The 72,089-nt window shown below is 36.8% G+C and overlaps 1 protein-coding gene across 1 annotated transcript; it reads left to right on the top strand.

Moving 5' to 3' along the window:
• Positions 1 to 28,860: 28,860 nt before the first annotated feature.
• LOC131034958 (protein MITOFERRINLIKE 1, chloroplastic) lies at positions 28,861 to 57,877 on the top strand. The gene is made up of 3 exons (XM_057966575.2): positions 28,861 to 29,575; positions 56,480 to 56,591; positions 56,898 to 57,877. The coding sequence occupies exons 1-3, from the start codon at positions 29,024 to 29,026 to the stop codon at positions 57,308 to 57,310; spliced, it is 1,077 nt and encodes a 358-aa protein (XP_057822558.2). The 5' UTR covers positions 28,861 to 29,023; the 3' UTR covers positions 57,311 to 57,877.
• Positions 57,878 to 72,089: the final 14,212 nt, after the last annotated feature.

Raw genomic sequence — 72,089 nt, 5'->3', positions numbered from 1 at the left:
TGTGCATTTTTCTCTCGGATCATCCACTGCAAATGGCAAGTTGTATGTGTATCGATAGATGCACCATGTATAGTACATAGTGTGTGTAGATGTTGTGCGTATGATTTTCTATGGGACATGAAAAATTAATCATATCAAATCAACTATAGTACATAGGTCAGATTTTTCGGCAACTTGTCTTCCTAATCAATGTAAAAAAGTTCTTCAATTGATTATACCAAAAACAAAAAAACAAACGAAGCAATAGTAATAATAAAAAACTCTATACACGTCCACGTGCTTTGAAAATTATGCACCCAACCATGTTGGCAAGCTCACAATAAAACCAGTCACAAGTGGAAAAGATAAATTATTTTTTATGGGTCAAACAATCACCAAAATTTACTAATATTCAAACTATAAATTTGGTTGGTTGCAATTGCTCTAAAAGATGTCAAAAAGTTATGAAATAATATTTGATATAATATAATTTATATTTTTTATTTTGTTTTAAACTATTTTTTATAGTAATATTTATATATTATATTTATGATATTTAATTTATTAAATATAACAAATGTATAATATATTTTTATATGTGCATGTTAGATTATATATAATATAATAATTATGTTTATTATTATATATCATAAAAAATTATAAAGTTCATTTTCAAAATAATATTATAATTATAGATATTTTTTATATATTATATAAGTAATATTATATTTTTGTATAGTGTAAATTAAAAAAATGTTATATTAATTATATGTGTTTATATTTAATGAATATGATTTATGAAATATATATTATTTGAAATGAGGAGAAACTATGAAGTGATCGGCTCTACAACCTGACGTGGAGGGGCGCTCGAGGGTTTGAGTTGGGGTCACTCCTTGCAAGTGGAGAAGGTGGTAAGGCCTCCTCCACACTGGTAAGAGCCCTCACTCTTTCTTGCAACTCATTTTGTTCTACATTTATTTCCTTCGCTTCTGTTGTGACTGTTGACAGGTCATGTGTGTGGTTGTATATGCTCACTCATGGGGGACGCGTCGGATGGGTTGATTATTAATTTGGTCCGAACGGAAGCCTCGCAGGCCGATGCCGAGAAATGTATTCCCAAATTCTTCAAGGAAGTCGTTATTGCCTCGAATTTTCACGTTCCTAAAGAGGCGAACTTTATTCTGGTGAGTTCTTCTGAGTCTGAGAGTGATGACGGAGGACAACGATGAGGTAAGAGCCCTAACTATCCCTTGTCGACTCTATCTATTGTGCCTAACAATTTAATGGTGAAAGCCATAAACATGGAGAAAACTAGGTTAAAAGACATTGCTATTTTTTTTGCGATAATGGACGTAGATAAATGCTCTGTCAGGAAATTCATGGATGACTGGTTTAAAAATGTTTGGAATAAAAAATTAGGCTATAACATTTCCTTTTGTCGAATGATTAAAAAAGGCTTGTTCGTTATTTTTTTCAAGGATAGCAAATATCAAGCGAAGGTAATCAAAAAGTAGTTATGGGTTGTCGGGAAATCCACCTTTCGAGCCCTAAATTGGTCTTATGATGTGGTTAATGAAGAAATCCTTGCTCTTTCTTGTCCTTGGTGGTATCTAATAAAAAATCTTCCACCCTTCCTATGGAAATTCATACGATAGATCTTGGAACCCATTGGTAGAGTTATTAGGATGGATTATTCGTCCAACCTTGTTCCTCATTTGGATGCCAGAGTCTTGGTTTCTATTAACCCAAGCAGAGACATCCCTAGATTCATCAAAATTAAGGTCGATGAAGATCCCATTTCTTGTCTTATTGAGACCCTTGGCGGGCTTAATGTTTGTTTCTTATGCAAGAGAGAAGGGCATATTAGGAAAAATTGCCTCATTCTATTGGCTAGGAGAGGGGTTTCAAAAAACCCTAATGGCAGTAATTTGATTGTCGATAAGGATGGTAAGAACCCTCCCCCATCAGCCTCTAAACTCAAGGAATCCCCCCCATTGATTGATAAACTTGACTCCCTAAGGGAAGCCATTAACAAGGTCGTGTCTGAATTTACCAAAGAGTCTCCCGTGATTGGGAATTTTGTGGCTTTTGGTGCTTTCAATGTTGACCCCCTTCCCATTTTGTGGTCTCTGAAGCAATATCTCAACTCGAAGAGCCTAAGAAAGATGGTTTTAAAATGGTGACTCGTAGATCTAAGAAAAATAAGAGGAAAAATGCTCAACAATTGGCTCTAGAGAAGATTAGGGGAATGAGGAATAACAAGACCAGTTCTACCGCAACTCCCATGGAGGATGATGTGAGTGATAATCCGCTTGAGATTAAATTTCTTGGTAAGAGTAACAAGCATTCTTTTGTTAAATCCATTATTCAGAAATTTGAAGGGTTTGACTGTGCCACTAATGAGCTGGGTAGGGCTGGGAACTCCTCCCCCTCCCCCCCCCCCGTTGGTTATCCAGGGTCCATTTTGGTCCCTAACCAATTTGATATTCTTGCTGGAAATCCACCCTTGAATGTGGAATCGATCGATTTTCGGGAGAGTACGGATTCCTGAGGGGTGGGGAGAATCCCCCCCAACCTCTTGATGATACGACTCTTACCTCATCTATGACTAACATTAGTGTTGATGTTGATAGTGCCTTCTTTGAGGTCATTTTTGTTGACCCCTCAGTTAGTAAAGCCAACCCTAACAATGTTCCCACCCCTTCCAGTCTTGGCATCTCTGATGTCAATGCTCCTGAGCATAATGTCTCGGTGGACATTCGCGAATCTGAGGTGGAGACTGAATTGGATTCCAACGTCTCGGTCACAAGTGGGGAAGTTGAGCATGGTGAGGATCTTGTATATGATGAGGAGACTGATGGTGTGAAAGCTGAGGAAATGGAAGGTGATGATCCTAATGCCCGTTCCAGGCGTAAAATGTTGGAATCCAATAACACTGAGAGGGGGGGTGAATCGGTGTTATACCGAAACTATTAATTTTAGCCTTATTAAAACATGCATACACCAACCGATATACTAGTACATACAGAATTGAAATAAGTAAAGCAACCAATGAGCCAATCACATAAATAAGAACCATAACACACAAGTTTATATGTGGAAAACCTAAAAGAGGAAAAACCACAGTGGGATTTGTGACCCACAATATCAATCCACTGGCCATATGAAGAGATATTACAAAATAAGAGGGGCTTGCACTTGCAGGAAGGCTTACAACCTAGAGAAAACTACTCAATCACAAAAGGAGTCTCACTGACTACATAAAATTCCAGACTACAATTCAGAGAAGTGTGAACTGCTAAGATAGCATCTTCTATGCTAGAATATAGTTTTGGTTTAAGCTCTGTCTGTTCTGGTCTGAAACCCTATACCCTTAACCGGAATAACCCTTACATGAATTTCCTCACATACATGATCTCTCTAATATATTTTGCATCATATTACATTCGCATATCCATAATTTCCTATCTCATGTCTATCTCAAAATGATCTATCAAACTGACCTATATACCCTATACAAAATTACATGCCTTATGTCATCTTACAAAGATATATACAATATCAAATTATATGTCGACCAGATAATATAAATGCATAAACATTAAAATCAATTGTCGATGTTGGATCCAAGATATGTCGGCCTCCAATACTGATAACCTTTACTAAACCATGTCGGTTTGTATTGCTGGTGACCAAAGAAATCCTCTTCTCCTATCGGTGTCAGTGTTAGTGTTGGTGTCGATGTAGTATCTGTGAAGTGCCTACTGGTACACCACTAAACCAAATCATGAAGTTGGAACACAATACCATGTTGCTATCAATGAAAACATAGTGAAACCAACCAATTGAGTGTCAATTGCCAATTATCTCCCCCTTTGGCATTGATGGCAACACTCATGTGAAAAATGGTCAAGGTTTCATCTGTCGATTTCATCTTGCCCTACTCCCCCTAAGCTAAATATGCAAAATACTCCACATCTCCATAACTCCATGACTCCACAACCCCACGACTCCATAACTCCCCCTAATATATACAACTTCTTTTATTCTTTTTCACATCTATACTACTCCCCCTTGACATCAATGCCATCAAAAATTCTAAAAAGAATGTTAAAAAATAAGAACTGTACAATGAATATCCCAAAATGCCTTACTGGAGCTTAACAAATTTCAATTTTTTTGGATAAGCCTTCTCCAGTAGCTCAAGATAAGTATCCCAACCGGTTTTGAATGTGTTGGAGATAGATACAAGTCCACTCAATATTTTTTGCAAAATACTCTTTCTCATTTACCTCCATCGGTGTGGACTTTCCCACCATATCCATGGATTCTTTCTTATGTACACTGAGTGAATCCAACTGGGGACTCACCAAGCCTCTCAAAATTTTGGCTCTTCTTATTATTTTGTCTCTTTCCTTCTCAAGAACATAAATTTAGTTCTCCAAAATCAAAAATTGACCATCAATTGATGTAGTCCATGAAATTAATCCATCAAAAGAATTAGCTATACTTGCAATTTTCTCCTAAATTTCTTTTATATTTTTATCCACATTAGCTGTAAGTATTTCAGTGTTACAACATATCCTATATATATTTGTACATTTCTTCAAAGATTTTTCTATTAGTATTAGCTTCTCATCAATCTTTTTCTTCTCTGATTCAATTACCTGATCGAATGCAGCTCTCTTAGCCTGAGTAAACCTTTCTAGTGCTTGCCAGTTTGAAATTTGTTGTAAGGATTGAAAATCCTTTGAAACATGTTTAGTGATTATCTTAAGCTTGTCACATGGGCTTGCTTCATTTTCAATCTTACACTCCGAGACCAGTCTGTGTAAAACAATGATTGATTGATCAATAATCCCTTTATCTATGGATCCCTCCTTCATTAGTTTTTGTGCAACCATCATCATGAGTTCAGTAGGACTCATCTCTGTGATGTTTTTCTTTTTGACTTGTGAGGTGTCAATTGACAATGACGATGGACCAACTATCGGTTCCCTGCCAGATTCCCCTTTCTTCTCTTCTGAATATTTATCCTTTATAACCTCCTCACTTGCACCGGTGGCTTCGCCACTTGGTGCAGTCTGTGTAACTACTGGTTCCTCTGTAGGAACTGTAACCTCAACCTGTACATTTGTATCCAGAGGACTGTTATCTTCAATATTAGCATCCTGTACAATATTAGCTTGTTCACTCTCTGTATTAACCGGTATCTCAATATTTGTGTGTACATATGTATTTACCGGGGGCTCAATTTCCACTATCTTAATATTTTCAAAAATGAGGGTGAAGTACCCATAATCCACTTTCCTTTTCCTTCAAGCGAGGTATCTACAGTGTCTGTCTTGGTTTCCGGTGAAGTAAACAATCCTCTATTTTCTCCAAGAAATTTAACCCATTCTTTTTGAGTCTCCTTTATTATTTCATTTACTCTTCCTAGTATCAGACTAGTTGTCCTATGTTTGTTGTTGAAAAATTTTATGTCTGCCACCTCAAGTGTCTTTTCCATTTCATCTGGAGCAATAGTAACACAAATAGATAATAGCTATTTAATTTTAATATGTTTATCTTCTTGCATAGCTGACAGTCTTCTAACATCTAACATATTATACAATTCAGTCGATATTTGATTTTCTATTTCTATTAAGGGTTTCTTATAAATATCCAAGTATAATAAGACTGCTTCCTCTACCTCTCTTTGTTCATCATCCTCTAAGTGTTCATAATAAAATTGAACATTCTTCAACATGCCATCTTTAGTGATTTCATCTATTAATTATGCACAAGTTTTAGGTGGTATGATAGTCATATTACCAGATTCAATTGCTAAGTTGATGTCACTCTTCTTCTTCCTCTTTGCAATACCAGATGTAGCTGAAGATGTTGCCTTTGGTGCTTGCTTTTGTGTCGGTATTTTGATTGTAACCTTCCTAACTTGTTGCTTCTTAGCTTCTACCTTTGTTTCCTCTGTTTTCTTTCTAACAACCCTCTTAAATGCCAACGGTGTATCATCCTCAGATTTTGATTTTGCAATAACAAGCTCAATATGAACTTCAAGATCCTTCCTCTTTCTGCCTTTCTCCGAGACAACATCAATTAATGCTTTGATGTCCTTTGAGACCTTCTCCACAAATTTGCTTGCTTTCCCTTCATGTTTCTCTCTTTTCTTCCAATTGAACTTTGTTTCAACCTCTTGTGTTTTATGTTGTGCAGTACCACAGGGTTTCTCTGCCTCATCAATTGGTGCATCAATAAACATTTTTGCATAGGCATCAAGAATCTGTGCATCCAACTCATAGCCCATTTCCTCAATCTAAATCTTTTGAGGCTTAATTGTTTTCATAAGTGTCTCATCCTTCTTTACCATGAAGCATATGTCGGTTGAATATTTTTCTACAATATTCTCAGATACCCTTACCCTAGACCTCATAGATTTTTGGAATGCTTTGAAACATCCTGATACCTTATCATCTCTTTGACTTCCTAAAGCGACAATTGACTATTTCAATTGTCTCCTTACCGGGATGTCAAATGACCATTGCCTCTTACCAAAACCGGGTGTATCATTAATGAAATATAACATCAAGCAAACTATCAACTTGCCATACCGGAATGTACCCTTCTTTTCACCCTTAATCTTCCCTAGGTTTATTAACAACTCATCTAGCATCCAACCACATAGATCTAATTTTACATTTTCTCTCATCATTTTGTATGTAGCCAAAATGCATGAACTGGAAACAAAATTCAGTCAGTTTGACTGAGTTACCTTATACCTAATGATCATGCTACCAAATTTTATGTTTGTGTCGATGATAATGCTCACTTTCATGGATCTTTTGTCAGATGTCACGCCGGTGATCTTTTTCATGAAATTATTTGAAACCTTTTTGTCTGGATGTGGCCCAACTGATGGTAAACTAGTGATTGCCCGAATGGATTCCTTGGTGATTTTGTAAGGTCTATTTATTCATATAAATTCCCCATGTACTCTGCTCAAAACATATCTGATTATCTCATCCTCAAATTCTAGAATATCCAAATGTCAGTAAACCCTTGGTCTTCAATATGCTTGTATGTCGGTTTGATCTTTCCAGATTCCCCCATCAGCTCACTCATATACATGCCCTTAATTTCAGAAGTTCCCAAGTCCTCTATGTGACAGTGAATATATGCCCTAACATCTTCTACATAGACAGCTCCCTCCGAAACACGATAAAATGCTCCAACCGAATCTTCCAAGGTAGCCACATGTGGATACCGCTTGAAAATTAGCCTAGGGCAGTCCTTGACCTCTACCACAGTTGTGTTTGTAACAAAAATAAGAATAGATGATGATCCCACTTCCATGTTTAAAGATAAATACCTTTTGTTCACTCTCGGTGAAAACCTCGAACAAATTCTTCCAGACGCAGTTGAAATCGCTCTAAATGCAAGGTGATCAACAATGAAGTCAATTCGACCTTTTAACCTTTGAGAAAAACCTTAATCTTCCATTGACATAAATGACTGTCGATGAAAGATACTGGATCTCGCACAGAACATATCCATGTTGGATAATCATCTCCAATATCTGGAACATCTTCCAGAACCTCTTCCTGGGGCATATGCAACATCTTCATGAATTTTGTCTACCCATAAGGCATTTGCCTTAGTTACCAAATGAGCTCCCTGTCGGTGCAAGAGCAACCTCTTCTACCGGATAAGTAACCAGGACATTCCCATATGATGATTGTTCTTCAATCTTTCTAACCCATATTTGAGTATGATCTTGTCGGATTTCACTAACCTTCTCTTTTCCTTTCTCATTTGATCCTCCATTACCAACAAGTGGATTTCTGCTTCTACAAAATTGAGCAATATGTCCAACCTCATTACATGCATAACATGTAACATTGTTCCTTTGAATTGCTTTGCTAAAACTGGTGAAATTTCTTGACCTCCATTGATTAGCCATATGTCCAAATTTCCCACATGCATAGCATTTAACATTCATTTTGCAATCTTTTGTTTTATGACCATACTTATTACACTTAGAACATTTACCAGGAGCAGAATCAGGGTTTTGATTTTCTTTGTTTCTACATTGCCTAGCCATGTGACCAAATCTATTGCAAACAAAATATCTACCATTTAATTTATAAGCATTAAATTGCCTTACTGGTGCCTTATGGTTTTGATCTGCATTAGCAATACCAGAACTCTATCCTTGCTCAAATCCAAGTCCACTAGAATCTCCAATTTGCCTTTGTCTTTTCAATAACTCATCTAGTTGTGCTGAGGTAGTCTTGAATTTTTCTTTATACTCACTTGTAGTAGTTAAATATTCTCTCAGAATTATCATTTGTCTCTCAAGCTCTTATTCATTACTCTGGGATTGTACCAAATCAGTTCTCAACATATCATTCTCATGAACCAACCTACCACATTCTTCAAATTTGTTCTTCAGGGATACAACAAGATTTTATTCCTTCTTCCTTTTGTCCTCAATCTCCTTAAACATCCTCATAGTTATAACTTACATTTAATTTTTCATAACCATGTTCTCCTGACTCAATTTCTGACATTGTTCCTTAAGTGCATCTTTCTCTTCATCATCCTAACTTTGCAAAACTTCCTTCCTCCTAGCTTGAACAGATGATAACCTTTCTTGTAAGACAAGAATGAATTCCTTAGTAGAATTCAATTCATCTTGTAGCTTTAATTTCTTCAACATTTCAACATCATAATCTTCAAGTGCCATCTCAAGTTGCTTCTCCAAAGCCATATCCAAGGATACGAGTTTCAGGATCTTCCTCAAGCTGTTAAACTTCCTTCGAGGCACAAGCCTTTGATACCAATTATTGGAATCCAATAACACTGAGAGGGGGGGGAATCAGTTTTATACCGGAACTATTAATTTTAGCCTTATTAAAACATGCATACACCAACCGGTATACCAGTACATACAGAATTGAAAGAAGTAAAGTAACCAATGAGCCAATCACATAAATAAGAACCACAACACACAGATTTATATGTGGAAAACCTCAAAGAGGAAAAACCAGGATGGGATTTGTGACCCACAATATTAATCCACTAGCCATATGAAGAGATATTGCAAAATATGAGGGGCCTGCACTTGCAGGAAAGCTTATAGCCTAGAGCACATTTCTCAATCACAAAAGGAGCCTCACTGACTACATAAAATTCCAGACTACAATCTGGAGAAGTGTGAACTGCTAAGATAACATCTTCTATGCCAGAATATAGTTCCAGTTTAAGCTTTGTTTGTTCTGGTCTGAAACCCTAAACCCTTTACCGGAATAACCCTTACATGAATTTCCTCACATACATGATCTCTTTGATATATTTTGCATCATATTACATTCGCATATCCATAATTTCCTATCTCATGTCTACCTCAAAATGATCTATCAAACTGACCTATATACCCTATACAAAATTACACGCCTTATGTCGGCTTACAAAGATATATACAATATCAAATTATATGTCGGCCATATAATATAAATGCATGAACATTAAAATCAATTGTCGATTCTGGATCCAATATATGTCGACCTCCAATACCGATAACCTTTACTAAACCATGTCGGCCTGTATTGTCGGTGACTAAAGAAATCCTTCTGTCCTATCGGTGCCGGTGTAGTATCTATGAAGTGCCTGTCAGTACACCACTGAACCAAACCATGAAGTTGAAACACAATACCATGTTGCCATCAATGACAACATAGTGAAACTGACCAATTGAGTGCCAATTGCTAACATAAAAGGGGCAGACCTAGAGGCTCTAAGAACAAGATCTCTCCTCTCCATAAAAATATTGATGGGAAGGCTAACTTCCCCAAGTGTTTTAGCAGTTCTAGGACTACCGAGGAATCCAAGTAATTTTCCCAGTGTATGATGAAATGCATATCTTGGAACATTCGGGGATTGGAATCCCCGATAAGAAACACATTGTTAGGAGATTCCTCAATCATCATAGGGATATGGATTTTGTTATGTTGCAAGAGGTTAAGGCTATCAATTTCACCCTTGATCTCAATCGTGATTTTGTTTGGAGGGATGCAGTTAAGATATGCACTAAACATGATAAAGGTAAGGGAGGGGTGGTGCTTCTGATCAAGTCCAAGTGAAGGGCCTCCATTCTTAATTCTAGTTACTCTCCTTGTAATAGAGTTGCTTGGGTCTCCCTCAAGGTTGGCAACTCTACATTTGATCTCTGCAAAGTGTATGCTCCCAATGACTATAGAGAAAGATCAAATCTCTGGCAATGGTTGTGTTCCCTTCCCGACATTCCTTGGTTCCTGGGGGGAGACTTCAATTTGGTCAAAAATCAAGAAGAAAAATTGGGTGGTGTGAGCTTAGATTGGAAAGGTGGTGAGAGGATTCATTGGGAAAGGATGAAGAGCTTGAAGAGGCTATTTGACCCCCTAGAAGGGATGAAGTTGTCCTACAAAGGGATCTCGTTTACCTAGTCCAATTACCAAAGAGGTCACAAAAGAATATATTGTAGGCTCGACTGGTTTTATGCCAACAAAGACTTTTTCACCTTCTTTCCTGACAGTCAAGGCTGCTATGTGATAGTTTGGCCCTATTCGCTTTCTAATCATCATCCCATAATTACTCATTTTTGTTTAAGGGATACTATTCCTTCTAGAGCTGTTGGGAGTGAGAAATTTATTTTGAATAGAAAATTGTTGGAGGATCAAGATGTCCTTGTTGCTATTTTCATTATCAAACAATTTAATAAATGGAATTAGGGATCCCACTCAAGAATTAGGAGATGGAATAAGACTGTTGGTAGCTAGCAAGATTTACTTATGACCATTGGTAAGAAGAAGGCAAAAGATCATAGATTCACAAAGAGGATTCTCTCAGACAATCTGCATACAGTTGAGGAGTTGTTTCAGAAATGCCCCAACAACATTAGTCTTTCTCATTATATGGATCTGGCCAAAGACAACCTAAGGAAGCTCCAACATAAGAAGGTGATGGGGGCTATTACTAGAGCCAGGTTTAACTGGATGCAGCATGGGGACAAAGGATCAAAATTCTTTTTCAATATCCTAAAACAGAAGTAGTTTAGAGAGAAGATTGACAGGTTGTGGGTTGATGGCAGAGATATTTCAGAAGTTGGTGACATTATGAACAAGTTATTATCCTTTTATCAGAATCTCTTATCCTCTGAGGACTCCCCCTCTTCCCATGAAGCCAAGGAGATATGTTGAGCCCTTATTCCTAAGCTCATTATTAATGGTTATGGGATTAAACTCAATAGGCCCATTAATGTGGAATAAATTAAGAAGGCCATCAATGCCCTCAAGGATGATAAGACCCCAGGTCTTGATGGGCTCTCGGTTGAGTTCTACAAGGCTAACATTGACTGGATTGCTAATGACTTGCTTGACATTTATGCGGAGACCATAGAACAAGGCTCCCTAGGCCCTGATATCAATAGGGGTCTCATCAAGTTGCTCCCCAAGGATGGGGATAAGTCTTTGATCAAGAACTGGCATCCCATTACTCTTCTTAATGTATCATATAATATTTTGGCTAAAATTCTGGCCATCAGACTTGAAAATATTCTCCCTAAGTTCATTTGTCCCACCCAAACTGGCTTCATCAAAGGTAGATATATCCTGGATAATCTCATCACTATCTAGGAGGCTATGGAGTGGGATAAAGTCTCTGATCAAAAGGTTGTCATTTTTCTATTAGACTTTGAAAAGGCTTATGATAGAGTGGAGTGGGGTTTCATCACTATGATGTTGGAAGATTTTGGGTTCCCTAAAGAATTTTGCCAGTTTGTTTAGGTTCTCCTTAAGGATGCCTCAGCTCAAATTGAAATCAATGGATCAATCTCTCAAGCATTCATACTAGATAGATCTATTAGACAGGGACGCCCCCTGGCCCTTGCCCTCTTTGTTATTACCTCATATGCTCTTTACTATTTGTTAAGGGAGAGTAACTTCGCTCCCAAACTTAGAGGGATTACCTTCCCAGATAAGACTGATTTACTCAATATCCAATTCATTGATTATACTACCTTATTCCTAGAACTATCTAAAGGTAACGTGGATTCTATGGTTTCTAAACTCAAAATATTTAGTGAGGCATCTGGGGCCAAAATTTCACATTCTAAGTCCACCCTTCTAGGGTGGGAAGAACACCCTCCTGATTGGATGTCCCTTTATGGTTATTAATGGGGTGGATGTAACAAACTAGTAAGATATATGGGGATCCCCTTCTCTATCTCCCCTTGTTTGAAAGATATGTGTTTATGGATCAGGAGTAAGATTGAGGGAAAATTGAATAAATGGAATAATCATTATCTCTCCTTAGCCGAGAGGATCCAAGTGTGCCAAAAAATCTTGTCCTCATACATCTATTATGCCTCAGTATGGATGTTTAGTAACTATCAAGTCAATGAGATTTAGAAAGTTATTAGAAGTTTCCTATGGTCTAATGGGAAGGGTCAGAGGAAGATGCACTCAGTTAAGTGGGAGTGGTGTTGCATGGACAAGAATATTGGTGGGCTAGGACTGAAGGACCTTAAAACCCAAGGAGTACCCCTGGTTGGAAAATGGATCTTTCATGCATTGGATGAAAGTGAGCCCTGGAAAGCTCTTGTCGGAAACAACATCAACATGGTGGTACCTAAGGAGGCCAAGTCTTGGAAGTCTCTCCCCCTATGTAACCTACTTTCTAGAAGTTTTCCAATCTTTACCGTGGGTTTGTCTGTGTTCAAGTCTATCTAGAAGGCATGGGAGCTTGATAGACTTAGGATCTCTAATAGTAGGGCCAACATAAATGATCTCATCTATGGAGAAATATCTCTTTGGTGGAACCTTTACCATAACACTAAGCCCCTTGCCCTCACTCAAGGCTGCTTGGCCAGAAGGTGGGCTAACAAGGGTATTTGACATTTTGAGGATATTATCACTAATGCTAATCTGATTTCTTGGGAAGAGCTTTCAAATAAGTTTGATTTACCAGCCTCTAATCAGAGGACTTATAATATGATTCGTGAGGCTTGTCAATTATTGTAGATTCCTAAAAATTGTGTGGACTATAATGACAAGTTTCTCACTTACACTTGGATGGATGGTACTCTCTTATGTAATATTAAAGCCATGGTTGTTTATAATACTATGGTGCATAATGATAACATCTTTATGCATATCAATTCTTGTTGGAACTCTAATCTGTCTTTCTCACAATGGCATAAATTATTTAGAAAGTTATGGAGCAGCCCCATTGCTCCCAAGAAGAGATGTTTCAAGTGGCTCCTCATGCTTGACAGACTACCTATTAGGCCTAAACAACATAAGGAGGACACTTGCAGTGTTTGCAAAGTTTTTGAGACTACAAGGCCTATTTTCTTTGATTGCATTATCACCAGAGAGATCTGGCTTATGTTCAGCATTTCTATTCATCTTTATGTCAATACTTTAAATATCATCTCTGTTCATATTTATGGTACTAAAAAAGATAACAACCTCTTTTGGATTATTCTTTCATGTGAAATCTTATAGTATATTTTGAAAATTGGGAATGAAGATAAGTTTCAAGGTAGAGCTAGGGTTCTTACCGAGTCCTTTCGTAGACTCACATATTACTTCATTTCCTCATAGGTTACCATTGTGACGCGGTTGAATAAAAGGAATTTTCAGAGATTCCTTCAAGATGGCCACACCAGACTCTTTATCTATGAGCTCTCTCATGGCTATACCTAGGGAAAAATTGACATGGAAAGAACTCCATTTGTTATTGTGTTGGATGCACTCATGGAGGAGATCAGAGGAAACAAAGATGTGGTTTGCCAACAGATGATCTAGATGGCGTGATTGAGGGATGACTAGAGGATTGTTTGGATGGAGGGCCCGTTGGGTTGGATTACATGGATGGACTAGTTCTATCCCCATGTCTCCCTTCTACTAAATCTGCTCCTTTTTGGATGCTTGGGAAAAAAAATTCCATGTGCACAGCCGCTCATATTAAGGTTATATATATATATATATATATATATATATATATATATATATATATATATATCTACTCATGTATATTTGTTATATAGCAATCTCTCTCTAGTTAGGACTTTTGTCGGTTTTTTACATAAAACATTATGTTTAGTTAAAAATAAATCATTTAGACAACCCACTAATTAATCTATGTGATTGCAATGTAATAGTTCTCAATTTTCTCACGTTTTAAGATTTTTTAAAAGTTGTATGTAAATTCATCCTATCAAACAATTTTAAAGAATGACTCTGTGATGATGTCTCTTTTCATTATGTTTTGATAGATGTCAATCATGTTGTTTGTCTATTCTGACAAATGTAAATTAACAAAGTTATTAAGGTGAAAAAAGCCTTTTGTCATATGTTAGAAATATCAACACTAAAGAATGACCATCTCCATCTCCATCTCCATCTCCATTGTCATATTCATTTTCCTCTCCCATCTCTATCCCCTATCTCTATCTCCTCACCTCTCCCTACATTTATCTCTCTCTTCTCTATCTTTCCCACTATCTACCTCTGTAACTCTCCCTCTTTCTATCCATATCTCTTCCTCTCTCTCCATCTCTCCATATTGCTCTATCTTTCTATATCTCTCTACTCTATATACTCTCTATTTCTCTCCCCCTTTCTCTTTCTCACACTCTCTTTGTTTCTCTCTCCCTATCTCTATATCCCAATTTCACTCATGCACACACTCCTTTTTTCTCCCTCTCTCTCTCCATTACTTGTCTTCATATCTCCTTTATCTCTCACTCTTACCCTCTCTATCTCTATCTTTCCATCTCATCTATCTTTTTCTCTCTTATCCATCAATCTCTTATACTCTATATATTCCTATTTACCTCTCTCTATTTATCACTTCATATATCTTATTATTTCCCCATCTCCTTCTTCATTTCTCCATCCCCCTCTCTCATATTCTCTATCTCATTATTTTTATCTGTCTTATTAACTTCATCTCTCCCTCTTTCTTGCTCTCTTTTTATATATTCCTCTATCTCATTATTTTTATATATCCTCTATCTCTCTCTATATGTCACTTCTTATATCTTTATCTGTATATCTCCCATCTCTCTCTCTCTCTCTCTCTCTCTCTCTCTCTCTCTCTCTCTCTCTCTCTCTCTCTCTCTCTCTCTCTCATAAACACACTCACACACTCTAGATGTTTCTCTGTCCCTATCTCAATCTCTCTATCATTACCCCTCTCTACTCTTATCTCACTTGCCTCTATTACTTGTCTATTATCTCTATCACCTTATTTCTCTCACTCTAGCCTCATCTCTCTCTCTCTCTCTCTCTCTCTCTCTCTCTCTCTCTCTCTCTCTCTATATATATATATATATATATATATATATATATATCTGTCGGGAAAAATGGTGTTTTAACCTTGCATTTACACGAGGTTGCTATTTATAGTAAGTTTTAATTTGAGCATGAAATCATGTGAAATTATCCCTTAAGCTTATGGTTGGCTAGATAAGCATTCTAGTAAAGTTATGTCGCGAGATCATAGCTAGTTTTGAAGATATTAAATTTTCTGTTTTGGAGGGATGCAATGAAAGGTTTAAATTTAATTTTGATGACTTTAGAGGACCTGAAACCCCTTGAAAAGTGGGCGTAAGTGACATAGTATCTTATGAGGCAATAGAGAACTTTGCGAGTTTTCTAGCGCTTCAAACAGTTCATCAATAGGACACACAGTTCTCAACTTATGGCCTCCAGAAGTTTGTACTCCTAAAATAGGAAAATATATAATACATTAGACACATAAATGAGTTGTAAAAGGGAGGGACATGCGTTGATGTGTTCTTTAACATGTCATAGGGCATCTAGAAGGGAGATAAGGTCGACTACACCTTACTAGGTGGTTTTAGCCCATGGTTTTGATATACCATTTGATGGTTTCTTGTATTGTATCTCCTATATATGAGGTGTGTGAGAGTCTTATGGCTATTGAGTTACCTCTAAATCTCTGATTAGTGGTACTCCTGCGAAGAGCTTGCTCTACAAGTATATTGTAGTTTGTTTTTTATTGCTGAATAATATATTGGGTAGCTTTTGGAGTGTGGGGTTTTTCTCTTTAAAGGGTTTTCCCCACATAAATCATTGTATTATGGTTTGAATGTTATTATATCTATTTTTGTTTTCTATAATTGTTGTGATGATCTATAAAAGTTTTTGCATTACCCTCCTCTCAAGGTTAGTGAAGGAAGTTGTTCCACTACTTAACTTCCTTACAAGTGGTATCAGAGCATGATCACATTTGGTTTCAATTGTGGGTTGTTCGTCAGGGAGAATAGAGGTGAAGAAAATTAATGGAATGAATTTAGAGATGTGGAAGCTGAACATGGAAGATATGCTAATAGATCAAGATGGGTCAGATGTTGTTGATGAAAATGTCCAAAGACCCTCAGATCCTATTGTGACAACTCAGTATGATGTTATGGACCAAAAAGCCAAGGGTCTAATCAGACTGTGCCTGGCAGACTTTGTTCTGATCAATGTCCATGAAGAAAACTTTGCAAAGAAGCCATGGACTAAGATTGGTGAAATGTGTCAAGTGAAATCTTTATCAAATCAAATTTTCTTAAGGAAGAAATTATATTCCTTGAAGATGGAAGAGGGTGGATGAATTACAGACCACTTGGAAGCATTCAATATGTTGGTGGCTCAATTGGTATTTGTCAGTGTTAAGATGGAGAGGAGGAGAAATGTTAGATCTTGCTTTGTTCTTTGCTTGATTTGTGGGATTCTCTTGTTATGGCTATCGGTAGTACTTTTGTTGTTTTGAAATCTGAAGATGTGGTGGGTTCCTTACTTGGTGAAGAGATGCAGAGGAAGGTATCCATCAGTTCAAAAAAAGCTCTAACTATTTGTGGAAGACCTAAGGAGAAAGGCAAGAAGAATGAGAAGCACGATAAGTCCAAATCTAGAGAGAGATCAAAATCTCCTGGACAATCCAAAGTAATTTGCTAGAAATGCGGTAAACCGGGTCACATCTGTAAGGATTGCAAAGAAGAAAATAAGAAGAAAAAGAAATTTTTTGATTCTGATTCTGAGTCCGAGAAGGAAGATGGTGATGCATTCATTGCAACTTTGGTGACTTGTGCAAGTAATGACGCCTAGTTAATTGACTTAGGTGCATCTTTTCACATTACTTCCAATAGAGATTGATTTTCTGAATATGAATAATTTAATGGAGGTAAGGTGTACTTGGGTGATGATTCACATTTAGACATTATTGGTCAAAGTAAAGTTAGAATAAATTTTTCTGATGGTAGAATAAAAAGGATTAATGATTTGTTGCATATCCCTTGATTAAAACAAAATCTGTTATTTGTGAGAAAATTGATAGATGTGGGTGTGCAGGTAGTCTTTTTTGAAGCAAGATGTAAGATGATTAAGGGTGCTATGGTGATTGCTAGAGGTGTCAGGTTCAACACTTTGTATAAGCTAGACACATACACTATTGAGTGTAATAGAACTTTTGTAAAAAGTAAATTTGTGGATACTTCATCAGAAGATTGAGGGTTTTACCTTCAGTAGATGGAAATGGATTTTGGGTACTTAAAGGTGCTCTTTCTTCTAAAGCAAAGTTATTTGTAGAGTAGACTATGTTATGGCACCAGAGCCTTGGCCACATTGGAGAAAAGGGTCTAAGGACCTTGAAATATAAAAACCTTGTTGAAGGTTTGAATGATTGTAATCTTGACTTTGATTTCTGTGAGCATTTCATTTATGGAAAAGAAAATGGCGTTCAGTTTTACTTGAGTTCTCATAAAACTTATTGTGTTTTGAATCTTATTCATTTTGATATGTTTGGTCCTGTAGATGTTCCTTTGATTGGAAAATCCACATATTGTGTTTCATTTATTGATGATTTTAGTAGAAGGACATGGGTATATTTTCTAAACAGTAAATCTGAAGTTTTCAGTCGATTTAAAGAATTTAAAGCAATGGTTGAGTTGAAAACTGGAAAGAAATTTAAATGTTTGAGGACTGATAATGGCAAAAAATTTTGCTCTATTGATTTTGATAGGTTCTGTAAAGAGTGTGGAATTAATAGACAAAATACAACTCCGTATTCTCCACAACAGAATGGAGTTGCAAAAAGAATGAACATGACACTAATGGAGAAGGATAAGAGTATGCTGAGTGGTGTTGGTCTAGAACAAAATTTTTGGGCTAAAGTTGTTGCCAGTGCTTGCTACCTGATTGACCGGTCTCCTACATAAACTCTTGTTGATAAAATGCCTATGGAAGCATGGCCGGGTCACAACCTTCATTGAGACATCTTAGAGTTTTTGGTTGCGAGGAATATGCCCATGTGCCAAAGGAGAAGCAGACAAAGTTGGAGAACAAAGTTGTGAGATGTATCTTCATTGGGTACAGTTACGATGTGAAAGGATACAAGATTTGGGACCCTATTGCACAAAAGGTAATTCATAGTAGAATAGTTATTTTTAGAGAAATTAAGTCTCCTTCTATTACATTGTAACCATAAAAGACTAAAAGGGAAAATGTGATTCAATTCCCTTCTACACCTAAAAAGAGTTGAAATGATACCCCTAGATAGGCACGAAGTTGAGGAGATCTTGTTTAACTCTAAATATTTAGAAGAGGGGGAAGAACCTCCAACTCAACTTGTTTGAAGGTCTACGAGACATATACAACCACCTGGAAGGTATTCACCTGATGATTGAAGATGTATTTTTGTTTTGAATACTAATGTGGATGAACTGAAATCTGTAGAAGAGGCATTAGGTATGAATGATGCAAAATCCTAGAAGATTTCTATGGAAGAAGAAATGACATATTTGAAAAAGAATGATACATGGGATCTTGTACCATTTCCTGAAGGACGAAAGCCTATTAGTTGCAAAAGGCTACTCTTAGGTTGAGGGTGTTGATTATGGTGAGATATTTTCTCCTAATGCCAAAATGACATCCATTAGATTTTTGCTTTCTATTGTCGTTGCTTGTGATTTAGAGGTTGAGCAAATGGATGTGAAAATTGCTTTCTTTCATGGTGATTTGGAGGAGGATATTTATATGACACAACCGGAGCACTATGTGGTGAAAGGTAAAAGTAATTTGGTCTGTAAATTAAAGAAATCTTTGTATGGCCTCAAATAGAGTCCTAGTCCATGTGGTGCCAAAAATTTGATACATATGTGTTGAGTTTGGGATTGGAACGTTCTAAATCAAATCACTACGTTTATTATAAATTTGATAGTGATCATTTCCCGTACATTGCATTGTATGTTGATGATATGTTATTCATTGGTAAAGGGAAAGGTATGATTTCAGAACTAAAGTCTTAGCTCGCTGCTAAATTTGAAATGAAAGATCTTTTGGTGCAACGAAACACATTCTTGGGATGGAAATTAGAAGAGATAAAGTGAACAAAAAGCTATGGCTAGCCAGAGTAAGTATGTAAATTCAGTGTTACAGAGGTTCAACATGCATGATTGTAGACCGTTGTGTTTTCCTTTTACAGTTGGAAAAAAATTAGCTGTTGCAGATTGTCCTACATCCCCATCAGAGATAGAAGACATGAGAAAAATGCCTTACCAAAGTGTAGTTAGAAGTTTGATGTATGTTATGATCTATACTAGACCAGACATTTCCCAAGAAGTGGGAGTTCTGCCCAGATTTATGTTTAATCCTGGTAGAGTTCATTAGGAAGTAGTCAAAAGAGTCTTTAGATATTTGAAGGGTACCTCAGAGTATTCTTTGTGTTATCATGGTAATTTAGTTGGAGACATGATTTCCCTTGATATTAATGGTTATGTGAATTTAGACTCGACATGTGATATTGATAGAAGAAGATCCACTGATTCTTATGTGTTTACTTTATTTAGTGGTGCAATTAGTTGCATGAGTAAGTGACAGGTTGTGGTTGCTTCAAGTCCACTACTAAAGAAGAATATATGGCAGCAACTCATGCTTGTAAACAGTCCATTTGGCTTAAAATACTATGTTCAAATATTGGAATAAAACAAGGAGCAGTGATAGTATATTGTGACAGCCAGAGTGTGATCTGCCTAGCTCAAAACCCGGCATTCCATGCCCAGACAAAGCACATTGATGTTAAGTTCCATTTTGTTAGAAATATGGTTGAAGATGCTAGGGTGAAGCTGGTTAAGGTAGAAACTTTTATTCATGTTGTAGATTCTTTAACTAAGGTTGTGAGCACAGACAAGTTCAGATGGTGTTGGGAGTCTATGGACCTTATGGCCCCTAGCAATTGATTCATTGTGTTGATACTCCCTTTGCTCTTGCAAGGTGTTCGACAAGTGGGAGACCATTGGGGAAAATGGTGTCTCAAACTTTCATTTACATGAGGTTACTATTTATAGTATTTTCATTTGAGCATGAAATGGTGCGAAATTCTCCCTGAAGCTTTTGATTGGCTAGATAAGCATTCTGGTAAATTTACATCGCATGATCATAGTTGGTTTTGAAGATATTAAATTTTCCATTTTGAAGGGGTGCTATGAAAGATTTAAATTTAATTTTGAGGACTTTAAAGGACCCACAATCCCTTGAAAAGTGGGAATAATCAATATAGCAACTTATGAGGCAATAGACCACTTCGTGAGCTTTCCGACATATACAACCACCTGGAAGGTATTCACCTGATGATTGAAGATGTATTTTTGCTTTGAATACTAATGTGGATGAACTGAAATCTGTAGAAGAGGCATTAGGTATGAATGATGCAAAATCCTTGAAGATTTCTATGGAAGAAGAAATGACAGATTTGAAAAAGAATGATGCATAGGATCTTGTACCATTTCCTGAAGCACGAAAGCCTATTGGTTGCAAAAGGCTACCATTAGGTTGAGGGTGTTGATTATGGTGAGATATTTTCTCCTAATGCCAAAATGACATTCATTAGATTTTTGCTTTCTATTGTCGTTGCTTATGATTTAGAGGTTGAGCAAATGGATGTGAAAATTGCTTTCTTTCATGGTGATTTGGAGGAGGATATTTATATGACACAATCGGAGCACTATGTGGTGAAAGGTAAAATTAATTTGGTCTGTAAATTAAAGAAATCTTTGTATGGCCTCAAATAGAGTCCTAGTCCATGTGGTGCCAAAAATTTGATACATATGTGTTGAGTTTGGGATTGGAACGTTCTAAATCAAATCACTATGTTTATTATAAATTTGATAGTGATCATTTCCCGTACATTGCATTGTATGTTGATGATATGTTATTCATTGGTAAAGGGAAAGGTATGATTTCAGAACTAAAGTCTTAGCTCACTGCTAAATTTGAAATGAAAGATCTTTTGGTGCAACAAAACACATTCTTGGGATGGAAATTAGAAGAGATAAAGTGAACAAAAAGCTATGGCTAGCCAGAGTAAGTATGTAAATTCAGTGTTACAGAAGTTCAACATGCATGATTGTAGACCGTTGTGTTTTCCTTTTATAGTTGGAACGAAATTAGCTGTTGCAGATTGTCCTACATCCCCGTCAGAGATAGAATACATGAGAAAAATGCCTTACCAAATTGTAGTTAGAAGTTTGATGTATGTTATGGTCTGTACTAGACTAGACATTTCCCAAGAAGTGGGAGTTCTGCCTAGATATATGTTTAATCTTGGTAGAGTTCATTGGGAAGTAGTCAAAAGAGTCTTTAGATATTTGAAGGGTACCTCTGAGTATTCTTTGTGTTATCATGGTAATTTAGTTGGAGACATGATTTCCCTTGATATTAATGGTTATGTGAATTTAGTCTCGACATGTAATATTGATAGAAGAAGATCCACCGATTCTTATGTGTTTACGTTATTCGGTGGTGCAATTAGTTGGATGAGTAAGCGACAGGTTGTGGTTGCTTCAAGTCCACTACTAAAGAAGGATATATGGCAGCTACTCATGCTTGTAAAGAGTCCATTTGGCTTAAAATACTGTGTTCAAATATTGGAATAAAACAAGGAGCAGTGATAGTATATTGTGACAGCCAGAGTGCGATCTGCCTAGCTCAAAACCCGACATTTCATGCTCGGACAAAGCACATTGATGTTAAGTACCATTTTGTTAGAAATATGGTTGAAGATGCTAGGGTGAAGCTGGTTAAGGTAGAAACTTTTATCAATGTTGTAGATTCTTTAACTAAGGTTGTGAGCACAGAGAAGTTCAGATGGTGTTGGGAGTCTATGGGCCTCATGGCCCCTAGCAATTGATTCATTGTGTTGATACTCCCTTTGCTCTTGCAAGGTGTTTGACAAGTGGGAGAATGTTGGGAAAAATGGTGTCTCGACCTTGCATTTACATGAGGTTACTATTTATAGTATTTTCATTTGAGCATGAAATGGTGCGAAATTCTCCCTGAAGCTTTTGATTGGCTAGATAAGCATTCTGGTAAAGTTACATCACATGATCATAGTTGGTTTTGAAGATATTAAATTTTCCATTTTGGAGGGGTGCTATGAAAGATTTAAATTTAATTTTGAGGACTTTAAAGGACCCAAAATTCCTTGAAAAGTGGGAATAATCAATATAGCAACTTATGAGGCAATAGAGCACTTCGTGATCTTTCTGATGCTTCAAACAGTTCATCAATAGGACATACAGTTCTCAAGTGATGGCCTTCGAAAGTTTGTACTCCTGAAATATGAAATATAAACTACATCGAACACATAAATGAGCTGTAAAAGGGAGGGACACGTGTTGATGTGTGTTTTAACACATCATAGGACATCTAGAAGGGAGATAAGGTTGGCTACACCTTATTGGGTGGTTTTAGCCCATGGTTTTGTAATATTGTTTGACAATTTCTTGTATTGTATCTCCTATATATGAGGTGCGTGAGATAGAGGTTGTGTGTAAGAGTCTTATGGCTATTGAGTTACCTCTGAATCTCTGATTAGTGGTACTTCTGCGAAGAGTTTGCTCTACAAGTATATTGTAATTTATTTTTTGTTGTTGAATAATAGATTGGGCGGCTTTTGGAGTGTGAGTTTTTTCTCCCGAAAGGGTTTTCCCCACGTAAATCACTGTGTTATGGTTTGAATATTATTATGTCTATTTCTATTTTTTGTAACTATTGTTATGATCTATAAAATTTTTTGCATTACCCTCCTCTCAAGGTTAGTGATGGAAGTTGTTTCGCTACTTAACTTCTTTACACTATCTCCCTTTCTCTCTCCCTCTCTATCAACCTATTTATCTCTCCCTCTCTCTATCTCTATATATTACTCTATATCTCTCTATCCCTCTCCCCCTCTCTCTATATCTCCTCATATCTCTATATCTCAATCACTCTATCTCGCCATCTACATCTCTACTTATCTTTCCCTCTCCCTCTTCATATACATCTTTCCTTTTCTATCTATATGTTTATCTCTTCCATCTCTATCTATCCCCTTATGCTCTCTCTCTCTCTCTCTCTCTCTCTCTCTCTCTCTTTATCTCTTCCTCTCCTTATCTCCATATCTATCTCTTTCTCCATCTAAAATTCTCTCCATAGACTCTTTGAAAAGAGATGGAAGATAATGAATACCATCCTCACCGATCATAATCATCAATATCCTTTATTGTGCATGATATGAGAGTCCCCAAGGGTGTTTAATATTCAAATGTGCACCTCATATGCCAGAAAGATGTTCCCTACAAATTCCAAGAATGAAAATCAAATTATTGCCATTAAATATGGCCACCTTCTTGAAGATCCATTCCAATAGTTTAAAATATAAATTATTTTATATGTCATTATCTCTATCTCTCTTAGTCCATCTCTCATGATCTGTATTTGTATCTCCCTATTTCTCCATCTCCCTCTCGTTCCTCTACCTATCGCTTTCTATCCATATCCCTCTACCTCTATCTCCCTATCCCTCTCCATCTCTCCTTTTTTCCCTCTATATATACCACTCCCTCTCTCCTTCTCCATTTAGTGACCTCTCTCTCTCTCTCTCCACATCTCCTCTATATCTCTATATCTATTTTTTATCTCTTTATCTCCTTTTCACTCCTCTATATCTCTATCTCCATTTTTTCTCTCTTTATCTCCTTTTCAGTCCTCTATCTCTTTCTATCCATATATTTGTCTATCTCTATATCCCTATCTCTCTATATCAACCTCTATCTATATCTCCCCCCTCTCCCCATCTCTCCCTTTCTCACTCCCTCTCTATCCCCCTTATATATCTCTATATTTCTACCTCTCTTGAGCCCTTTATCTTTTCATATGTATCCATCTCTCTCTTTATCCTCCCATATATCTATCTCTCCCTCTTTCTTTCTCCTTCTCTATCTCCTACTATTTCTCTCTCCCTCTCCATCTTTATTTATTTTTCTGTACTTCTCTCTGTCTTTGTCTTTCCATCTATATATCTCCTAATATATTTATCTCTTTATAACTGTCTCTCATCTAGTCTATTTCTCTCTGTCTCCCCCCACCTCTCTCTCTCTCTCTCTCTCTCTCTCTCTCTCTCTCTCTCTCTCTCTCTCTCTCTCTATATATATATATATATATATATATATATGCCTTCCTCTTACTCTCCCACTCTATCTTTATCTCAACCTGTATCTTCCTCTCTCCCCCTCTATTTTTAGATATGTCTCCCTCTCTTTAGATCCATCCATCCATCTCTCTCCCTCTACCTCCCCCTCTTCCTCTTCCTAGACCTTTATATTTATAATATCTCTTTGCCTCTTTATCTCTTGATATTTATTTTTTATGAATAATGATGAATAGTAAATACCCAATAGGTACTGAGAGGAGGGGGGGGGGGGTGAATCAGTACACATAAATTTCTCAGACAACTTAAACTGCAAGGACTGCACTAATTGACAAACAACATCATCAACCTAAATCAAGACAATACCGGTAAAACATAGTAAGACTGTAAAAGACATAAATCGGTAACACTTAGAACTTCTCAAAACCTAATATCTCATTTCAACTTCACCCATATGCTTAAGCAGGTAATACATCAGAAATATAATGACCATTCGATCAACATGCTTTACCTCTTAACATAAAACACTAAATCATCACATAAAAAACATCACACATAACACACATATTTTTCACGTGGAAACCCAACTGGGAAAAACCATGGTGGGGATGAATACCCACAAGTTGTTCTTGAACTCTTCTGAAGTCCGCTCTGTTAGGAGCCTAGTCCAGTTAAAGACTTTACAACAAGTTCTGCTAGGAACTGATCCTGCTAGGGATCACCCGGTTAAGGGATGGCTAAATACCCGGTTAGAGGTTAGAACCCTGTCAAAGGTTACCTCGCAAGAGGATTTGAAGAACTCAATGATTTTGAGTCACCCTGTTAAAGGATTTACAAAAAGCCTGTTAAAGCTACTCGATAAAGGGATTTTCCAACTGCTGAGATGGTTAGAAGTCAATAGGTAATACACCGATCTGATAACAACACTCAATGCCAAGGCATATCCACTTCAATTCCTTTACATCTGCAATCACACTCACTTCTCACTTCTCCGATCTGACAAGAATCACTTCACATACATTCATTTGCCAACAACTTCAAATGAAAAACATCATCGACCTTATAGACAACAATTAGGTCGGTGGCAAAAACCTATTACCTTGTCATTCATACCTTATAACAAGAGTGAGTCGCCTTGCAAAATTTTTAGTTGAGTCCTTGTCTTATTAAAAATTTGTTGGTTCAATCTCTAATCTACCTATAAATCATTTCTAAATCCTTAGCGTTAAGTTTAAATGGTCTGTTGAACCTCATGAACCCCTTGAACCATCTTGAACGGAGTTCATAGTGTTCATTTAGGTACCGCAGGTTCTAAGTTGTGTCTAAGACATTTTCGGGCTAACGTTCACTTAAGTGTTTTGCAGCAGCTCTATTTCACGGTCGCAAGTGATATTTCATATATTATTTCTCCAAACTATGAACCATTTGAACCTAGTTCAAACAGTTTAGTGATGTTCAAATTGTTCGATGAAGTTTAAGGTTCAAGCTCTGCAGGTCTGATTTTATGACAGTCATATAGATCCGCGCACAGTAGCTCATATCTTTTTACTCAGACATTATTTTTAAAATCGCTCTGGTCAGAATGTAGAAAACTAGGTTTCGACTAACACATCCAAAATTGAAAAAGATCCAACGGTGAAAACAAAAGTTATGGCCCCTGTATCGAGACAGACTTTGACTGTCACAAATATTTTCAGCCCGCCCAGAATAATGAATATTTTCATTTTGGTTTAAAATATTCAAGTGCCACCTGTCCAAATATTTTATAAACTTTAGAGAATTATATTTCTATTGTTTATAAATATTTGATGTTATAAATAAGAGTAATGGGGAAAGTGAACAGTAGAAGTTAAAAAGTTTTTCAAGATTCGGTTATAAAAACTGAATAAAGATTTCATGTAACTATTTATTGTGAAAGGATTGAAAGAGCAAGGGTTCTTCTTTTTCTTTTCTTCCAGCAGCCTGTGGGTGAGGGAGAGTAGATTTTTATTTGTAAGGGAGGAGTTGAAGCTTTACTAAGCAATGCTTTGTACAAAAAATATCAATCTTTGAGTTGATTTTCAGACATGAATAGAATGCAGATGATATCTTCAATCTTTGTGTTGCCGATATTCTTCTCATGGCTGTAGCTGGACTTTGAGCCTTTGCAGTTGTTTATTAATATCTTTTCTATTATAATCAATTGTGTATGTGGATTTATTACAAGTCTATGTGCTTGAAAGTAAGCCATATTGGAGCAACGACTTTCTCTGTTAGTTTTTAGTCCAAATGCTATCCATAGGTGCAGAAAATTAAACTTTGATTTAATGATCTTAATTTATATCTGTTTTGTAAGTCTTTGGCATTCATTTTCATGGCTATGGATGAATGTTATTTTCCTTTATTGCTTTCTGGTTAAAAACATATCAGCAATTTAATTCTTTGTAAATCTTCTAAGAGGGAGCTGTACCTCTCAATTCAGAGGAAGATTATCACTTCAATGATAATCTATCCAACTGTTAGTATTTTTTGTCCTTCATTTTGGGCATTTTGAGTTTATTTGTATAGTTATCTTCGAAGGACAAATCTGTTCACTAACAAAACCTAAAACCCTAAGCATCTAGGCTAATCAATACAATCGTTCCAATCCTGACTGTTTAAATACATTACATAGGGTAAAACAATCTTGAACAAATCTCAAGACGTTCTGCATCGTCCATTCTTCACTGCTTCTGGAAGCTAATAACCCATCACGTGCTCTCCACCGTTTACTAAGACTTCACACATTCTCGAGGTAGATAGAATCAATCTTCTTATGCAAGATCCTCACGGAAATTCTTCACGCGCACAAGGCTGACATGGCAACGCGATCTAATCTTCATTTCAATGCTAACTCATCATAGGATGTCGTCAGTCGAATTGCACATACTTGAAATGCATTAGCTGAGATTACCAACCGGTAGACTTATCAAGTGAAACCCCGATACAGGCTTTGCATATACCGGTTCACTTGCCGGTTTACTAACATAGCTGTTCACACTTCATCATACCGGTTCACTTGCCAGTTTACTTACTTCAACATACCGGTTCATACTTCAGTATATTGACATCAATGACAACATACATTATTATCATGTCATCAAACTCTGCACATATGCCAACAATTTTTCCATATCTCCCTCTATCTCTATCACATTATCTCTCCATATCTCTCTACGCCTATATCTCTCCCTATCTCTACCTCTCTATATGTCACTTCATATGTCTATCTATTTCTTTCTATCTTTCTCCCTCTCCCTCTCTATATATTTATCTCTTTCATCTCTATCTATCCTTCTCTCTTCTCTCTTTATCTCTCCCTCTTCTCTCCATATCGCTCTCCTACATCTCCATTTCCATCTCTATCTCCTTTTCCCTCTCACTCTCCTTCTATTTATCACTCTTTCTATCCCTATCTCTCCCTATTCAAAGTTTTTGTTTCAATAGTGTTTGGATCCTTATAAGTGGATGTGTAGTTGATTTCAAGCTACCACTTCTCCATTGAGAGCTTTGTTGTAGAACCAAAATCATTTGTTGAATGACCTACGAATTGACCTCATGTACTACACAAATGTATGCAAAAAATATACCAAGTTTTTCCCTAATTAACTTCCATGCCTCTTTGGGGTACCCATTGCACACAAAGGTGCAATTGCTAGTAAATTATCTTAATTAATCAAAAGTTTGCTCATTTAATTATATTATTAATTCAATTTAATCTTTACTTCCAACATAGATTTTGTGAAACAAGAGAGAACAAAGCTAACAAATTTTTAAGAAAAAATTTAAATTATATTTTTTAATTGATGAAACAAGTTTTATAGGTCAAAAGATACTTCAAAATATAGATTATAACCCATCTAAAAAAAGCTAAATATTTGCTTGAATGAAAGGTCTATGATGTTCTTTATTAATGAATAACCTCATAAAATATACAATTACAATTATTATAACATTTATTAAACTAGAGAAGTTTTGTATATAGAAAGATTAAAATGAAGAACATTGCAAATATTGAACTTCTAAACTATTTTAAAATTATTTTCATAACAAAAATAAAATTAATCCATCACAAATATTTACTAATTCAAAATATCTTAAATAATTAAAAAATACTAACCATAATACACTATAAATATATCAGATAAGTATTAGATGCCGGGGTAATATCTCTCAATTTTTTGTATTAAAAGAATACAAATATTAATTTTCGTTTTACAGCTTATAGAATAAAACTTGAATTCTATTTTCCTATCTTTATATTAACATTGTAAATATATCAAAATTAAAAATATAAATATTAACATATATCAAAATAAATAAAAAATAAATGAAATTTAATCTCTAAACATTCTATCCAACAAACAAATTGCAGGCTTTGTATTTATAACCTCTGGAGAGCATTTGAGAGGTTGGGAGTTCAAATCTCACCACCAAATCGGATGGAGGAAACTTTTTTCACATGAATGCAAGGGAGTAAATCTCCAAATTCAATAGCAAGGCAACAATGAAAGGGCAGGGCCAAAGTTGCATCACCCTTAATCTGAAAAATCACAGTCGTTTAAAGGATTTCGACAATGGCCCGCATCTCATCTCGTTCTGTTCAACTACCCTCACCAATGGAAAATCTATCAACAAAAAAAATATTAGCAACTACAGCATGATGTTATCTGTAGCAGAAAAAGCTATAATAGGAGCTTGTGCAGGGGGAATAGCAGGGGCATTTACTTATGTATGCCTGCATCCACTGGACACAGTGAAGACCAAACTTCAAACGCAAGGGGCTTCGCAGGTCTACAAGAGCTCCTTCGACGTTATCAGCAAAGTGTTGCAGAAGGAGGGCATTGCAGGGTTGTATAGCGGAGTGTCGGCTGTTCTGGTGGGCTCTGCTATATCCTCGGCCATATACTTTGGAACCTGTGAATTTGGCAAGGCTATTTTGTCTAAATGCAAGCCAATTGTTCCGTCATTGGCAATACCACCTGTTGCAGGGGCAATGGGTAATTTGGTGTCCTCAGCTGTGATGGTGCCTAAGGAGTTGATAACGCAGAGGATGCAGGTAGCTAAAACTTTGGCTCTTAATTTCTCAGCTTTTTCTTAAATCCAGTTTTCTTTATTAAATTTTGTATTTTTTTGGGAAAATTTTGGGAATTTCTTCCATGGGGTTTGCTTAATTGCCACAATCAAAAGGTTTACCCAGGGGCATTTCATTCATTAACTTCATCCAGTACCTACGCTCCCCTAATTTTTGAATTCACCCTCGATTTTACAAGCTCTGTTTGTATGTAGCCAGGGAGTTTGGATTGTAATTCATCCAGGACTTCACTGGCCTCATTTATGTGTACCCATGGAGCTAGACGTAGGGATATTTTTAATTGCTAATATTTAGTAATAGCCAATGTGTTCCCATTTAGATCCCCAAAAAATTTGCATTTTGGAGATATTTGCAATTGAAGATGCCTCGTAAGTTCGTTAAACATTTTTTCTTCTTCCTGAATTCGCCAATTTTATATATAAAACATATAGAATGTTTAATAAATGCAAGGAAATTTTCAAGTAAATGCTATTTAGTTTTTTAAGGTTTCCTTAAAATTACCCCGACTTAGATGTGGTATCTTATCCAATTCCAAGGATTTGAACATGTCTCTCTCATGATACTTTTAATCCTTAAACTCATTTCATTCTTCAAAAGACTCTCCTAGTTTGAAAATGAATAATTGTTTCAATTTTATTTAGAAATTGAAAAAAATATTGGAAAAGTTTATTAGTAATTTGATTTCATGTGGGCTTAGGAACTTGAGGCATTTGGCCAATGAAGTCCTTGGGATTTTGGAACAGCAATCCTTATATGCTAAAGAATCCAAATGTGAGTTTGGAATGGCTGAATTTTTGTACTTTGGACATGTTTTAAGTGCTCGAAAAGTTCAAGTTGATCCGGAAAAGATCCAAGCCATCATTACTAGGCCAATTCCTAAGCCGCTGACACAGTTAAGTGGATTTTTGAGACTTTGTAGCCAGTAGAGAAGATCTCTTTGTGGATTCTCCCAGTTGACTACCCTATCGATTGATCTAACCAAAAAGGGAGCATTCTCTTGGAACGATGAATCACAAAGTGTATTTGAGTGGCTCAAGGTGATAATGATTACTTGCCTTGTAATATCGAATTTCTCACTTCCTTTCATACTTGAATGTGGCACATCCAGATAAGGAATTGGAGTGGTGCTAATGCAAACTAATTATCTTATAGCCTTCGAGAGTTAGAAGCTAAAGGAACCAGAAAGAGGATTCTCCATTTACGATAAAGAAATGTTCACCATCATGCATGCCTTGGCAAAAATCAGGCAATACCCAGTGTATGGCAAGTTTGTGGTGAGGATGAATCCTAATAGTTTGAAATTCTTTCTAAAGCACTGAGACCTTAATGATTGCCAACTAAAATGGGTAAGTTAGCTCCAAGCTTATAATTTTGAAATTGAATATGTTAAAGGGAAAAAGATTGTATTGGCTGATGCACTCTTTAGGATGCCAAACATATGCTCCATTTTTGAGATTTCTACTGTTTGGAAGGATTTGTTAATAGTTGAATACGCCAAAGATGCTTTTTCCTATGATATTCTTGACAAAAAATCCAGTGATGAAAGATTTAAGGTAGTCAATGGACTTATCACGTGTAAGGTAAGAATCTTCTTGATCCTTGACTCAGAGTTAAAAATGAAAATCCTAGAAGTTGTTCATTATAACCCCTAGTAGGACATTCAAGCAGATCAGTGAAAGGTTTTCTTAGAAAGGCATTAAAGAAGAAGTGCCCAAGCATGTACATGAATGTTCCACTTGCTACAAGTCAGAGCAGACATTTCCAGTCATTTTGCTTCAAACCTTACCCATTCCTGAACAAAAGTGGGAGAGTATATCCATGGATTTTATCCCGGGACTTCCAAAGGCATTGAGTGAGGATTGTATCTATGTGGTTGCAGACAGGTTAATAAAATATGGACATTTCTTCCCTATTGCAGCTGATAACAAAGCACCACAAGTGGCAGATTTGTTCCACAAAGAAAATTTCAAATTCCATGGGTTGCCGGAATCAATTGTAAGTGATTGTGACAGTAGATTTTTAAGTCTATATTTGTAATAACTGTTCTAGTTAGTGGGTGCTGCATTCCCTCAAGCACAAGCTGCCACCCACAAACAGATTGCCAAATGGAAATGGCAGTATTTCACAGGGACTTGTCCCCCCCAATAAACCTGCATCCCCTGTAGGGGGACGTTTTTGAGATTTGGGGACTTGGGGAAAATGTTCCCCCACAACACCACCACTTTCGCCACCTCTGACAGTTATGCCATTGGGTTGTTTGCTATATGTCACATTCCATTACATACTGATTGCAACCTTTAACTTCGTGAAAATTAGTTGGTCTTTCATGGGGCGCTCGCAGAGATGTTTTATTGCATATTTTGCCTTGAAGATTTCAATTCACCTCCATTTTTATATCAGCACCACCTTGCCACCACTACTTTGCCGACATCCCCCCACCATCCCCTTGCCGTCCCCAAATTTAGGCCCTTGGTCCCCCCATCCCAAAAACCTGCCCCTGCTTACCTGTGTCGCCTTGTCAGGAAATTCCGTGGAACACTGGAAAATGGTTAACAAATGGATAGAAGGATATTTGAGGAATTATGTTTTGTGATAGAAAAAGGCATGGGTCAAGTTTCTCTACCTAGAGGAATACAATTACAGTACAATGCACCACGTCTATTGATATTTCTCTTTTCAAGGCCTCGTATGGTTATGATGCTCCAACTTATGTTGCTTTGGTCATTTCAAATGGTAGGGGGTGAGGGGCCAAAGATTTGATTCAAACGAGTGAAGTACATTTATTGCAAGTTCAAAATGAGTACAAACAAAATGCTGGTCAATGAAGAACTGACAGAACTTTTGAAATAGGGGACATGGTTTTCCTAAAATTGCAGCCTTACAAACAAACATCTTTCCAAATGAGTGGAGTAGAACATCTCAAATCACGTTTTCATGGACCATTTAGGATTATACAAAGAATTGGAGTTGTGGCATATGAGCTAGAATTGCCATAAGGGTGCAAACCCATAATGTTTCCATGTATCATGCTTCAAGCAAGTGATTGGGCAGTATTTTGTACCTTCTACATCTTTACCACCTTTGGATTTCAAGGGCAAACTAATTCTTTAACCCGATGCCATAATGGACACCAGGGAATAGAAACGGAAAAAACAAAAGCACTACAGAATACTTTGTGAGATTGAAGAATCTTCTCGCAGCTTATGCTACCTACGAAGGTCTGGAAATTTCAGAGTATCCAAATCTGCATTTCTTGGGGACAAGCAATTATGGGAGGGAGGTTTGTCATGTTCCCATCAAAGTATTGTAACAAAGAAGAAAATATTAGAAAAAACAAGAAAAAAAAAAGAAAAAGAAAGAAATGAGGAAGAGATTGCTGCCTTAATAGAAAAAGGAACAAAGTGGCCACCCAGCAGTTAGATAAGGATCTGATTCTTCAGAAAAATAGTAAAAGAAGAGTAAGGAGGTGGCCACCCTAGGGCTAGCAACCACCACATTAGGGACATATATGCCTATTTAAACAAGCATAGGCAGTAGGAACAACAGTTAGATGATCTTTTTTCTCTTGAAGCCTCATTGGAGTACCTATTCACACAGTCCCAAGATGGAAAGTTGGAAACCCATAGGAATGCTTGAGAATTGAGATTTAAGGACAGAAACCCTTGAACATCTCAAAAGGAGATAACGGACTAAGACCCTTAGCCTTCTAGTTGGTGATTCTAGTTTAGGAATTGCACAGGGTCTAAAGTTTCCAGTTTATTAATTTCAGTGCAAGGTTAGCTACCAGACAGCTCCAACGCCTTATTAGTTGCAGCATAACAATCTGAGATTAGCAGTTCATTTTAGGTCTTTGTGGATACAACATAGCAGTTTGGCTTGACAGCCAAAATCAGCATCATCTAGGATAGATAATTACAGACAGAAGCTTCCTGGGCATGAGTTAAGGACTGCAGATTGTAACACAGACTAGTAACAACTCAGAAAGTTTCCGGGCAAAACATTTGCAAGGTGGTGTGAACCAATGGACTTTATTACAGTTTGGGCACAAAGACTCCTGGTAGCAGAGATTGAGGTTGGATTGTCATTTTATTATTTCTAAGAATCCTGTAAGATGTTAATTTCCTTGCAATCAGACTTGCAATAAATCTCCACCGTGTAGAAGGCGAGCAATTTTATAATAAAGTGTTGTTTTCAGAACTCTGTTAACTATTATATTGATTTGCAACCAAATTATTTTAGAAAAATATCATTGTACATTAAGAGGACATGATGCTGAGTTCATCTAAAAACCTTGTGATGGCTGTCACAACATCTACATATGTAGACAAGCCATGTAATGCACCGCAACCATTGTCATAATGTCAGCACATATTAATCAACATAAAATTATACTTCAATCCTAGAAACTCACCACATTTCACCACCAAGCAGACTGTAGATTAACTTTTTCCACCAGGATTCTCCTAGATGTGTATATCACCTAAATCCCAACATTCTCCCAATTGATATTTAATCTAGGAGATACTCTGGTATTTCAACCCAAGAGATTAACCTCATGCTCTAGAATGAGACGAACCAATTTCATCTCTACACCATATAAATTTTGTATTCGTCCCAAGTTTTGTTAGAGTTTGCAATGTTTTACTTGAGTATCATTTTTCTACATCTATACTTCCTATTTTTAACCATCTGCCTCACAAATGATATTGCACATCAATATGTTTTGTCCTTGCATGGCAAATAAGATTCTTAGCCAAACAAAATGCACTTTGTGAATTACACTTCAACACTATTTGACTCATAAAATCTAAGTTGTCAGTGCTAGTATGGGGTTGGGTACAGGTATGGGGTGTTTGCACATTGATATAGCAACTTTTTTTTAATTTTTGGTACAGTGCATTTGTGTATGGCTGTATAATATATATGCAAAAATTTTAAAAAATATACTGAATTTAAAATACATTTGATACAGATCTATTATATAACATTATATTTTGAATCTTTGATAGTATGATACTTAATCATTGACAATGGTTGATAAAGATAATTGTCAATTGATAGCTCAAAATTTCAATAATATGCCTTATATCAATTGTCTAGGATGATTCAAATGAAAATTGTTGCAATTAAAAAATTTGAAAACAATACGATAAAAATTTTGCATAGTGGTCTTCAATCTTTCATCAAAAGGATCTAGATCAAAGTCATCATTTGGTTCAACATCATTTGAGCCACTTCTACTACGTACATCATGTGTAAGAGCCTTGCCAACAACTATATTGAATCTAGCAAGCTCTACAATAGATGCATCCAAGTTGGTACACTAAGTTTCTATATCCCAATTCTTCGTTGCCTCTTCATTGTAGTCATTTGGCTTATGTGATAGGAGTTACAAGTTGGAATGGATATAAACCAAATCGTTTGCCTTTTTTGCAACCAATTGGTTACACTTTATTGAGTGGGTAAAGGTGCATGTACTCCAATTATATTCAGCCAAAGACATGGCAACCTATTGAAATTGGAGAGAAAACCAACATAACTAAAAAATAAAATGTAAAACAAAATTAAAGAATGATGAGCACTAAAGTCTACGAATGTTAAAAAAGAAGAAATAAAAAATGCTTACTAGAACCTTGATTGCAAGAGGCCAGAGGAACAAATAATCTTGCTCATGGAGTTACCACCATGCACAAGCATTTTTCTTGTATTGGTCTCAGAGAGCACAAAAACTATGATCTTGTCTTGAGATTAAACTGCCAAACTCTTTCCAAACTATCTCAATATGGTGCAGTTCCCCATAGCAAAGAAAGTATCTTTGTGTTATAAAATTGGGGGATAATGCACATGCAAGGAGATGCAATGGTGTGTTGATCTTGTTCTAGCAATGATGAATGATTTTTTTGAGACTTTGGAAAAATGTTTTTCTGGGTCATTCTGTTTTTGGGCTATTATGAATTTTATTTTTTCTATCATGGGGTTGATGCCATCATAGATTTTGTCGCGCTCCTAATCTAATAAAGAACCTAAATAAGAAAATGTCTAACGATAGTAAGACTTCACAATTTCTTCCCCTAATCTGACCCTACAATAATGCAAAGAGTGATTAAATAAAGAGCAGTATTTATGAAGACACATATAATATATGGTAGATGAGCAGTAATGAATGCATCTCAAGAAATAGATTAATGTTGAAGAGTTTAGGAGTTGCAATTAATATACAATAAGCGGCGATTCATTTGCTATGAACTAGCAAATGATATTTAGAAGGAAGATAATGTATTGAAAGGAGGTGCAATTCATTATGAGAAGTGATCTCTATTAACAAACTTCATTAAGTTTCCAACGGTTTATTCAGGTAAAGGTCACCACCCTTGGGAGAAGGATCTTCGTTGGAAAGGACACCACCCTACACCGCCTTTCATCGCATATATATATATATATATATATATATAGCTCTCTCTCTCTCTACCTATATATATATATATATATATATATAGCTCCGATCCTTTTAAGAAAGGCATCGAAGAACAAGATATTTTTAGAGTATTGAGCATCAATCAATAAAAAAACATCTTCAGATAGTAGTCTTGATCATCGGGAATCAGTCCAATATATCTTCAGATCTTAGGGCAAAAAGAAGTACAATCATGAGTACTTTGAAACATCTTCAGATTTAGATATAAACCTTGTTCTTAGTAGCTTGAATTTCCATATTTACAATTGTGGTATGACATACTTATATATATATAAGCTTATTAATGAACTGCTCACCCTACAATTCTATGGGCGATTCTAGCTATTGTAATGGCAGGTGAATGGCTCGCATGAACTGCTCGCCCCCTCCCCCGCTAACTATCGAAAGCATGTTCCTCAAATGAAGGGTGGCGAACAACAATGGAATAAAGGGCTTCCCGCTCACCATAACTATTCCCTCCCACTCCAGCCGAATTGTAGGGCGGGCAGTCCATAGAATTTTAGGGCCCCCCTATAAAAAATTATATGGTTCTAATGGGGCCCCATTAGAATTGTAGGGGGCTGCCAAAATAGTGGCTAGAATCGAGCATGCATGTTGGGCAATCTCTATACGTCATACACCTAACTCCACCCCCCTTTATAATAGTAGGGCTTATCCCACCCATGGGTTGGGTGGGGACGACTTAGATCGGCAATGGGGGTGGGTGGGAGGCTATAGATTGGGGTGGGTGGGGGGCCTACTAAGGGAGAGCGACTCCATACCTAAGTTACTTATCTCTCTCTCAATCTCTTGAGGATATATCCATATTAAAGCTATTAGTAACCATAGTTATATAGCTCTATTTAGTATAGAAAGAATCTTAGAAGTAACCATAGCTCTATAGCTCTATCAGTAACTTGACCTCTGCTATTGGCTGTCTAGAGAGAATCTTAGTAAGTAACTGTAGCTCTATAGTTCTAGTAAGCTATTAGTAACCTTTCTCGACAAGCGTTACAACCCTTGATTGGGGTTATCTTTCAAAAGCATCAAACTGCTACAAAGGCCATTTTCATGCGCTGTATTGCTACTTTCCCCTCCTTCAATCTTTCTCGCCCCTCCTTTACATCAGTCAATCTAGTTAGTCAATCTATTTTGTATTATGGGCATCTCTTATGAGCATCTGTCCTTCTTAGCTGGCTTCTCTTAATAGTCGGTCAATATGGTCAATCAATCATGAGGCCGACGCTAAGATAGGGTGAATTCCTTGTTAGTGGCTTGTTTTCTGATTAGTTGGGCTTCTTTGCTGGCCTTAGTAGCTAGTAGACATTGTTTCGGGTCTAGTCCATTGATCCCGACCAATGTGTGTGAAGCCGACTTAGTGAGAGGCAGGAAAGAGACTATTAATAGGGCGCCTTCCCAACCTATCTACCCCTTGTCACTGTCCCTAAACTGTCCCATTCACTAGTCTCTAATTAGGGTCTCTTCCCAACCTATATCCCCAGAAATGCTCCTAAACTGCCCCATCATAATGGCAGGAATTAGGGTCTCTTTCCCCCTCTTTCACCAAGAGAACTGCTTTGGAGTTGCTCCAAGTAGGGGCTCGGGGATACGTAGCGAAGAAATTGAGTTGGATTCAAGCATCTGGATCCACGGATCCAAAAGCTTGATACGTTCCACTTCTCCACCATTCAAACATAGCCCAGTGGGACCCGAGGATTTTGAATCATTGTCATCGTTCAAGAGCCCATATCTCATTGGATGAACTCCCTTTCCACCAATCAATGGATCCCCATAGCTAGGTCTTGAGTGGGCCCCTTTAGTCCTAGACCCTGGCCAAATAGAATCTTAGAGATAGAGAGGAATTGGTAATGTTAGCGAGGCTCCCTTCTATTCCTAGTGAGAATTCGGGTTAGCAAGCCCGCTCACGATCTCCTCCCACCCACCACTTTTTAGGTAGAGGGAATTTTGCTCATCTCTCTCTCTCTCTCTCTCTCTATATATATATATATATATATATATATATATAGCTCACCATCCTTTTAAGAAAGGCATTGAAGAACAAGATATTTTTAGAGTACTGAGCATCAATCAATAAAAAAACATCTTCAGATAGTAGTTTTGATCATTGGGAATCAATCCAATATATCTTCAGATCTTAGGGCAAAAGTACAGTCACGAGTACTTTGAAACATCGTCAGATTTAGATATAAACCTTGTTCTAAGTAGCTTGAATTTCCATATTTATAATTGTGGTATGACATACTATAATATTGTCTTGGGGATCATTGTTATAGAATATGATATTACAGTTACTATTCCATATTCTTAATATGCATATATATGATTTATATGTAATGATTTCTTTGGAACTCCAACCAATAAGTCATTCCATTGTAGAGGGGAGATATGGTACATACAAGGAGGGCAAGTAGTCAAAGATCCATTTGGGTTAAGCAGGAGTTAGAATGACGGATGTGCTTTTGTGCCAGTATGGTGGTTGTTGGATAGGCTCAAAGGCGCCTTGTATGAATTCCCACTGGTGCTCCATAATGGTGATGAATTGTTTGGATGGAACTTCAAAGGCATTTATTGAATATCTTGAAAATTGTAACTCTATATGTACATTATTGAATTTTATGTTTATTTATACTAAGTTGGTTGCAAGCTCAAGATTAAGATACTAATTCAACAATACACATTTCCAAGCATCATCCAAAGCCTAATTAGGGAAATTTAGGGCAAATTAAGTAAGGTTACCGTAGGGGACATTACAGATTTCCTCAAAACATTTCCGATCTATAGCAACAAACTTGATCATACTCATGTTAAGCTTAGTGGAACTCGAGACATTGTTCACATGAGCCCACCAATCGTAATCTAGGATCAATGACTTAACCTTTCAAGTCCTATTTGAATTTGATTTCTTTCAAATACTCCATTGGTGGCTAATGACCATGGTGCCCAATACTTTTGCATCTTCACAAGGCATCTCAAAACAATCATGCATGATGCAAATTGGGTGACAACAACCTAATGTTGTGTAAAAAAGTTATTGTTAATAATAGATTAAAATATAAGTAAACATGACATAAATTAAATCTAAAAATAAAATAAATTAAATTACCTTCAACAATTACATTTCAAGAAAGTCCTGAAATGCCTTGTGACATATGATGGTTTATCGCAAACATTTGGATTTTCTCACCCTCAATGTATATAGCTTTTGACCACTCTATTTGAGTGCCAATTGCTTGCATCACAAAGTTAAGGGAGTGTTGAGTACATGGTGTCCAAAAAACTACGCATAGCTTTCCTCAACCAAAGCATCTGCTGCCCTGCACTTTTTTGCATTGCTTGTAAGGACTTGAGTAACATTTTTAGGACCCAAAATCTCTATTGACTCAATGAGTATTTTAGAAATGAATTTTGCATCTTTGATTTGCTTCTCACAATCAACTATCTTTTAAATCATTGTCCCTTTATTAAAGTTTGGTTTTACAATCTTTTCATCCATAAAAAATAATAGACACTCCCATTTCAATTCATGAATTTCTAATTGGTTTGAGTGTTGTCTTCACAATTTTTTAAATTTTTTCGGTAAAGTGGTGTATACCTTTTTATACACAAAACCTATCAAACTAGAAGGTACATTATTGATTCCCGTTAGTGTTTCCCACCAAGATGGTGATCTCACCACGTTGAAAGGAAGACCATTGGCATAAATGTAAAGTGTAATTTTTTCCTCTATAACGTCTCTTGTTTCATTTTGAAATGCCAAAACCAATGGGCCTCTTTTGCAAGAGGAAGGAGAGAGATTTTCTTCTTGGATGGAGGGCTTCTCCAAGAAAGGATGTTGGGAGGCCATTATTGGATCTGTAAATGTCTTCAATGATGTTTCCTACCTAAAGGATGAGATTTTAATTTTGCTCTCTCTCATAGCATTGGTTTCTTCTTTTTTTTTTTGATCGATAATCTCTTTTGACTAGAGCTATGAACCAGTGAGACCACATTTTTGAGGGGCCTCATCCTCAGTTGTTACAACGTTCATACACCCTTATCTCTCTATGATGCCTTCCTCAACCTTATATCTCCGAGACCAACAGTGCGGAACCACGAGCAGGGTAGCCCAATAGGGACCACGAACCAGTAGAGGTGAAAGACCCGTGTGGGTCCGATACAGCACCGCAAGGCACGAAAGACCCGTGTGGGTCTGACAGAAGTCCATGGGCACCACATGCCAACGAGAAACTGGATCCGTGAGAAACACATGCCTACGAGGAACGGGGTCCACGAGCACACCAACCCAGTAGGGGTCAAGCATGGTTAGTCAGTCCACGTGTCCTCCAAGATCACCTGTAAGTCCTCCAAGATCAGCCGCTATCAATTTCGCCTACCAAGGTGGGATCAAATCGGTATATGAACATACTGCTTTGGTCCAGGCGGGGATTTGAACCTTGGTTGCACCATAAACAATGCAACCATTTCACCGTTACACTAACAGGTGATCCCCCTGCATTGGTTTCTTCTTGTTCTTTAATGAATGGCATAATTTTTTCTTTTGGCAACCCCTTCTTATTTTCCCTTTGCATATTCTAATTCCATGCCCACTTATAGCACATAAGCAAAATTTCACTCGACTATATGACCTCTTAAATTGGACTCCATGCTTATTACAATTCCAAATAAAAGCCCCATCTCCCTGAAGTTATTCGAGCATCATAACATATTTCCATAGAGGAGATGCTTGATCATATTTAAATTGTTCATTTGATTCAATGTACCACTGAAATTGAACTAATGGCCATTCCAAATGGATTGCAATTTGTTATTGTAAGAACTTAATAAAATAAAAAAAAGCAATCCTATAATATGTAAAAACTCATGGCCATTCCAAATAGATTGCAATTTGTTATTGTAAGAAATTAATAAAATAAAAAAAAGCAATCCTGTAATATGTATAAACTAATGAAAGTCCAAAACAAACACCAAAAAACATTATAAAAAATTTAAAACTTTTTTTTAAATTTGATTTTTTTTTTAAATTGAAAGTTTTCATTAAAAAACTAAAAGAATTAGTTAAAATACTTACCCTAGATGAATATATATTCTTTGTGCAAGCTATATACTTTGTGATTTTTCTCCCAAACCAACTACCTTTCAAAATGCAAAAATGACTTAGCAAGAACAATTTTGTGTGAAATGGAGTTGTGTTTGTCAAACAACAAATAATAAGGGGTGCATTTTAGGTTTTAGGTTGCTTTTTTTCATTTGGTATGTTTTTAGAGTTTAAAAAATCACCTTTTAATTTGTTTTTGGGCATTTTGTTTTCTATGCCCACCCGTGGGAGTGTTCAGGATCTTTTGGGAGCAGCAAGGGAGTGTCTCGGGGAGCAGCTAGTGAGTGTCTTGGGAGTGGCCAATGAGTGTCCTAGGTGTCTTGGGTTCCTTGTGGGCATGCCAACGTACTCAGAGGGAACCTAAGGTGGTTGGGACACTCCCTAGCCATTCCTGAGCTTAGCCCAATCGAGTATGGGAGCAAGACTTGGAGTAGGAGAGCCCGACCGCATACCTTAAAACCAATATTGCTACTTAGCCTTTTCAATCATACTACTTCCTTACAAGCATGTGCTGTGGCCATATATTCTACTCTAGTAGTTGACAAAGCAACTAATAATTGTCTCTTGCTCATCCAACTTACTGCTTCACCAAATAGAATAAACACATATCCACTTGTAGACCTTTGGGTGTCAAGATCTCCAACCCGATCAAAATTAACAAATTTGTGTACACTCAACACTTTGACCATATTGTTAGTACCATGATAAAACAAACAATTGTTTAGATTTCCCTTCAAGTACTTGAACACTCATTTTTACATGTGTTCAATGTTCATTACTTGGCTATGCCGTGAACTTATTTAGAACTCCGACTTCTTAGGCAATGTTTGTTCTTGTATAGACCATCACATACATGAGACTGCCTGCCAAATTTGCACAAGGAACCTTCTCATGCACTCCAAATCCTTTGTAAAGTTTGGACATTGTTCCATATTTAGCTTTGTGCCAATTGGTAGAGGTGAACTACTGGCTTACCGTCTTGCATTCCAAATCTTTGCAAGAATGTGTCAAGATACATTCTTTAGTTTATATATAGTTTCCTTTTACGTTTATTCTTGCATATATTCATTCCAAGAAAATATCTTGTAGCTCCTAGGTCTTTCATATTAAACTTACTAGACAACTGAGTTATAAGTTCTTGAATTAATGCTTCTTGTCTGCAGTGATAAGCATATCATCAACATATAAAACAATAACCAAAATATTATTATTTACCTTCTTGAAGTATACGCAATGATCAGCATCACTTATTCCAAAACCCAATTCTAGCATCTGTATCAAACTTTTGGTTCCACATCCATGGAGATTGCTGCTTATAACTAGTTTCTTTTTACTTTTCACTTTGTATCCTTTAGGCTGTTGTATGAAAATTTCCTACTCTAAGTCTCCATACAAGAATGCTATCTTGACATCTATCTGCTCAATTTTCAAATCAACTGCCATAGCAATAGATAACAAAATTTGAATGTAACCCAGCAAGAGAGGAACCTCACCGAAGGCTATTCCCTCAATTGCCACCAACCATGCCTATACCACCCAAGTGATCCATTATCTTTGAACTACTTTTTGAATACCCACTTGCAATCAATAGGTTTCCTATCTTCAGACAAATCAACTGAATTTCAAGTTCTACATTGCTCTAATGCCACCATTTCCTCATCCGTGGCTTTTTTCAAAGATTTTTCCTCGTTGGAAGTGAAATCTTCTTCTACAAAACTTGGTTCACTATTAGTACAAGTTAGAGCAAAGACACAATGAAAATTTGGCAAACATTACCTTTTAGGTGATCTTTGTTGCCTAATAGACCTGATAGTTTGTAGTGAAGAACTTTCTTTTGCTTTTGCACTCTATTCTTCTTCAAAGTTTGTGCTCAATGTGCTTTTCTCTTCCTCTACAAAAATGTTATGTCCACTATCTTGTTCAGCTTCCAATACATTTTGTTGCTCCTTTGTTTTAAAATGAACCCTCTTAATTTCAAGTTTTACATTGCTCTAGTGCCACCATTTCCCCATCCATTGCTTTTTTCAAAGATTTTTTCTCTTTGGAAGTGAAATCTTCTTCCATAAAACTTGGTTCACTATTAGTACAAGTTAGAGCAAAGACACAATGAAAATTTGGCAAACGTTACCTTTCAGGTGATCTTTGTTGCCTAATAGACTTGATAGTTTGTAGTGAAGAACTTTCTATTGATTTTGCACTCTATTCTTCTTCAAAGTTTGTGCTAAATGTGCTTTTCTCTTCCTCTACCAAAGTGTTATGCTCACTATCTTGTTCAGCTTCCAATACATTTTGTTGCTCCTTTGTTTTAAAACGCACCCTCTTAATTTCAATATCCTTTGACTAGACAACTTTAGGCCTTTTAGTTACACCAATCTCCCTGAATGTAACTTCCCTAGAGTAGAGTAACTTAAAGGTTTTCAGATTTCAAAGCTTGTAACCTTTGACATTTTCTCCATTATTGGTTAAAATACACCTTATAACTTTGGGATCCGATTTGGACCACCACTCAGGCACTTGAACAAGTGCCTCATAGTCAAATACCCTCATATTGTCATGACCCTGGCTACAACACAATAATCATCACCATTCTAATTAAATAATCCATAAAATTGTCTTATTCCATAAGACTTTACAATTTTCTAAATAATAGCTTGCTAAGCATTCGATCCATTGATCAGCATACTAGTAAACAAACGTCTTCCTGGGAAGGGAAGAACGGGTAAAGAAATGAAAGAAGACTTCGAATTGGCATCCTTGCATTTGGTCGATCAAATAAAACCTTCATGTGATCGGCAATTTGTTAAGGAGAATAACTAAAGCAAATTAACAATACAGCAATCCTTAGAAGAGGCACGTGACAGTTGTGAAAGAACACAGCCTTGGGAACGGTTGTATACTTGGAAGAGGACATGACCCTTCATTCCAATTGAAGAGGTATATAAGGCAAATCACTATTGGCATCAAAGGCATCGAACAAGTAAGAGAATTCTATCTGCAACTATTAAGAGATCAAGCAATCTGCAAATCTGATATATCAAACAGATCAGAAATATCATTAAAGTGCAACAGCATTATTCAATTGTGGTATGGTAGATAATAAGAAGATTTCATTGTGCATATATATAGTCTATCTATATTTTTATAATTGAATATATAGTCTATTAATTCTTTGCTATGATAGAATTCATATATGTAATTATTTATTTATTTGAATCTCCTATAAGATATCATGGAAGGATTAGGGAGGAACCTCAATAAGGTCAGCAGGTGCGTCTTCCCCTTCTAAGTAGCCCACCTCATGATGGATGGACAAGAGTTCCTGCCACTTGGGGCCAAGAGGTCGAGTATGGATACTCTGCACTCTTGGGCTTAGTCGTGGTGAAGTTAGGGTGTCTTATTGAGGAGTAATGATTAGGGGAGCAGGTGCGTCTGCCCCTTCTAAGTAGACCACCTCATGCTGGATGGACAAGAGTTCCTGCCATTTGGGGCGAAGGGGTTGAGTATGGCTACTCCATGCACTTGGACTTAGATGTGGTGAAGTTAGGACACCCTAACATGCTTCCTCTCCAACCCTATTATGGTGGAATTTAACTATTGATTCTTGAGTTCTTAAATGATATTTTCAAATGAATTGAAATAATTGATAATATTAATGCATTATATGTTACCCTAACTCTTATTGAAATAGTGGTGGCCGTGGAATTATATGTTGTCTAACATGATTGCAGTACTGTTTCCTGGGTTTTAGCTTGCTAAAGACATGTTTATCGGTAAAGTTTAAATTCTAACTATATTACACCTCTTGTTTTAATTGAACTTGTGATTCTAGGGGAAAAATCTAGGGTAATCCCAAAAAGGGACATTACACATGCATTATCATTGGTTTTCTTCCAGTCCACACTTCATATTATATCTTGTTTGTTAGTGCAGAAGTAGGAGATCTGTTCTTCAATTAACATGCAGTGCCCACTGCCTCCACCCAATACTTTTGTCCTAGGCTCGTGCTACTCAACATACTCATAGCCTGATCAAGCAAAGTACTTTTCAAACTTTCTGCCACCCAATTTGTTGCAGTGCATATGGGGTAGTCCTTTGGTTCACAAATTCAACATGCTTACATAATACACTTTAGATCAGAATTCACCTCCATTATTTGTGAAACACCTTTATCTTCCTAATAGATTGATTCTCAACTAGGACTTTGAATTCCTTAAACTTGAAAAAAACTTTAAGTAAATATATCCAAGTATACCTAGAATGATATATCCAAGTAAATATATCCAAATATATCAAACACATTGCTGTGTATTACATCCAAAATCTCTTTCGCTCTGCTGTTTCTAGAGTTAAACTACACTCAATTATGCTTTCCTAGCACACAATGCTCACAAAAGTCAAAACTATCAGAACAATCAACAAGACCTTAACACCAAATTGTTATTTACTAATGTTTTTAAGCCGTTCTCATCCAAATGACCTAATGACAAATGCTGCAGTATTCTTGATTCAGATGTAGTAACGTCAGCACAATTGGATAAAGTTGATGCATCCAGCCTATACAAAGTACCATGCCACACTCCTTTTGAAAGTATCAAATTATTTCTAGCTGATCTACACCCTTTTGATTTTCCATCAAAAGTGATATGAACTCCTGCATTAGTCATTGTAGACACAGACATAAGGTTTCTTGCCAGACTTGGTATATGCACTACATCTGTGAGTGTCCATACTCTCCATCCATGAAAACAACTTAGACTTTTTCCCAAATAACAATTTCAAAGAGCTGTAGTCATCGAGAAACGCTTTGCCCTTCATCACTCTTGGTATACTTCAAGAACACTCGTAGTGTTGTGTCATATGAAAAGAAGCACTTGCATCAATTGACAATCAATCATCGCCCAACAATATTAACAGACACAAAACTAAGAGTATCATTGCAATATTCATCAGTATCAGAGGACTTATCAGAGAAGTCATCCTTATGCTCCTTTATGTGATCCTTTTGTCGAAACTCCAATATTTTATTTTAGACTTACCTAGATATTTAGATTTCTCCTTTCCCTTAGAACTCCTTTCTCTTGTCTTGTTCTTACCTTTCGTCTCTTTTGATCTGCCTCTAACCACAAGGACCTTGAAGGTTTATCATTGATAGACCCTTTTGTAATTTCTTAATTTATCAAAATGCTAATCACATTTTCGAGTTCAAGTGTTTTATCATTACTACTTAGTTATTCCATGAGTTTGATAAGGAACAAGGTAACCAAATGCATTTGTCCTCTTCACCCATCTTGACTCTTACTGATGTGAGTTGACTTACTATCACATTAAAACTATTTAAATGATTAGTTACACAGTCACATTCCCTCATTTTTAAAGAATATAACTTATTTAAAACAAGTTTATGTACTAGGCTATTGGACTGTTATAGTGTACCCAACTTCTTCCACAGTGAATTTTCTGTCTACTCTTGGGACACATTCATTAACACAAAATCTGAAAGACATAACTGGATTTTACTTCTAGCCTTCTTACCCTGTTTAACTAGTCCTCTTTAGACATACTTATATTTTTTTTAGAAGAAGATGCTGTAACCCATTGACCTCTCTCCACCAAAAGATCCTCCACCTTCAACTTCTATAATTTGAAGTTTTAACCATTGAACTTGTCAATTTCAGATCTCAACGTGCTTGCCATAGATTTAATGCTGTTCTATTTTGTCACAAAATCCTTTGAATATTTAATTGATTCTAGCTATATGCTAATAATAACTTTCTAACGATTGTAGGGTTATACCATTGCACATGCAAGGGTTTGCACTCCAATGAACTATATACAACCCAAACAATCATTTTGCTCTTTGCTACCAAATTCTAGGGATTTTTACCCTTATTATAAATGACTGACAAACTAGCATAATGAATTCTTAAGATTATGTTCTCAGTTAGAAATCAACATGTACCAAACCTAAATGCAACATGTATGGAAGTGATGGAATAGTACGCAGTCACAAAATTACACAGGACAAAGATTTTTATGTGGTAAACCCTTATAGGAGAAAAATCCACCACAAAAGGGCATCACAATTGTATAAGTGTTACAATAAGGGCTTTCAAAGACCTTTCACAGAGTCTCAATCGACAACATACACTTCTTGTGGGATTTGTCAAGTGCTTACACACCAACAATGTACAAAATGTCTTCAGTGTCTATTACAATATATTTCATGGCCTTGAGTAACCATGGCACATTTACACAAACAGTTATATATAAAAGTATTCATGGGAATACCAATTTTTCAATTGTATAACTAACTCGCAGAATACTAAAAATTATGTTAACATATTCTATACATATATGATGTCAGCATACTGCACTTACCAGCAAGTAAGAAGTCTCCATGTGGACAAGGTCCTTGTAAACTTTGTTGTCGTCACACACTATGAAACGATAGTCACATTGTTTAATTGTTAGTATTAGTATGCTTCCTGTATAACCACCACTACTGGCTTCTCTCTTGTGATTTGCACATACAAATATAAGTTCACTATAGATTGCTTGTGGTACCTTGTTTCATCTTCCAAGATATTATCCAACCCACAAATCATGCTCACATGTGCACCATTTTTGTAACAAGTGCACCTGCATCATTGATCATGATTCTAGCAAGTGCTACACATCTATTCAATGGTGAATTTTTTCTTCTAAATGCCTTGTGATGGCTGTCACAACATCTCCATATGTGGACAAACCATGTATGATGCACAACCACCACTATCACAAATCACATGTTAATCAACATAAAATGCTATACTGCAATCTGGAAACTTACCACATTTCACTGCATTCCATCGCATTCCATCAGAAAGAAAACTATAAATAAACTCTATCTACTAGGATTCTCCTAGGTGAATATCACCTAAATCCCAATAATTTTCGACATTTCGTATTGTAGTCTTACACCCCTACTAACCACATCATCTAGATATTCTGTGCTAAAGTTTAGAGGTATTAGTTTAGAAAGTGGGGTTATTGTTTCATGGAGTCTCAAGATTGGTGTAATGTCCCCAATTTTTCAGGTTCTTTATCAAGCTGTAGTAGCTGACACTCTGGGTTCACGTCAGCTTGTTCAGATGAGTAATCTAATGTTTCCGATGAGCTCAGTTATTTTATTGAAGTTATACGCCACTTTCCGAAGTGATTTCTAGCCTTTGGATTGGTCTCCAAGAATCTTGAAGAAGCCGTCTATTTTTAGTAAGTCACCCGATTGGTCTCGTTTGCTATTATTCGTCATCAAGATCACTCCGGTGCAATTGGAACTTGATTCCGATGTTTTCTAACAAGGTTTTGCAAATTTGGTGCATTAATGAGTTTTTTAAATTATTTTACCAAGGTTGCTTAAATTTAATTAAAATATTTAATTGCAACCTTAGTGTTATAGCTCATTGGAACTGGGGCGAAAGGTTTTAAATCTTGGGCACATAAAACAGTGACCTTAAGCGTCAAAATATTATTATATTATTGAAAGGGTCATTTTCAAAGGAAAAAGGGCGTTTAAATTAATAAAGTGACTATTAAATTAAAGTCCATTTATTTATATAGTCACTTTATTATTAAAAGGGACTCTTTATTCACTTAAGTGAGAAGTGATATTTTAAAAAGAAGTTATTTATCCCACATTCACAGGGTGGATGAGCAACTTCTAAGATGAAGCTATAAAATGAAGTTGAGAGCTGTCTTACAGGCATGCTTGGTGGATTTATGTTTCTATTCTATTGGATTTTTGGTGGAGAATCTGATTGTAGGGCTTGGAGGACGAAATCCCTCTTTGCTAGCAATTCCTACGCTGTTGGAAGACACAGTTTGGGAAATTGTGTGGGCATCAAGGTAAAATCTAATTTTATTAGCTGTTCATGTTCTTTGAAAGAGTTGCATACTTTCACGGTGATCGATTTGAGAAGTCGGGACTGTTTTTGGATTAATGTTGCTGAGACTAACTCTTCCTGAGCTATCTGTACCAATTTACCTTCTGCTGTGAGTTTTGTGGGAGCCATACAAAGCTGGAAAGGTGTCGCTCTGATCTGGAACACCATTGAGAGGGCCATACAGGACTAAGCAGCCACTGAAAGCAACGTGCAGGGCTGTATTTTTGACTGGGAAAGGGGCCGTACAGGTCTGATAACACCAACTGGCAGTCACATTCAGGTCTGAAGTAATTCTGGAAAGTGTCGTACCACTTGGGAGCTGCATAGTAAGGGTTTATGTTAACATTTCTGGGCATTGAGACTGCTGGTAAAGATTGGTGTATGCTACAGAAAATAAGAGTTTGACTGGACTTCTTTTTGTTCATCGAATGCCAAGTTTGGAAGCAGTAATAGGATTGAATACCTCTCACTGTTTGAAGACATATCAGGTCGGCATTGATATTTGCATCTGATTGTAATGCTTGGACATATTTATTGATATCAAAAGTGAACTAAGTTGGATTTGAATACCCAAGTTGTGAATTTAGTTTATGTATTCTTGTCTATCTTTCTGCATAATTCTATTTGCATTTGGCAATAATAGAAAAAACAATGCATAAACTCAGAGTAACTGAAAATCAGACTTCAAAATGAATTCATGCTAAGTGTTTGACAAAATGCCAATCAGTGCAAATTAATTTAAAGGGGCAACAGGACAGGGGATGCTACAATTGGGGAGATGTGGGAATAGGTCTTGAGGAACAAGGGCCTAGATTTGGGTATGGTGGGGAGATGGTAGTGGGGCAATAGTGGGTGGGGGTTTGGGGTAGTACCCCCAACAAGGTTGAGTTGCAGAACCCTCGCTATCAAGCCTAAATTAAGGCCTTTGAAACCACACAAACCTTCATGGAGCATGCCATTTGCATAATTTTATCTCTATAATTTTGCAACATCAAGTCCTTACTATTTCTAACCAAATCTTCATTCTTTAGAAAACTGATTTTGTGACTACATAGGGTTTGGGTGGAGTCCGTAAATCATTAGGGTTAGAGTTATTGGCACGATTAGGGTTAGGGTCTTGGGGATGCCTTAGAGTCTCTGTGCAGTCTCACAAAATAGGGGGAAATTTTGGAAATGTACCTAGATATGTGGTGGAAAAAAAAAGTGGGGGGAGTGGGTTGTGTTTCCCCTAATTCTGTGTGTCTCGAGGATGTCCCTATCCTAGAAACATTTGGCTTTTGTTTTGGGGTGGGGGGTTGCATCCCAATGGAACATGGTTTATTAATCCTTCAAACCAAGCTTGAAAAACTCGGATTTTGCAATAACTCGGCAAGGCCAAAAAAATTTAAAAACTCGGGACTCGCCAAAACTCGGCAAAACTTGGCAACTTTATCGAACATTTGAAAATACATTTTTTTTATATATAATTCAAAAACACACATTTACACCAAATTTGTATAACATATATGATTTCCATGATATATAAATCAAATATTTTTGGTAATACATAGCAACAAATGCAAGTATCATAGCATAAACCAAAAACCAAGTGCAACATATGAATAAAAGTTCAATACATATCAACGTATCATAGTGACATAGACTCATAGAGTCATAGACCACAAAACAAGAACCTCTGAAATTCTGATTACATATCAAGTTCAAAGTTTGGTATCAATGAAAATAAGAAATCATAAATTGCGTCTACGACTACAGCTCAAAACAGATTGTGGCCGCTGGGTGGGTGGTGCTGAAGTAGTGGCAACATCCTCAACACTAATAGGTGCCTCTGTTGCATGATCAACCTCCTGCTCCTCCTCCTCACGTGCTGCCACTTCCGCATCCCATTCCTCTCCTGCCCTCTCCAACTCACTCAGCTGCTCATTAGTAAGGAATGGATCCAAATCATTATCAACATCATCAGGAGAAGCAACCCATTCTGCTGCATATGGATCAATGTCATCCAAGTCAAGTGATTCATGTGAATCTTGTCCTAGCACCTTCTTCTCATGTAATCGAATGTTGTACCGCACATAGACAAGATCATTCAAGCGTTGTTGAGTCAACCTATTGCGCTTTTGTGTGGATGTTCTAAAAAACACTCCAGTTGCGCTCACAACCAGAAGCACTACAAGGCTGTGATAATATGTGGATGGCAAGCTTTTGAAGATTAGGTGTTATGGCACCATAATCTTCCCACCACAAATCTGCAAGGATACAAAATGTCATTTATAACTTGTAAAAATTTCAATAATCTTAAAGAGAGAAATAAATGGTAAAAATTAAACATATGTTTTTTTTTACTTGGTCGTAAGGTGGCTCTCCTACGTTTGCAATTAGGTGAAGAAAACAATTCCCCTAAGGCCTTCGTATAGCTCTGCAACTCATCAAGTATCAGGTCTCAAAGGATCTCATCATCAACTAATCTCCGAATGCATGTGTCAAGGCCAATTCTAACCTCTGCATCTGCTCTGAAACTCGGAGAGTAAAAAAACTTGGGATTCAAGAAGTAGGCAGCAGCATGAATATGTTGGTGGAGTTAATGGTTCCACCTCCGATCAATTATGCGCCATATGGGTTCATACTTGGTCTTGTTTGATCCATACAAGTGTTGAATCGCCTCTTTGGCCTTATCCATGGCCTCGTATAGATACCCCATGGAGTTATGATCCCCATCCACCATTCGTAGCACCCTCACCAACGGTTCCGACACCTAGATATAAAAAATCTAACAAAATCAGCAGATTGAAATATTAGAAAATTAAATAATAAATCATCAATTAAAGTTTCAAAACTTACATTGATGATCTCCTCCACTATCTTGGCAATCACAACCTTCTCTGCTTCAGGCTTTGTAGCATAAGGACTCCCCAATCTTTCACTCATGAACATCCGCTTCAGGTTGGGCAATGTAGCAAGTATGCTTTGCAAGGTGAGGAAATTGGTAGCAAAGCGTGTGACCCTTGATCGCACAAGATCCTTACCTTCAGTGTGCTCTCTCATAAGATTCAGGACCCATGTGTGATTGTAGATGTATTTGGTGATATTCCTTCCATCTTCAACCACTTTCTTTACCCAACTTAGTTTCCCTATGTCCTCAAGGAGCAAGTCAAGACAATGGGTAGCACAAGTGCTCCAAAATAATGTCGGATGTCTAGCCATTAGAAGTCTGTCGGCTGCCACATATGCAGCTGCATTATCAGTCACAACTTGGATGACATTCTGCACTCCCACATCCATCACCACCTCATCCAACATGTTGCACAAGGTCTCCTCATTCTTCACTTCATTGGAGGCATCAATTGATTTTAAAAATACTAATTGTCCCCCAGAAGCAACTAGAAAGTTGATGAGTGTCCTATTCCTACCATTTGTCCATCCATCAGAAAGAATGGTGCAGCCATTCTTTTCCCAAATAGTCCTTTGCTCTTCCACTAATGCATGAGTGTTTTGGACCTCATCCTGCAATAACGGTCCACTTACCTCGTAACGGCTTGGGGACTTGAACCCCTTACCTGCCATAGTCAACGCGGTGACCAATTGGTCCCAAGATGGACTAGAAATAGCATTGAACGGAATATTGTTGTAGATAAAAAATCTAGCACACGCCACCTTGGCTTGTTGGTGAGCCTCTTTATTCCATGCAGTGCCGAGCAATCCAGGTTGTGCACCAGGAGTGTTACGTGGAATAAAGAAGTTTTCCATGTTGCTGTCCAAAGTTCCCTTTGCTCGTATCCGTGGCCCAAGGGAAGAACTAGATGTCCCCACATTTGTATGTGACCATATGGAACTCAAATCTGCCCTTGGGGCTGCCATTGCCTCTGCTGTTCTCTTTTTTGTTGCCCTCCTTTGATCATATGCTTCAAGCGTTGCTATTGCATCTCTCGTAGCCTCTTCAGTACATTCCGTACAGCTTGTGGTATCTCGGCATTGAATTTTTGCAAGGTGATATTTGAACCTATTAATGCCACCTTTTAAATTTTTTTTGCAATGGTTGCAAAATACATCTCCTCGTTTTGGACCTGGTCTTCCATGTTTCCAACAAGGGTCTCTCTTTTTGCCACCAACTTTAACTGTAGAAGCTGAATCCATTTTCTTTCAAAAAGATGTGGAAAAGAACCTAGCAAAAGAGAGACAACATTTAGAGATCAATAACATTGTTAACAAAAAAAATCACGAACATCCAAAAATTACAATGACTGTATAACTGTATTTTATTTACAGTCATCTATTAATAGATGACTATCTAAAATTAAAAATTTTAATTGGTTGTGTATTTTTTTAAGTTTTTAACTTCAAATTTAAATTTAAATGAAATACTTTAATACACATTGACATTACATAGTTGACAGTCATTTCAAATGACTATGTATTACACACTCATTTCACAATTGACTGTGTAATACACAATCATTAATTACAATGTACATTAATACACAATCATTTGAAATGACTGTGTATTACACAATCATTTGAAATGACTGTGTATTACACAGTCATCAGTCATTTGAAATGACTGTGTATTACACAATCATCAGTCATTTCAAATGACTGTGTATTACACAGTCATCAGTCTTTTGAAATGATTGTGTTACACAGTCATTTTAATTGACTATGTATTCACAGTCATTTAAAATTTTAAAACATAGTCATTTTTAATTGACTATGAATACAAAGTCGATTAAAATTTAAAATGACTGTGAATTCAAAATAAAACAATACAATCAATTAAAATTAATAGTAAGTGTAATACTGTAATACAAAAATGAAAAGACAAATACAAAATCACAATAGTTTTTTACAAAATAGTAAATACAAATCATACAAAAATTAAAAACAAATACAATTTCGAATCTTGCTGCAAATGCAAAAAGATCTAAGAAAAATCATGAATAAAAACCTGGTTGCGCGTGCAATGCAAACCCTACTGGAAATCGCGTGGCGTTTTTTGCCTTCCGGAGTCGCACGAAATGGAATAAAGACTTAGGTTTTTTTTTGGCTTGCGACTTAAGTCGCATTTTTCTCGTGTTTTGTGCCGCGTTTTTCGGGCGGGTTTCGGCGATTAACGGCAAGTATTTGCCAAAAAAATCGCGGCGATTATATGAAAAAATCGTGCTGAGTTTTTCCGCGAGTAATTTGCGCGCCATTAGGTCTCGCGATTACTCGTGAGTTTTCTAATGGCTCGCCGCGTTTTGCATCTCTGCTTCAAACCATTCATTAATGGTGCCTTTCAATGTATATAAATGTGGAGTAGAATTTACTTCTCAAGTTAGAAAATCAACTAGTAGAGCACCCTTGCTTCTATGCCTTGGTTGAGCACTCCTACTTTTAAGCCCTTCCTCCCCTCTCCAACTCAATTGTTTCTTCATACTCCTTTAGTTGTTTTGCCACCGTGCTAGATTTTTTTAAGCTTTTCTAGTAAGGGTGATTGACTACTCTAGTGTTTCATTGTTATTGAGTGTCACTCCATCTTTTTGTTTGTCTAATTTCAAATCTTTCAAACTCTCTGTAGCAATCCTCCTAGTGTACTCTATTGAGGCTTCCCTAGCCTTTTCTATTCTTTTATTATAACTCTCTTATCTCTCTTGAACTTGTCTCAACCTTCTTTCCTCCATATATATTTCAATTGCCATCTTAATCTCCTCATCAATTTCTCTCATCTCCTTTTTCCATGGGTGTTTTTTGATTTGAAATTACATTGGTTCTTTTATCCATCCTCCATGGCTCAATCTCGACGAGCCTCAATGGTTGCATATTTTTAGGATTCACCCCATTCCATTTGTCAACCCATATGTACCCAACCCCTCTCCAAGGATTAGCACCTAGCGTGTGCTACTAGAAAACATAAAAATGGCTTTCTTTCTATCTATCATTACATCTCCATGAAAATTTTCTTACCTTGAAACTCTCTGTGTTTGGTCCTTTCCTTACCGCCAACTAATAGGGTCCTAGTAACAAAACCAAATGTTGAAAATAATGTGCAGACTGGAGATCTGAGCTATTTCTTTGTCAATTTTGTATTTACCCTAGTGTGATGGATAAGGAAAAGAATTAGAACATGTGCGGTGGATTATAGATTCATGCCGGTAGATTCCAACTTATCTCAAATAAAATAAATCAATCATACATATGCCATATACACATAATAGATCTCAACGATCTTCATAATCACATGGTATATATCTATCAATTCATAAACACATATATAATAGCTTCTCATGTATCAATTACAAATTACAATCTCTCAATATTACATGCTCTTATCTGTCTTTAAATATATATTCACACCTTTCTTATATGATATATCACATACATTCCACTCACATATCTCACTCATCAGATCTTCTATTCCTATGTGATACATATATGTTTTTGAATACATATAGGGATGCATCCTTCTTCGTGTTTCTTTGATGATATACCTCTTTGTAGGTGCTGCAGGGCGACTGTAGGTACCACCCTGTTGTTTCCTTGGCTTGCAATGACTTCAACATGTTCTGTCCTACTTGAAAATGTGTGCTCTTGTTGGCACCCTTGCTGGTTTTCACCTTTGGGCTCCATTAGGTTGCCCTTCTGGTTTTCAAGCTAATGGGTTTGGCATGGCTGTGTCTTGTCAATACTCTCCCATGTTTTCAAGCAGGGTCCTTAGGCTTGCCACCACCTCTCCTATGTGTGGATGCCATTTTGTTATTGGAAAAATGAAATGAAATCTTAGCATAATGAAAAAAAGAGAAAAAAACCAAACAAAACCCTAGCAGCTGTTACAAACTAAATCAAAATCATAATAAAATAGTACATAATTGAATCCTAGCACTATATACTTACAATTATGCACCTTTTTTTTAAATAGAAAAATGTTACATACCTGTCAAATGCAACTGAATCAGACCTGACAAAGTTGTTGATCTTTCTCACACCTCACTCCCAAACACCTGCAACTTAATGTGCAAATACAAGTGCTTGAAAAAACAGATTGAAAATTGAAGAATGGTGTCTTTTTGGCCAAACTGACATGTTCCAATGCCATATAAATATTTGCTAAGTTTTACAGTTGGGTTCACAAGTTATTGAGTAACTTGCATGTTCTATCTGACTTGCAAGTGCAAGTACCCACAAGTCCATATTTTCTTGATTGTTATTTGAATTAGCATTTCCCATGGCGAAGATGAGGATTTGCCTCAATTCTATTTAGAAATTAATAAATTATCAAGACTTTCAGCAAAAATATCTTATTAATTATCATCGGCAGTATGAAATAAGAATTCAAGATTGAAAAGTATTTGTGAGTTTTCCAGACTTATAAAAAAGTGGGCTTCTTAAATGATTCATGGATGCAGGCTGGGGCACCTGGCCGCTCTTGGCAAGTTCTGTTAGCAACTATAGAACGTGATGGGATTGGTGGCTTATATGCAGGATATTCTGCTACAATCTTTAGGAATTTGCCTACAGGTAAGCTAGGCAGTTTAGGAATTCTGGAGGGTATTACCACTAGTGAATTCAAAAGTTCTTAAGATTTTTGATAATTTGAAGATCTCTTTCAAATGTCTTCAAATTTTATATATGAAATTTGCAGAAGAGCTATGGTCCTAACTTATGTAGATTATAAACAGTAAATAAATGATTTCTTTACTATTGAAATCTTAGTTTGTAGAAATTAAATGTTTTTTTTTACCCAAATGTAAGACATTTTGGGGAAAAACTGACAAATTCTAGCTTCTTGCCAGATGATAGCAACTAAATTTTTTAAAACTGCAGGCGTGCTTAGTTTCTCATCTTTTGAGTATCTGAAGGCTGCAGTTCTGAGCAGAAGTGAGAAACCTAACTTACAGCCAATGGAGAGTGTAATGTGTGGTGCACTGGCTGGGGCTATATCTGCACTCCTCACTACCCCTCTAGATGTTGTCAAGACAAGGCTCATGACTCAGGGAGTAGGAGGAAATTTGGCCATGTCATCTGCTACTTATAAAGGTTTTTTGCCCACTTTCAACAGGATATGGATTGAAGAAGGGTGGAAAGGTTTGACACGAGGAGTGGGTCCTCGTGTCCTGCACAGTTCTTGCTTTGCTGCCTTAGGGTATTTTGCATTTGAAACAGCCAGGCTTACCATATTGAGACTCTACATTGCCCGAAAGACTGCTGCCCTTGAAGGGCAGGGTAACCCTACTTGATTACAAGCAGGTTTTTTGTTACATTGTAACTGTAAGTGATGAAAAGCTATTGGAAGACCTTGCCTTGGTCTATTGGTTAAGAACCCAAATGCACATACTCAAATTTGAGTTCAATTATTTTTCCAGGAAGTATTTACATTGGGGATCCTTCTTTCCAGCTATATAATGTATACGCTTACAGTATCTTGGGAAAAGTTGACGAGCTTTGAAATATTTTCATCTCATTGTTGAGCGATTCTCAGAATATTTTATCTTTCACTTTGAAATTGTATTGTAGAAGGGAAGGATCCCTTGAAGAAGAGAGTTTTTATTTGCTTAAACATTCCTTTCTCTTAGAAGTATATTCCAGGCAATAACTCCATAAGCTGGCTAGCTGTAGTGCTTTAGTGGTGAAGGTGTCGCTAATCCACAGGTGCTACATACAGAGGATTTTTCACTCTACTTCTCATCTTCAACAAGTCAGTTTCGGGTAGAGTTTGTGTGATTATGTTTATTTTCTATTTTTCAGGCTTATTTGTGCAGTAAAATATTCCTGGTTATGAAATATACTGCTCCTTCGTTCTTCATCTATTCCAAGGTTTGCATACACAGGCCAGTACTAATGCATAATTCAAATTGTTGGTTCTTATTACATGATTGATGCAGAGAAGTGTCTTGAATAACAAAGAGAAGAGTCCCAAGTAACAAAAATATGTATCAATAGTAAATGTGCTGTTAATGTGTTAATAGGCTATTTTGTTATTGTTTATTGGGATTTGGGTGATATTTAGAATATTGATAATTAGTTATATTTCCTGTTGGTTAACAAACATTATGTGAATGCTTTGTGCAAGCTTCTGTGAGATGTCTCTTGGTGGCCAAGTATGATATCCATACTACTGGATGTTTTGGCCTTAGTTGGCATCTATACCTTCAAGAAGTTTTCGCTACCCTACTTGTTGATTGTTTTGATTTCTATTATATTCAGTTTATACACTGTTTCATGCTGATTTTGATTTCTTTAGTTTGAAGCCGTTGTCATTTATGTACTGACAGTCATTGTATTACTGTTTTATAGCTGTATCAGCTATTGTTGTTACTAAATCTGCCTCTGTTATCATAATACTGCTATCATTCAAGTAGTTTTGACTGTTTTTGAGAAATCAGGCTATTAACATGTTTTTCCAGCATCAACTCCAAGTTTGCTGGTCCTGAATTTTCAGGACAGCCCTTTCAGGGTTTTTAGTATTTTTTTCCTGAATTTGTTATCTTTTTAATTTTATGCACCAAGTAGACCAGGCTGTTCAATCTTGAAAAAGGGTATGTCTCTCCAATTTCCCAATTCCCTAGGAGTTCTAGGATGTTGGGGATATCATCCAGATCACTAGGGCTTTATCCCTGTAGAACTTTGTTTTTCAAATATGTTCAGCTTCATGAAGAATTATAAAGAAACTGATTATTGGAACTTGAAGAATGTGCTGAGGAGGCTATGAGCAATTATGGAAATACTTCAATCTATATTGTTCTTGGTGAAGATCCAGCCCTTAGTTGCATTCTCTTTGAACTTGAGTTGTCAATTAATATGTAGCTTGAAGACTTCTTCAATGTAGTTATGACCTTTTTTAGTTATTGTTGGGAGACGTGATGAGAATAATTCTCCTACTGTGATCACCTTGCTTGTGAATACCATTATCATTGTAATTATCTCACATGCACACTTGGTCCATTTCAGCAGAGCCTTGCTGATTGCATGTATGTTAGACTGACTTGAGGTGTCCATAGACATGTACAGTTCAGCAATTGGCTTTAGCTCAACTGCATGAGGTGTCCATGAACCTTTACAGTTAACTAACTGCACGTCAGTGAGACTAATCAAGGTGTCTACGCATGCTCAATTCAAGGCAATTTACATCCATTTAACCTCATTATTGTAAAACTATTATTCCTCTTTAACAAAGAGTGCATATCAGCAGTTGTGGCAGATATCACTTCAATGCCCATATCCGCTTTTCCTTAATTTACTTTATGCAGTTTCTTAAATTATATTAATTGCTATCATATCCTGCAATCAGGCCTCTTGCAGTTCTACTGTTGTGAATCTACTTTGATATTATTTCCATCTAGATTTCTCGTTGAATTCCAACCTCAAGAGGCATGTCTTTATTAGTTTCCTCCATTCAGCCTAAAACATATCAGAGGGTATATCTGAGTGTGTAGACAATTCTACTTTCTGCAGCAGAATCAGATTCCGCCTCTTACATCATTTTCAACCATCCATGTAAGACTTGCTAGCTACATAACTGTCTATTTGGCACAAAGTTTCAGCAATAGAAAGATCTTGCTGCAGACATCATACATGTCTTCTGGAGAAAGTCCAAATTCGTTGTATGGATATTTTCTATAGTCTTGCGTTTTGTGCAAAACTACAAACTACAAAATCTGCTGGGTCAAGTCGTATTTTTGCAGGAGGTAGATTTTGTTTATCCGACAGCTTTTGGCTTCTGCTGTTCAACATAAAACCCTATTGTATTTTCGTCAGAGGCAAAGAAAAACATCTGATCATGATGGGCATGTTCTAACAATTGGTAAAACGATGCGCACAATCATCTGACATCTCCATAATGGTTCATGCATAGAGGTGAGGGACATGGGGGAATCAATCGTATATGATACAGAGAGCCAAGGGTGATAGGTAGGGAATGTGCTTGTAACAGGTGTTGGGCAAGTCTTCTGAAGTGTTGGGAAGACTAGAGTGGGTGTTGTAAGGAGGGGAAATAGAGGAGAACGTGGAGTGATGATAGGATAAGTTTTGGGCCAAAGAAAATGGGTCTTGTCAAGGTTTAAGTGGAATTTATGGAGGAATCAAATTGAGGAATCTTAGCTGGATGAATCGAAAATCAAGTGCTGTGAATTCTAAGGGAAGGGTTGTGGAGAATGAATGAATGTCTGTAGACTATATTTAGAGAAAGAAGAAAAAGACTAGGCTATAGGTTGTCATTTTTGCATTTTGATTATAGGGATAGGGTTCAAGATGGTGACTGCATTTTTTTGGGGGGTGGTGGAGGGGCAGGGTGTTTTTATTTGTAAGGAAAAAAGAATTGTTATTGCCAGTTGTCACAGAAAATTAGAACTGGAGGTGTAGGAAATGTCAGGTCATCAAATGAAAGGTAAATTTATGAACCTCCAAGTGTATTAGTGAACCTAGGAGATATCTGCTTTTTCTTTTGTACTAACTATTAGAATTAATTAGATAACAAGCATTAAATACATAATAAACTACTCTGATGATCTAGTCTATGAATATTTAGCACATGAGCTAGGAAATTGAGACATGTAAATTGAATGAAAATAATAAATAAAAAATGACCTTATGCACATGATGTCTGCTGGACTTGAGCTTGGAAATGGATTGGGGAGGTCTGAAAGTGCTTGCAGGTGAAATCTGGGCTGCAATTTTTGCTGCGTTGATGGGCATAATTAACCTTCTTGAGAATAGTAGTTGTATTAACGGGTGCATGTGACCTTTGTTCCTGGCCTTCTAAAACCTTATGGGGCCTTCTATCTTCAATCCGTGGCCCCAATTTTGCCTGCAAACTACTCATGTTTAATGTTGTTTATTAGATATTCAAATTTGAGTGTAGGGGAGAAAGGAAAGTGAATGTGTCGTTTGGGAGACTGCCTTAGTCCCCTAGATGGTGTATTTCAACAACCACAAGAATTCTTATTGGATAAATGGCCTATGTATGAAACTAGCACGTGTAGATTGATGACAAAGGGACGTGGGAAATGATCACAAAGAGATATACAAGGAAAACCAAGTGTTTCAAATTGGGCTAGGATTATAATGGTGTGTGCATGTAGATTTGGGAATGCCTAAAGGGTCTCACAATGAATTAGGGTATAGGATATTGAAATGAAAGGGGAGATGGAAAACTACAAGGATGTCATAGCTTGGATACTTAAAGGAACTCCATGACATTAGATCTTCAATCCTTTGCCTCCTTTGATGGTGTTGCTACAACTTTGATGGTGGAGAGGAGATATTACGTTTTCACAATGATGCATAGTGAGTAATTGAAGGGAAAAGTATGATTATATATGAATCCATGCTAAGTTTTTTGACACGTGATTAACAAAAAATGTATTCTTGATTTCTAAAAGGGTCCCCCTATGTTGGGGATGTTGGTGCCCATGGAAGCAAGTAACCTCTCATTATAGAGTTAGCAAAGGACTGGTCTAGGACTAATTCTCAACCCTTGGGACATTTGTAATATTTAGTTGTGAGCACTAGGATGACCATAAAATGTGTAAATGAATCAAAAACATTGTAGGGAAATTTTCACTAAATTGAGGGCAGAACCATAAGGCATAAATTGTTGAAGCATGCAATTTTGTCATTATACTTATCTACTAAACCACTACTTAAGGACAAATATACGTTAATTGTTGGTGGCACCTTTGATATTGATATTATTCAATTCAATAAAGAAGTTTTGAAAATTCGTTGAATATTTAGACATTTTTGAGTGATAAAAAATGTCCACATTGCTTCAAGATTATAATTGCTTGTTTGCTCCATCTTATCAAGACATGCTAACATTTTAGAGTGATTGTCACACATAATATTGTTCTTGACAATCCATAAACTTGGAGAAGATGTGTCCCACTCTAATACATCAACTCATGGATTTTAAGTGAGATGCCTCGTTCTGCTTCTATGTGAATTTAACTAGCTCTAATTGCTACCTATGCATATGCATTAAGGGAATAAAAACATGAACATCTTAAATGCAAAATATAAATTTTGACATCATGCAAAACATACATGCAACACAATTAACTTGATAGACCTTCAAATGGATAGAAAATTCCTAGAAGAGCAAGCTAAGCTTTTCATGTCACTAATCCTTAGTCTTATATGTGAATATATTGTCAAATGAACTTAAAAAGATCGACATATTGTACCAAGTTTCTGACATCTATAAAATTTACTTGAAGACGAGTATGACTTGCATCTTCCTTGCTATGTGGAGTAGAGAACAATATCTCAAACATTTGTTTTTTATTATGATAAGTAGTAAAACAAAGGTGCTGACCCTGCATACAAACATCTCATAGGTGGCATAAAAGAAAGGCAACAAAACAAGAGTGTTGATCCTATACAAGCTCAAGTCAAGCATGCCAACAACAATAGATCAAAAGATCACTGTTAAAAGGCGTATCCAACCAATCAACACAAAAGAAAAACCCACCTCAAGAGAGGGGAGAACCACCTAAAACTCGTCACGAAAGAGTTTTGGGGGAGGGGGACTTACCTTTACGCTTATGACAAACAATAGTCCAAATGATACTATTATTAGGAACATCATTGCAAGACAAAACAAGTGGGGAAATCCCCTTAGAGTGTCTGTTAGCACCTGGAGCAGATTGTAGCTGTAGAACAACACTTTGAGCAGACTCAACAAGAGCATATTGTTGCTGCAACATGAGCAATATGAGAAAAATCCTCAAGGCCTGAGGAAGCCACACCAGTAGGATCTAGGTGGGCAACAAAGGCCAGAGAAGCAGTAAGAGGCACAACCTCATCCTGAGAGTCATCATCATCAACATGTGAAGTGTCATTAGAATTAGGAGCCATGACAATCAATGATCAACACTAGTGTCTTTCCACCAAGTAGCAACACCTTTACGGTGAGAGAAGAGAACAATCCAAAGCTAGGTGACCAATTGAGAAGCATCTATGATAATGAAAAGGGAGGCCCTCATAATCCAGTGATTGAGTCCATGGCCTATCCCCAACCATAAGAACCACATCCCTAGGGAGAGGCATAGAGATGTCAATGTCAATTAAAATGCGAGCAAAAGTAGAATGACCCATAAAGGACGTGGAATCATCAATGTATCGAGTGATATGATATTATGATGTATTTAGGTGGATGAAGATGCTTGCTTGTGGCATAGGTCCTTTTAGTTAGTTATAGTGGGTCATGAGGACAACTTGTGTAATTAATTATATTAGGTGATGAGTAGGCCTTCATTATAATGTTATTGGGAGATGGTATATGTATAGGAGGTGAATGCCATTGTAAGGATTTGTGTTGAGTATGATATTGTGTTTGGGATCTCTTGGAGATATAGCATGGAGTGGGTTTTTCCATAAGGAGTATTGTACAATGTTATCCTACCTCAAGGGTTTATTCTATTTCTACATATATTGGATATTAGGGCATCTTAGCCCACAAACATCTCACACAAGATATTAGGGCATCTTAGCCCACAAACATCTCGTGTTGTGTGAGATCTTTCTTCTAAAATGTATTATTTTTATTATAATAAGTGTGTATCTTCTCACACCTAATATGATGTTCACATTACAATAGTCTGGAATAATTCATTGCATCAATGTTGCGAGCTCAACATGCAACTCTTCAATGAATCTAGATGTTTGAAACACTGGCTAACTCAACCAATCCACTCAACTCTCCAATCAATTAGGTCTCCAATAATATTTTTATCACACAAGGTTTGCAAGCTTTGACACTCTACTAAATAACATGCAACAATAGCTCAACTCCATCAGTCTAACTAACTTTGACATTTACACTAGCAAGATGCATTGACTTAGACAAACAATTCATGCATGAGCTAACAACACCACAATTCATCTCTACACTTAGTCTTCTTACTAACACATTGAGGGAAACTTTGATTTGAGGGACCTTTGATGATCTTTGATAGGTCACCAATATAGGCACCCTAGCAGTCCATCTTCTTTTCTCATCCCCAAGCTCCTCTCAACCACTTCACACTTATAGAAATGCTTGATAGCCTCAAGAGTGTTGAATGGTTGCCCTCTAGGAAATAAACCTTCCATGTAACTGCCACTCTCGCCATTTATCTCTCTTCCACTTGCAATCAATCTAGGAATATCCATCAACCTTGAAATCTGCCAAACTATCTATAACAATCTGCATTCTAGCTTGGGATTCCCATAATTTTGCCTTCTAGCCTAATTGGATTCAACAAAGATCACTCACATTCATTATCAACCATACATGCATTCTTCTAGGACTATAATTGCACAATCACCTATAACACTCGACATTTGACATTTTTGTCATTTGTCATTGCCATATGGATAAGCCAACCAATCGGCCTTGTCTAAGTCAAATAGCATTGAATAGTTCAGAACTGTATGCTCACTTTATCAACGACTACCCATGACTTCAACATCATACTATCTCTATCAACATCTTTGTGACTTTTGTAACAACTTCATGACTTAATCAAGGAGGCAATGTTTGATAGCAAAGGCTCACTTCTATAAAAGTTGTTAATTTTGTGAGCAACTACTGACTTCTATAGCAAGGAAATCTTTGACAACAAGGTTAGCTTTGATAACAAATAAACAACTTAAGACATGATGCTAATGATCTACTATCCAAATAAATCTAAATCACAATAAATTATAAATACATCTCTATGGTGGATTTGGTCCCAAAAAGCTTTCAAAATTAAAGAAACTAAATGTTCTTACATTCTTTGTCACAAACTTGAGAGTAGCCCATCTTCAAGGCTAATTTTTTATGTGGTGTGCCATCATGCCACCATTGAGTCTTGATCAAATGTCTAGGGACTTTCACTACACTTGCACATCCCTTTATAAAGAAATTAACTACACTTACACATCTCTTTTTAATGAAATCAACTACAATTACATGTACAACAATGCTCTAATGGATAGCAACCTTTTTGGAGATAAGAAATCTTCATTCTTATGCCTCTTGATTGACTAATACCACTATAGGAGTGAGACCATGATTAATTGGTAGCACCATGCTTCACTTCGTTTATGAAAATACATCCACTCCCTTTATAATGAAGTAGAAAGAGAGCTTATATGTCCCAATGACTTATTGCATCTCATTGAATATTAGCCTCATCTTGCCTACATGGGTAACTCTAAAATTTGCAGGAGTAACAACCCTTGTAGTTGTGCTCCCAACACTTTCCCAAAGACACTCCTATCCATTGGCATTGGCACTTTAAACAACTCTTTCTTGCTTGTTGCAATGGTCATTCATGGTGAGATTTGTGGTTGTTCTTTGGTGTGGGGTGGTTGTGAGGCTATGGTTGTTGTGTGTGGTGTTGCCCTTTTGTGATGATATTATTTGATGTGGGCTTCTCATGATCTCGACCCTAGCTTTAGTGTTTTGGGTGCCTTTGTACTTGTGTACCTCTGCTAAAATGTGCATTGTGCATCTACAACTATTAGACATTGGGGTTGGTTGCACCACTCCTTTGGTGCTTGCAATTACCTTCGCTGCATTTTCAAGGATGCGGTCAGGCTTTTGTTGTTGGTAGTTGGAGCTTTGCAAATGTTGTAGGAGTTGTTGTTGCTGGCTCTTTGAAGGAAAAAAAAATACCTCATCCCTTACGTCGAATCCTTGCTAGTGATGGTTTGTGGCTAGGATATGGTGGAAAATGAGGAATTCTACTAGTGTAGGGGTTTGGTGTGTAAATTATACAATAGTTGGCCTTCATTGTTTGACCTTCACAAATGAGTGTTGGATTCTTGGAGGCCTCTTGTTGTGCGTAAGATTGAGCTATTGTCGTGTGCCAATGTTTTTTTTGTTGCTTCTTTGCCTCTTATGAGGATATAGATTTGGTGCTTGATTGTAAGTTGTGGTCTTGGGGTGAGCACTCTCTTTCCATAAGGCCTTGGTCAACTTCCTTTAACCCCCTTTTGGAGCATCTAGATTATGTGTGTATAATGTGGGTTAGACTTCCGAATCTCCCACTCCAATTTTGGGAGGTTTTATGTTGAGGCCATAGACAATTATATTGGTTGCTTCTTGATCGATTCCACTTTGTACATGGGGCACTCTACTTTTTCTTGCATTTTGGTGAACATTGATATCAATCTTGTTCATGAGGATTTGATTTTGATGGTGGGGGATAGGTGTTGGACTCAATTGCTTGACTGAGGGTCTCTCCTTCAGATGCAGATGATGTTTTTCCACTAGTCACCTAGCTACAAATTGTCCTCTCTTGATGCAAGGACACAACTACTTGGAAGAAATTTGACGAAGATCACTTGAATATATGTCTTTGATTCCTTGACAAATGACTCCCTTCAAGATGACAAATCCTCTGAAGAGAATGATTATTTAGTTTATGGTGTGGCTTTGACACACCCTTCTCCTTTTGCTCCTTTAGACCCTATTGGAGAAATTCTCGCCTTGATCTCATAGTTTTGCTTTACCTTTGGTTTCAAATCAGCTTCTGATTACTCATACGATGGAGGGTGAACTTTTGCCTTGCCATTTTATTGCTCCCCCTTCACATTTTGTTAGGCTCGTTGAGGGGGAGCTCCTCCCATCCCTTCCCACCATCCTCCACTTCCTCATGTTTTGAGGATCGAAAGGATAATATCTCTTGGATCTTGTTAGGAGGAAGAAAGGCTGACCTAATTATTTATCCTATACTTGTTGGAAATTAATTTGTCTCAACCTTGGTGATTTTGGAGTTATTTATTTATTATTATCTCATATTTTCTTATTATTATTTGAGATTTATGCTATTAAATATTTGTGCTCCATTAAAGGGGCGTGAGATTTTGAGTTGACACTTTGCCACATGTGAATGCCTTGAAAAACATGTTATTAATTGTCAAAAGATGCCCATTAAGTGGTCTAACATGGGTGCTTATTGTAGACGTATAAAAATGACTTCCTAAATGAATATTTAATGTTCATTTTATTCTCATTTCTCTATTTAATTAAATCACTCACATTCATCTATTTGATTAAATAAGTTATTCAATTTATTTAATTAAATTCACCTAGGCCTTTCATATCATTTAATTGAATAAATCACTTTATTTAATTAAATCCTCTTTCTACTTTTTTAATTAAATTTACATGTAATTAAATTATTCACTTCAAATAAATAAATCTAATTTATTTAAATCCCCCACTTGCATCTATTTTGTTGAAATAAAGCAATTTATTTTAATTAAAATTACCCTCCATCCACTCGCATTCTCCTACATCTCCCACTTGCTTCTCTAAACCTCTTCTAGATTCTTCTAATCACTTCCAAATTAGCCTAACCCATCTACTAAATATTGTCACATCCCTAAACAAAAGGAAGTCACTTCTCAAACCCTTAAATTCTTCAATAACCATTAAAGGCTTTATGTCTTCAACAAGTTAACCTTGAAAGTCTTCCAAACCATTAATGGTTAACTCAACCGTCTTGCATGATTGGAGACTTTTTGCCTAACTCAACCCTCATTTAACCCAAGGGTCTCATCAAGCATTGATGGCTTTAACCTTGGTTATCCTTTTAACCCTTGCACAAGAGTTTATCCTTTGGGTAAAAGCTTTATCCAATGGGTAATCTTAACCTAACCTTAACCCTTACCTCCTAAGGTAACTATAAGGTCTTCTCAAACATTTAATGCTTCTTACATCTCCTCTCAAGCAATCTTATGTTGACAATTGTCACCATTTCATTGGTGAGAATTGTAAACATGGATTGATAGCTTTCAATCCTGACCCTTGATAGGATCATCCGATCTTGACCATTCATTGCCCTATTTTTCCTATAAATAGAGCCATTCTTCTATCATTCAAGGATCCAAGTTTTATGCATATAATCTATACTCATTTTTATCAAGCATTTTAATCCCTCTTTGAATAGAAATAATCTAATAAGCATTTTAGAAGTATTTCTCTTTATCATAATAACCATATTAAGCTAGTGTATCATGTTAGGATAATTCTTTTACTAATCCTTTCATCTTATCATCATATACATGCTAGTTTAGTTCATCTTTTGTTAATATCATGCACATTAGGATTGCATTCATGTTAGATTGATCAAACATCCCTCATTCTCATGATTGTCATCCCCAAGTCACTTTGCTCAGTGATCTGAGAGCAAAGGCATTGGCTTAAGGGGTCTTGTGAGATAGAGAACAATGAAACATCCCTTGGGGAGTTGAGCTATTCCATATAGCTCCATAACTTGCACTAAGAGTCCCATTGGTGTGTGGACTAGTCTTGAATTCATAATATTCGTTTCATCAAACCACTTTTGCCGCATACATTTCTGGCGCCTACCGTGGGGCATAACCCCATTTTTCAAATCGTTTTTGATGCAGGACTAACTTTGTAGGTGCGCGGAAAACTTGAATTAGCGCGTGGATACCATTCTGTAGCGCATCCGGTCTTTCCTTTGGCGCATCTTGCTGACTGTTTAGCGCATTGATACCATACCTTAGTGCATCTAGACTTAACTTTAGCGCATAACATTTCTGCTATTTCCTGTAGGTCTCGATGCTTTAAAACATTAGTGTAGCACATTTAGACCACAACGTAGCGCATCTGGGCTTTTTGATAGCGCATAAGTTCCATTCTGTAGCGCATCTGGTTTGTAGATTAGCACATGACAGACACAGAAAGAAAAACAAAATTGTAACAGAGACAGAAAATTAGACTTGTAGAAGTCCACCTTAAAAATTTTGTTTTCTAATTGGTTTTTGTTGAAGGTAACTAATGTTTGTTGGCAGGATCGGTAGATTTTTCTTTTACTAAGTTTAGGCTTGTGATTAAATTTTTTATTTCTAACTTGGTTAAGTTAGTAATTTAAAGTTTTCTTCATTTCCTCATTAGTAAAATTGAACTCATTTTCTTTTGGAGTACTTAAAAAGAACAACAAACAAAACCTTACTTTGCTTTCATAGGAAGAGAAAACACTTCGTTTTTGGGTTTTAAAAAGAATAAGACAAACCTCTATTTATGCAAAATCTTAAAAAGAATTTCACCATGCTTTGGTGTCTAAAAGGATCCATTACTTTTCTTGCATAAGTTAAAGAGCTTCACTTGTTTTTATGTTTTAGATAAAGCAAAAGAGGGAAATCTTTCCACTATCGAACTCATTTTTGTTGACTTTGCTTTGTTGACTAGGATTTCATTACTTAGCTTAGAAAATCATTGACTTGAAAAATAAAAAGAACACCATGCCTTTCCTGGAGCAACATCTCCTTCTAGAATTAGCAAACAACTGAATTGTGGGATTAAAAAGAATTATTTTGTGCCTTGTCTCGAAAGTGGAAGGTATATGTTTTCCCCTTAACTAGGTGACCAAAAAGTCAAACCACTCTTATGCTTTCAGTATTTCAAGCATTTACAACCTTTAGCAGGCCTGCCCTCCCGAGTTGCTCTTAGAGCGCTTTTTAAATGGTTGGTAAGGAGGGAACGACCTAAGTGGGAAACGACTTTATCGCCAAGGGTTCCAACCCACTATAATCAAAAGTGGAGGGTGACGAAAGTTCCTTTCAACGGTTTCGCGTAGCGATTAGCCTTCCCCCAGTATCTTTACGATACGTAAAACCTTTGTTCTAAAGGTTGGAAAGCTTCTCGAGGGAGTTTATCACTGACGGCCGAACAAGAAATTTGATTACGAACCTTAGAAATAGAAACTTTGAGCCGAGTTAGTATCTAGACACCTTCAATATCATAGTGCAAGGGTGGGGAAGAATCTGCCCCCAAGATTACTCATCATATATCTCCCAAGATAGCTACTCAATTGTGAAGCAATTCACTTTGGGTTAATTTGTGGCAAAAGGCAAAAAAATGGGCACCCCTTAGGGGGTGACACGACTGTTTGAGCTGACGGAGTATCGAAACTGGTGGGCTATGGTATTGTTGACGACCCTTGAATAAAGAGTCTGCCTGAATTGTATTATTTGTATCCAAACCTGTGAAAACATTGGGGATTTGAACACATCCTCGCAAAACATACACTCTTTGTTTAGAATAGGCAAAAATGGTTGTCTTTTTCGTGCTGTGTTTGCATTTTATACTTCAGAAAATCATTTGTCAAAATTGAGAAAGTGTTAAATTTTTTAGAAAAACCCACAAACAAAGCAAAACAGAGCAGTTTAGCACATAGGAGCAACATCCTAGCGCATCTAAAGAATACTTTGGCGCATCGAAGCTTAAACTTAACGCATTCATTCTCAAACCCAACGCATAATAGTCTGAATATTTGGCAACTAAACATTAGCACTTCTTAAAGACATATTAGCGCGTTGAAGCATTAGCCTAACACATTGGGGGCAAATTGTGGCGCTTTAAAGCAAAACCTTAACGCATACTCAGGACAGATTAGCGCATGACCATTCTTGAAATAGCAAAAGTCAAAACTCTAGTTTAGCACGTAACAGAGACAACTTAGCGTATTGGTGGTTTTAAATAGCGCATCTGAGTCAAACTTTAGCACATTCAGTCTCTATCTTAGCGCATAGATAAAATTGTGAAAAACAGAGAGCAAAACTGAACATTCATGAAAATTTTTAATATCAGTTTCAAACACCCTTTTGGATCTTCAGTCGACCTCATCAGGCAAAAATTGAGTTAGAACATCAGAACTATTCCAAACGATCAAACAATCAAACAAGTCATTCTTAGAACAAAAGTTGTCAAAAATATAAAACTGGCTAAAGATAACACTTTCTCCTATCAAAATCGGGTAACATTAACACACTGATCAAAAGGTCCGCCAATTAAACAGATTCCATCTTCAAAACATACCTAGTTTAAACTTAAGTTGTCAAATTGAGTTTCCATATCGGGAAGGCTCTTATTCCATATCATTTGATGCACTTTGTCGTGAGGGGGCATCTAAACCTTCATTTGATAAAAGTAGGCTTAAGTTTTCAAACAAAGTGTCATAATCCAACCAAATCAAAGGAAACCATTGATCACCTATGTATGACCACTCCTCATATTTTAAGAAGAAAAAGTTTTCATCACAACACTAAGTTGAAGAAACGACAATCTAGTTCCCAGAAACTTGCTAAACGGAATAGATTTCTCTACATCAATTGCCAACTCTTCAAATCTCATCGCACATTTCTCCGTCATATGCGCTTATATCTTCAAGACAAGTCAAACGATTTTGACGAAGAACCATTGAGAAGTAAAGCTTTTTGCCAAAAATCAACATTCAACCAATGCTTAAATCGTGGAGGAAAGATCAATCCAACTTTCTTCCCAGAAGTTTGCATCACTTATAACATACCTCGATTTGAACCACCAACCCCCGAACAACATGAAGAAGAGGAATTCGTCCCCTTTGTCACAAAAAGTTTCTACTAGATGCCCGTTGTTACTCGCTCAATGAAACAAGCAAAGCGAACCACAACAAGAGTCCAGTATGGGTCGAAGATTATCAAATCCTTTTGAGTATCCAAATCTAGAAGACACAGAGATTTCTGAGGAGCTCCTCCAAGAATGTCAAAAAAGCGCCTCATTTCAAAAACTTATGGAAAGTCTCATAGAGGCTGACAAAGAAAAATACTTGCTCATGCTAACAAGCAAAGGAGTTAGGATCCTTGAAGACTTCGATACTGAAATCTTTAGAACAAGGTCTCGAAATTATACTTATCAAAAACAACAAAGAGAAGGGGAAGCACGTGACCCTGAGCAAAACATACCTGAGCCAAACATGCCAGAACACACACATACCTGAACTAGGGATAACGAAAGGGAAGAACTCTTCCCTCGGCAAACAAATGCATCCTTGGTTGCTCTTACACAACAAATGCAAATGCTGCAAAGACAAATGCAGGACATGCAACAGGGGACCACAGTACGGTATTCCTTAAATGAAATTTGTCCTTAACCTTTTGACATGAGGTTAAACATGATACATTTTCTTCCGAATTCAGATATTCCCAAATATGACAAATATGATGGTAAGAGTGATCCTCGTGATCATGTTCGAG

This window comes from Cryptomeria japonica, chromosome 8, assembly GCF_030272615.1.
Source record: "Cryptomeria japonica chromosome 8, Sugi_1.0, whole genome shotgun sequence".
Taxonomy (NCBI): Eukaryota; Viridiplantae; Streptophyta; class Pinopsida; order Cupressales; family Cupressaceae; genus Cryptomeria; species Cryptomeria japonica.
This window is presented reverse-complemented; position numbering and strand designations above follow the sequence as displayed.

What these genes read in the sequence shown, in the direction of transcription:
- LOC131034958 (XM_057966575.2), top strand. Translation starts at nt 29,024, where the DNA reads ATGAAAGGGCAGGGCCAAAGTTGCATCACCCTTAATCTGAAAAATCAC. An exon ending in TGATAACGCAGAGGATGCAG is followed by an intron (nt 29,576 to 56,479) that starts GTAGCTAAAACT and finishes TCATGGATGCAG; the next exon opens with GCTGGGGCACCTGGCCGCTC. An exon ending in CTTTAGGAATTTGCCTACAG is followed by an intron (nt 56,592 to 56,897) that starts GTAAGCTAGGCA and finishes TTAAAACTGCAG; the next exon opens with GCGTGCTTAGTTTCTCATCT.